The sequence below is a fragment of the Paramacrobiotus metropolitanus genome, unplaced genomic scaffold, assembly GCF_019649055.1.
Source record: "Paramacrobiotus metropolitanus isolate TYO unplaced genomic scaffold, Prichtersi_v1.0 Parri_scaffold0000001, whole genome shotgun sequence".
NCBI classification, from domain to species: Eukaryota; Metazoa; Tardigrada; class Eutardigrada; order Parachela; family Macrobiotidae; genus Paramacrobiotus; species Paramacrobiotus metropolitanus.
The window spans coordinates 1756058-1827908 of NW_026570221.1; the positions used below are offsets into that span (position 1 = coordinate 1756058).

General features: G+C 45.3%; 5 protein-coding genes across 11 annotated transcripts; 4 read left to right on the forward strand and 1 right to left on the reverse strand.

Annotated features, from left to right (window-relative positions):
• Positions 1-3301: 3301 nt before the first annotated feature.
• LOC129595905 (uncharacterized) lies at positions 3302-18443 on the reverse strand. Of its 6 annotated transcripts, XM_055493305.1 has the most exons (7): positions 18157-18442; positions 18011-18061; positions 16336-17143; positions 11479-11703; positions 5226-5313; positions 3906-4601; positions 3302-3609 (listed from the first exon to the last, which is right to left on the reverse strand). In XM_055493305.1, exons 3-7 carry the CDS (start codon positions 16988-16990, stop codon positions 3477-3479), a joined length of 1797 nt encoding a protein of 598 aa, XP_055349280.1. In that variant the 5' UTR covers positions 16991-17143; positions 18011-18061; positions 18157-18442; the 3' UTR covers positions 3302-3476. The 6 variants fall into 6 exon arrangements, with proteins under 6 accessions (XP_055349280.1, XP_055349435.1, XP_055349199.1 ...); XM_055493460.1 differs by lacking the exon at positions 18011-18061 and having other exon boundaries at positions 16336-16852; positions 18157-18443; XM_055493224.1 differs by lacking the exon at positions 18011-18061.
• Positions 11199-13761, forward strand: LOC129596295 (uncharacterized). Of its 2 annotated transcripts, none has more exons than XM_055493566.1 (3): positions 11199-11687; positions 12604-13442; positions 13561-13761. In XM_055493566.1, exons 1-3 carry the CDS (start codon positions 11648-11650, stop codon positions 13759-13761), a joined length of 1080 nt encoding a protein of 359 aa, XP_055349541.1. In that variant the 5' UTR covers positions 11199-11647. The 2 variants fall into 2 exon arrangements, with proteins under 2 accessions (XP_055349541.1, XP_055349620.1); XM_055493645.1 differs by having other exon boundaries at positions 13625-13761.
• An 8302-nt stretch (positions 18444-26745) lies between the features above and the next one.
• Positions 26746-41256, forward strand: LOC129593557 (uncharacterized). The gene is made up of 4 exons (XM_055489970.1): positions 26746-26975; positions 38384-38720; positions 38865-39410; positions 41080-41256. Exons 1-4 carry the CDS (start codon positions 26746-26748, stop codon positions 41254-41256), a joined length of 1290 nt encoding a protein of 429 aa, XP_055345945.1.
• A 5008-nt stretch (positions 41257-46264) lies between these two features.
• Positions 46265-47136, forward strand: LOC129593635 (beta-glucanase-like). Its single transcript, XM_055490094.1, is given in 2 exon segments — positions 46265-46850; positions 46852-47136. Coding segments are annotated over 2 exon segments (774 nt in total). The 5' UTR covers positions 46265-46361.
• Positions 47137-53960: 6824 nt separating this feature from the next.
• On the forward strand, positions 53961-54635 carry LOC129593723 (uncharacterized). The gene has a single exon (XM_055490210.1). It carries the CDS (start codon positions 53961-53963, stop codon positions 54633-54635), a length of 675 nt encoding a protein of 224 aa, XP_055346185.1.
• The last annotated feature ends 17216 nt before the right edge of the window (positions 54636-71851 follow it).

Sequence of the window (71851 nt, forward strand, 5' to 3'; positions counted from 1 at the left end):
TCATGCCGGTCAGTGTGCTCGTAAAGTACGGAATGTACGGCAATAAAAGTGTGGAATGTGTTTGCACAGGTGTGTGTACATAGTGTTTTTTTACGTCTCCCTATTCCCTATCAAAGTTTGTTTACTTAAGGTTTTTTTACTTCTCCCTGTTCCCTATCGAAATGGTTTTACGATTTGTATACTCAAGAGATTCGTGTAGCACCTGTATCTACTCTCAAAACAATAAAAATTCTACTCCAGCTCGTCAATATTAGATAACAACATCATTCAGAATCAGAGAAGCGGAATGGCGACGAAAACAATTGCTCAACCGACTATTACCGAGTGTGTTAGCGAATACAAAAATAAGTTTCCATTCATTACCATCTAATAATACTGAATAGAAGAAATAAGCAACACTAGGAAAAAAAAGATTTAAATATGCACATTTTGATCCGTATATTACGGCATGTAGCTGTCATTATTATCCGTATGTAACGAGTCAACGACTGATCTGGCTAATCGCCAACTACGGACGATGATGCCAAACAAAAACTTTCAACCCAGGGAACAACATGTCAAAATTCAGACTAGGAACTAACTAGAATAACTAACTAACTCAACTAATGACATAAAAACAGTCCACGCAAGAATTCCTCCAAACAAACCTCGAATTTATTACCACCGAGAACACGAAAAAACTGGTAAACAGTACCATATGCGATGGGACGCAAGTACAGCAATGCCGCCGCCAAAACTAGAGATTCGATACAGGAAACCGAGAACGAGCCCAGTTTCGATATGCGTAGCCTGTACTGCATCTTGGTGGCGCGCACCAAATAGTGTCCCACTTTTATACTGTAGCGAAGCTAGATATGGTGCTGCATCGTAACGAGATACGCTACAGAAAGGGGACGAGGCCTAGATCGTCGAAAAGCGATAAGGTTGCCAGACTATATCCAGAGGGGCCATTCGGGTCGCCTTGTTGCACTCCCGTCTCTGGCGATAGCTGGTAAGAGCCACAAGACAAGCGGGAGGGATAACGGTAGTGCTGCCAGAAATAACGGTAGTAGGCAGGGAATTGGGATTTTATGGTGGACAGGAGAACGTCACGACGCAATGTGTTAAAGGCTTTACGAAAGTCCAGTTTAACAATCACCCGTGCGTCATTGTGAACCGTCTCCACATAATTCCTAACTGCATGCAGAGCCGCTTCAGCTCCTCCTCGAATCCCGAAACCCAACTGAGATGGGGTAAACAATGCAGCAGCTTCATCACCCCATTGCCCACTAACGATCTTTGACCACAGTCTACGCAAAATGTCCCCGACAGCAATCGGCCGTATACCTTAGAGGAATTAGATTCGCTCCGAAAAGAAACTGCCTAATATCCTCAGGTACATCTTTCCGTAGCACCATGGTGGCCAGATCCGTCAGGGCAAGACACAGCTCACTCTGTGTGTCATCCTTACGTCCGAGGAGGTCCTTCAGATGTTGCGGGCGTAGACCAAATACTCCTCCTGCTGAACCGGGCGGAAAGCTGAATGCGGCTGACATCAACTCGGCTGGAGAAACAGCTGTGGTATTTACTGAATCGTCGGGGGGCGCTGGAAAATTGCAATCCTACGGCGCAGGTGGATGTTTATCACGTAGCAGTTCCACCGTGCGAGGATTAACGTCTGCAATTTTATCATCTGCAAGTAGCACTCTGATGGCGCCCTTAACATTGCCATCCTGTAGCTTGGACGTCACCTGCCCGCGCAGCTGATCGGCCGTGACATCTCGCTTGTGAGGATAATTTCGCTGGGGGACGGCTTGCCGCTTTTCCAAGGAGAGATCAGCGAGATTCCTCCTAACAACTGCCGCGAGCGATTCTTTTCGTAGGGATTTGGCAGGGGGAAGCGACAGAGCAGCTGGTGCGAAAAGCAGCAGTGCGATCCAGCTGGCAGAGTCGTTGGTGCGCACACACTTAAGGACGAAATCGGTTAAGGTACGAGCACACTGAGATCGCACTGCTTTGGGGATTCTTTTGGGGATGTGGTAGCGGTCCCCTTCAAGGAAAGAATGCAGGAAATGTTTCCCAGGTTGTGCTGATGGCAACAGCGGAGCTTGGTTTGAAAGAGAACCCAAGGCTTCTGCTTGCTTGCGGGAGCAGGCGCGCACGTGGAGTTTTAATCCAGCTCCCTGTGTAAACAGCTTTGGGCAGTGCGGGCATGGTTGATCACGGACCATCGTATAGGCATAAAAAGAAAAAGACCCACCTAATGCATCTGGAGGAAGGCAGGATACTCCGGAGAATCAGGTTGCCGCGAGCAGCTTCCCGTACCGTGGCACTTTCCCGTTCCGTGGTACGGTGCCACGTTTAGATTCCCCAAACCCACCCAAAGTGTTACCAGAAAGTAGCTTCTGCTAACGCGTCGGGAAATTCGACGCGATAATCAAGATGTCGGCAATGCAGCAACACTGGACAGGCAACTCTGGACAATGCAGTTACTTGAAGTATAAAACATATCCACTTGTAATTATACCATTAGAAGTCGCGCCACAGTGACTCGGTAGAATGATCAATGAAGCGACCACAGCGGGATTATTGTTGATTATTGCCGCTGGAGCGCTGGCGCCTTCCGGTTTTCCAGGCGGTTCAAGAGCAGGTGCGCACGCGATGTGTAATTAACATGGATTTTTCGTTATCAGATATAATCTGGCAAATACTACAAATAACCACCAACTGTTTTTTGCACATACTTAATAGTAAAGGATAGTGTTGTTGATTTATTAATAATTGTAGACACTTGCGGAAAGGTCGCTATTGGTCAACGCAATAACGTGCAAAGTTTCATCAACAAGATCGTCGGTGGGTCAGAAGTAAGTTCCTTTGAAATCCTTCAAATCTTCGATCGTTACTTTGCTAGTTTGCTTATTTTAACTACGCCAATATTTTCTACTTTCATGGCTAGTTTATGAACAACTGTCTAGTTTATGAACTAGTTTATGAACAACGCTCCAGCGGCAACTGTGTGGTCTAACTTGATAACGCCGCTACAGTATCTCGACTACATCCGGTCAGTAGTGGTACCTCGACTACTTGCTTGCCTAACCGGTTCTGTTCGCCGGACAGTAGTGGTAGCTCGGTCGGCTGCTCACCTAACGGACTCTGAGTCGACCATCTAGCATTTGCAAGATTGGCCAAAACTGTACTCAAGGGGTTAACCCTTTGAGTACAGGGTTAACCCCTTGAGTACAGTTTTGGCTTGGCACTTATATAGCCACATTCGGATAACAAGAGACACAGAAGAGACTGCAAATCTGTCAATTCAGGCTTTATCAAGTATCAGCTTATGCCGAAATATAGAACTGATAGATATTTTCTGTTCTCTATGTGGTTAATGGTTGTGTTTACGCCAGGCTATATCTTAAAATAGCTAACATGGGGCTAGGGTTTCATTGTCCTCCATCGTTCACAACTTCACATACAGTGAAGAACAATTCGTCTTTATGTCAGACATTAGGGGACAATGTCAAATAATCTCTTGCAGCGATTGCTTGAGCCAATTTTCCGAAAGGAAGAGCTTGGAAATTCGTCCAATCGAGGTTTTCCCAAAAACGGCTGGTAGGCACACTTAGGTCGTAGCTAGTAATGAATACCATTATTAGTGACCTAGAAATCAACAGTTTAACAGACCTAGAAATTATATATATATATATATATATATATATATATATATATATATATATATATATAGTTCATATATATATATAGGTTCATATATATATATATAGGTTCAGTGGATGGGGCTGGCGAACTCGACGGGTCACAGCGTGGGAATTTCGTTACGGCATGCCCGATAGTTATAATTACAGTGAAAAGTAAGTAATTTGAATGTTATGCAAAACAGTAACATATCTGTAGTCCTGCTGATCTCTTACAATTTGAGGAAAGTTTTCAACACCGTCCATTCAGCTCTGGAAAATGGGACATCACGAATCCAGTTGGTATACACCAACTTAAGTTGATGTTTCGCTTCGTCCTCCAGTGGCAGACAGTGCTGTTCCAACGCGTTTTTGAAATTACGTGCAACCTCAATTTCATTGCTTTGGGAAATATCCAAACTTAGATACGGTATTGTAGTAGTCAACAAAATGTTGTTACAAGGCCGACAAAACCCAGGCATTTTCGGCATACTGGAGTAAAACACTCGATTTTCGATCGCGACTTTGAAATCGACGAGAATTAAACGCTTGCAGTGTTTCGAAACAAGCGATAGCGGGAATTGAGTTGCTAAAGCTCCTTCGATTGGATAAGGTGGCTCGGAGTACAAAACGCATGGCAAAAAAGCTGGCCGATAATAATTCTTCAATATAACCATCCCCAGTAATACACTTTTTAGGCGCAGGATAGATGAAATCGCACGATCGACAGCACAAAATTCACTGCAGTCTGTCATATTAACAAGGACAAGTATCGAGGTAAGATGGCAAACACATTTGTCCAATATGAACGCAATGCGGTATCCGTCTGTGTCCATGCGATAAAATTTCTTACGGATTTTGTAAAAATCAATAATTACGATGCCGGAAAATACGTGATTGTTGGCCAGTAACAAGTTCCAAGCTCCACATATTCTGCAACGATATTGTTATAAATATCTCAACTTAACATTTCGACTTTTGGCTGAATAAATTTTTTGTACTACTTTTGAATGATTTTGCATAATCATATAATTCATATCCCTTGCGATCTTCTTCCGCGCGGATGCTTAAAGCAGCTCCACAACTTTAACCGATGACGCCAACAGCCAGGTGCTAGGTTTGAACAGAAATGCGAAACCGATTACTAAGGGCACGCTGCTGCCAAGTCCCTTTTTGGCAGCAGCCTCCCAGCGGGACTTGGAAGCAATATCTGATTTGAAACTAGATAACGATAATCACAAACTTCCATGTGTATAACTTTTTTGTGGAAATATTTATGGAACCGTTTATGCAGCAAGTACTTCACCGTCTATCAAATTTTGAGGCCCTCAGTGCCCCTGTCGCCTAAGCGGTGTGAGCAGATGTACGGCCCATAAAGTGGGCTGGTTTCAGTTACCTACAGTTTTCATACTACAAAGTGCGGTTCATCTAACTGGTGGCGGCTTGTCAACTGTTTGTCGCGTCGTTGTATCTGGCTTCAGTGGCTTGCTAAACCGTGAAGTACAGAAACCAATGGCCAAGCGGAATCGATTAAAAGTGTGCGCTTAAGCACCTTACCGGCGCATGTTATCCAATGAATGACTGTCCAGGTATGCAAAGATTTCAGATATGATTTCCAAAGGTAGCACAGCGATGGACACTTGGCCTAGTTATAAAAAAAACATTCTTTAGGAATAGTATAACCACACTTCCGCAGTGTTTGCGCTAAAATAACCTTTTGCTCTTTTATGGCCTGTAAAATTGCCTTTGACTACTTCTACTAGTATTTGGCCGCAACTGTGTTACAACAGCAGTTAGCTATTTTGGTGTCGCATCGGTGGCACAACAGCCTTTTGTAATTCCTCTGCAGTTTCCGGTTAATATATATACAGAACACCTGTATGACATACGTATACGTATACTGAAGTATACGTACGTACTGTGTCCTGATTCTCGTGATTTATTGTCATATTCCTTTTTCTACTTCTTAGCAACTATCCTGATTGTTGCCTTTTTCTTTGCTACGATCCTCTTTTTCCTACTGGTAGTTAGTTGATTTACTGCTACGATGCAGCACAGTCATTAAAGCGCTGCCACGGCTTCGCAAAATAGTTGCACGAGACATCTTTACAATCATGTCCCTGGAGCAGGCGCTCGCGTAATGCTTAAGTTTAACCAGACTCGCGATTTGCTCCGAGTTTGCTTTTTTTGCCAACGCAAGTTTTAGGCTAATTTTATTTTCTTATTCTAGTGCACTGTCGAATCCGTGTGCATCTCTAGTGTCGAAGTGCAGTGTCGGAACCGTGCGTCGTGTGTCGAATCCGTGGGCCTGGCTTGACCTCGCGAGCCGACCATAGTTTCTCAGTACAAAACTATGATTGTCTAGCTAATTCTAGCCCTGAAACTTTGCTAGGCACCCCAGTACTCGTGGAACGTCTTGAAATAGTATAGTTCTTTAGTACCTGCTCTACGTAGTATTTGAAGAGACTATCGCCTTGCCGAGCAAAGTGTGCATCTAAATTTCTGATGCCGACTGGTGTCTCCTGCAAGTCAAACGGCTGCGCTCCCTTAAATATTTTGTTGACAAAATTCGAAAAAATCACCGAAACTTACGTGCTTTGCGCGATATACCTGACTAGCACTAGTACAGTAACTGTACTTCATCTGACTAGTACACTAACATAAAAAAGCGAACAAAAATGATACTGTCTGCGCGCGAAAGGTACTTTATTCAGTGTATGTATATTGTATGTACAACATACATGTACTGTATGCATGTTTTCCCGCCAGTATATACAAATCTTCTGGCTACAAAACTTTATAAACCGAAACAAAAATGTCTTTAGGAGTGCGCGAAAGCGAAAGTTTTCGTCCATGTACACGAATTTGGTACCATCTACCGGCCCACTACCCTTAAATGATAGCCAACGAACCTAGACCGCCCGCACAAGGCGTCAGCTCGTTTGATATCAAAGACTACGTCGATACCGGGTTGCCCTGCCAGGTTGCCCGGCCAAGAAGTGATTTACCCGTCTACACCAGTGGTCACCCGGCAGAGCTCAAAGGAGGACTTCCGGGTGACCAAGTCGAACGACGATGTTGTCTAATCGTTCGACTTCCCGGTGGACGGTTAGGCAACTTCGTCGCCAGTCGGCAGAGTTCGAAACGTGATGGCTCCGGTGTCACAAACCGAATGGAGCGCGGATTGCGCACCGTAACCGGTGAGAGGGCGGCCCGACTTAACAGGAAAAATTTCGGACCATAGTCGGACCGCATTCTTTGCGACCGATCCGGCGCTCATGGTACAAGAATGGCGACTTGGCAGAAACTGCCACCCGACTTTAGACACACTGGGGGCAACGTGACCGCCGAGAACGCCAACCTCAGGGCGGTGGAGGAAATGTAACGGCAGCGGCAAATAAGAACAGCGGATCGCCGCTAGGAATCTGCATTTGAAAACTTTATGCTTGGCACGGAACTGCAAACAATGGAACGCCTAGCAGCCCATTGGGAGAAGCGGGCGACCGGCCTGGAAGCGGACCTGACAGCTAGCAGCCCGGCAGACAATTTCCGCGCCTGAAAGGAAGTCTCCGCTAGATTTCAGCAGCAGGCGATCGAAAGGCGGAATGCCGAGCGCGGAAGCGAAAAAAGCTCCTAATGGCAGAGAAACGCCCCGCCAGCATGAGATGCGGCACGAGACTGACCCGCTAGTTGTAAGGCGGTTCTGCTGAAAAAGCTTTCTTACGCACGGAAGCGTACTCGACTTTTGGTTGGACGATAATTTTTTCGATGAGCCATGGATAGATTTTTACGCGTTTCTAGGCTACCCCACGCGCATCGGTTACCCAAATTCAGTTGACATATCAATAGATTCATATATCCTTACGTCCTTATTTTTTGGAAATTATCTCCTAAATGAACATTGATTTTTTCAAGAAGTTATTAATTTCGTAAAATACAGGATCACACAAACGTTCCTACCATTATCTTTAAAAAAATCACAAGTTTTGGAGAAAGTCTAAATAAAATTTTTGAAAGTTGTAGTACGTAAGGGTTTTTAGTACTTAAAAGTTGTTAGTTTTGGAAATTATCTCCTAAATCACCATTGACCTTTTCAAAAAGTTATTATTTTTATAAAATTGAGCATCACACAAACGTTCCTACCTTTATCTTTAAAAAAATTATCAGTTTTAAAGCAGTTTTTAAAACATTTTTAAATGTTGCAGTACAGTACTTAAAATGTTGTTAGTACTTAAAGGTACTGTACTACTAATAAAATTACTTATTTTGGCAATGCATGAGTACTTTACAGTACTCAGTACGTAAGTTGTAGCAATTAAATGTAGTACTACTATCACTTAATCGCCAGCGTATTATTATAATATAATAATAAAAGCTGTATTACAGTACTGTATACTGTACAGTATTACAGTTGTAGTACTGTACTGTACCGTTGTAGTACTGTTGTAGTCTGTTTTGCAGCTTAGCAACCTAAACTACAGATCTGTGTATGTTATTTAAATTGTCAATTCCATCAAAATTATAACTTTTTTAAATTTTTGAAACCTCTAAGATGTTTTTAAAACATGTTCGAATACCTCAAAATAACTATTAATTTTTCCAAAGTCGGCTCTAAAGCTTTTACATTTCCAGAATTTCTAAATATTTCTAAATATTTCGACTCGGCCCCGCGCAGCGGGGCCGTTACCTCTAATTTTCTGAGCCTCCAGAGTTTCGAATTTTAAAAATGTCTAGAAATGTCTGAGTACCTCAATATCTCGCGGTCTTAAGGGGTTTGGCCCGGTACATAGCACCAAATTTATATGTATCCACGGCAACTTCCGCTGTCGCGCGCTCGCAAACCCTAATTCTCATAACGGTCCTCATACTCATAGCCCTGTTCCTAATTCAGAATTCATACTCAAAACGGCTTTCACAATCATAATCATACTTTGATCCTACCGGTTATCATATCTATATTTTTGTTCATAATCATAACTCAAACCTTTACCGCTACTCATACCAGTGCGGTACTGCGCTTAATGTTATTAGCAAAAGCATTATATTGTTTATTAATCGTAAAAAACGTATTATTGACACTAAGTAGTAATAGTTGTTGCGCAAATTGTGCACCGTTCTTGAATTTTTTTAAAATTTTTTTTTGATATCTGCTTTTGTCCTGGCTAGCAACGATTAAACTGCGTTATTACTCTTCCTGTGTTCTATTGCTGTACAGTATACACGATGCTTTTGTCGAAATTTAGTTTTGTGGAAATGAAAAGTTAACATGCCGTTCACTTTTTGTTTGGTGGAAGCTACGTAGTAAGCCCATTAACATTTCAGGTTTTTTCATCATTAGCACTAGTTTAAAAAATGGACGAAAGTGGACAATGGTAGATTTTCTTGCGCAGGTTTTATATGCAGATTAAACTACTTAGCTTTCGTTACCCAGTTCAAGTTTGCTGGAGTCATTTTGTAATGAAGCCATTTTCGAATAAATATTTTTTCGCTACTAATTATGATGAAATAATTTTTACGAGTGGACGAAAGCGGGCGGTTGAGTAGACTTACATGAACACATAGTTGTAATTGAATATTACATTTTTGACACACCAGCATGAGTAATGGTTAAGATATGAGCTATAATTATGAATAAATTAATATGATGACCGGTAGGACCAAAGTATGATTATGATTATGAGGGCCGTTATGAGTATGGATTCGGAATTAGGAGTAGGGTTATGAGTATGAGTATGAGAGCCGTTATGAATATTAGGTACATACCTAGCCACGCAAAAAAGTGTTTAGGATTGCGCGACAGCGAAAGTTCCCGTGTATGTACCCGAATTTGGTACTATGTGCCGGGGCAAATCCCTTAATTATCTAATTTATATGTAATTTCTAAATATTAAAATATCTAAAAGCCGGCCCGCGGCCTGTTTACCGTATTCACTCACATGGCGGCTCTGTGATACTGGTGGTAGCTTGGGCATTCACTAACCTCGAAATCTAATAAACATGTATTAATTTTATTTTAATAAATACTGAAGAGCTTGACTGATGGCTGAAAAAATCTTACAATTAGTATCTAAAGATGCAGCCTGCAAGGACACCTTGGGCGACCGTTAACTGTTCCCCGCAAGTTTCCATTCATTCTGCGTTAAAAAAATGGTAATTTATGGGCATCGTGTGCAGATATATGACCCCACTCAATCCATTTTATCACCGTTAAAATATTTTCTGTGGTACCAAAAAATTCAAGTCTTCAGTTCGTTAGATCGGTAATATAAAGTTACATTAAAAACGCGATAAAGAACCATGAAATAAGAAAAACTTACGGGGGCTTTCACAGTTTTCAGAAAATGGTCGAATCTAACCGGAAAGCTTGAAAAAATTCCGCATTTCCAAATGTTTAAAATATTTTCGTAGCTGGCCTCGCTGGGTTTTATATTTGAAATATTTCTCAAAATCTTTTTTAATGCTTTACGAAGTATAATTTGTATTTCTTTAATTCTTCCATACCTCAAACACAACTGGTCGCGCGCTAGCGCGACCGATACTTGTACCATTATAACGTCGCAGTGCGTCGCAAAATAGTAAGAGGCTAGTTGCCGCACTGTAAAAACCTGCGGTAAAATAGTCATAGTATATTTCCTTGCTGACTGGCATGCGAAGCTCTTCTAGTAAGTATTTTAACTCCGAAAACGAGCAAAAAACGGCTGTTGGGTTTTAAAATTTTATAAAGATATTGTAACAGCCTATCTGGTTGCTGTTCTAATGGGGTGGCGATCAGCCTTTACCACGATAATGCGGCTGTTGGGAGGAATGGTGGCACGGCCGGCAACGATGGTGGTCGAGGACGCTATTACTCATGTAACACAATTACACAGGTGGCTGCGATTGCGATGACACAGGTTCATCCGAAGCGGTGAAACGCAACAACGTAACTCAACGCATGCTTAATGACAAGTGCAATCAAGAAACGAAGCAAGAGATTAAGACAAGGTTGATCAAGTAGGTGCAAGCTGTAGCAAGAGGAGATGCGGAGTACAAGACTCAAGTCTAGAAATTCATGAGAAAGAGAAGTAGCCGGTAATATGGACACAAATTCATAACGCGATGGAATGATGATTCACTGCGGGGTGGTCTTATCGGTTGTACAAATATTATCTCCACAACATCTGTATCCGGTCGGTTGAGCCAAAGAAAGGAAATTGCTGCGCTTGCTACAACTATGTGCCCAAGTGCTTCTCCTCCCGCTGCTCACGTGGTAGTCTGTTTCCACAAACTCGTCGTCAGCTTGCTACCCTTCTATCAGGCAGCAAAAGATAAACCAGTCTACAGCAGCTTGCTGCGACTTGACGGCAGCCGCCCCGGTGACCGTACACGTAAAAGTTAACCGCCTACGGTAACAGCAGGGAGCGACAACTCCCGGCCACCATTACCGCAGCGGACAACCGCTCATCGTGATATATTCCTGACAAGCCAGTGTTAGTCGTATTCCTGCTGTTGTCTCCATGATCCATGCTAATGTCCGCTTTTGCACAAAATTTAAAGTAGTTCGGTCCAAAATGAAACTTTTTATTTAAAATGAGCTCAAGAATTTTATTTTACCCCTAACTGTTGCGTGCACGAAGGGTTGTCGCGCAGTTATATTATAACTTACAAGTCATTCGCTACAGAATGCAATAGAATGATGCAAAAAAGTGCATGGGAGTGCGCGAAAGTGAAAGTGTTCGTGCATGTTCTTGAATTTGTTGCCATATATATCGGGGCACGGCCCTTAAACCTGTTTTTGTACCAATAAATTATCGGAATGCGATACACTTACCAGAATCTTCTGTCTTCACATCGGCGAAACTGAGTTCACGAATTCTTTTCGTTGTATTCACGGATTTCTCTTTCGAGACAAGTGTTGAGTTGCAGTCGCTTTCTAACAAGTGCCCTTTAGCATTTGACATTTTCTCTCCAATGGATTCTGCCCAGAAATCGCTTCCACCATGAACACAGCGGAGGCACAGGATGTCCAAGATTACAAAGGTAATTTTGTCGCCATCTGCGTCCACATGAAAAATCACATAAAGAAACTGTTTATTTCACAGCATTTTTAATTTTTCTGAAAACTATAAACTGGGGTAAAAACTATAAACTATAAACAAATTTAAAAAAATTTCTAACATTTTTCAGCAGTAAGGCTCGCTGTCTTCGCTCTACAAAAGCAATTAATGTTAATTTTGACACGGCACTTTGCTTTACCCGCAAACTGACCAGGGAACATAGGGGTCCTCCCCCTTCAGAAAAATCTCATTTTTTGCACAAAGGTAGTAAACATATGTAGGACATTCAAAAAAAAAAAAATTTTCAGCTGCTGTAATCAAGGTAGGCGTAGTCGAACGCAATTTAAAGTCGTTAAATCAGCCATATCTTCACATATGCTAATATACAGAGTATTAAGTTTTTTCTCCGTTACTTCTTCGTTTTCATGAGTGACACCACCGTTTAGTTGTTTTTTATATGATAGACACTTAGAGCATGATAATTTATAGTTGCTCAAACGAAATTCTAGAGAAAAACTGATGATAAAGGAATATATTTGTAACCATTTCAGTAAAGAACATTTTCATACAGATACTCATGTATAAAAGATAGAATACAGATGCTCATGCTGCGCTGCAGCAAAGTACAGGAGTGAAGCACAGGACAGGAGTACAGTACTGGAGTGAAATGCTTGATGTGTGGTTTTCATTTTTTCAATGCGGTTTTCTTGACCACAGCAGGTGAACTCGCAGCCTTAAGGACAGCCAGAACCAGCTAATCTTTGACCACAGTGCAATACATGTACATAGCTGTACAATTATGACTATGATATGATCATATGACGATATTTGATTTTTCGCTATATTTTGTTTCGGGCTCATGATTTTTGCCCCTGAATGACAAATTTCCCGTCATTCAGTATCCAGGACGGTGGTTACCGGACCTAGTCTGGTAGATTGTTGTTCTCCAGAGGCTGTGTGGTGGCAGCTGTCCCGTAGACATCCAGCGACACACCAGCGGATTTCTCGTAAGTCCCATAGTTTCAGCTCTTTTCCTTTGCGAATCTTGTCGGTGAATGCTCCTACCATGCCTCAGTATTCTTGTTCTGGCTGCGGTAAACTGTTGCAGGCCTGGGGATCCCACAGACCCGTTTGCCCCAAAACCCTGTCGCGGGACCTGAAGCTTATCTCGGTCGTTCCCTCCGGTGCGGTTACATCCACCTCCACGTCCAGTAGGTCTGGAGGTGCCGCTCCTGCCCCACCTATAGCCGCATCTTTTCACCCGTGTAAAGAACGAATACTACGTCGCATTCCTCACGGTGCAAGACCCGCAGTAAGATCCTCTCTACAGAAAGTTCTCCAGCAGGTCGCCACCAAAAACGACAGCCAATCTTGGTTTAAACTGCTGTCGTTCTGTCCGAATGCCCTCCGCCTGCCAGAAAAAGTGATATCCGAGCGCTCAGCTTCACTTGCAACTGCAGTGAAGAGAAACCTTGCTTTGTATGAACAAGGTACAGATCTACCCCCAAGCTCTCCGCCCCCTAGTCGGAAACAACGCTGCAGCGAAGAGGATCTTGTTCGGCAAGTTGGCCAGAAAATCGATGATGGATCCATCTCCGGCGCTATGAGAGTTTTATTGTCCACAGATTCAGTGGCCGCCTGCACACCCGAAGTTCTCCAAAGTTTGCGCGAGAAACATCCTTTATGCCCCCCTCCAACTACGGCTCGCCACGCCACTTCTGCTGTCGCTGCGCCTACGGTAACTGCTGCAGAAGTGTTCGCCGCCATTTTTGCTGCTTACTTTCTTTTTACTTAATTAGTAAAAGGCAAAAACGGCTTACTAAGTAAGGTTTACTATTTATTTTTACTAAGTAAAGCAACACTGGAAGCATCCACATCTGCTGTATCAAATTAATGAGTCACTGCGCTCCTGTTTCCAAGAACTCAGTAACGTGCGGGTGAACCACGACGACTACCCATGTTGGAGACAAGCAACTCTGCCAGTCAGTCGAGGAGGCATTGGTATTATCGTCAATACTTCATCACCTACCGGCAGTGGACGCTTCCGAAGCAATTGAGTTGTGGAAAGCCAAAACTTAACAATCAGAAATGCCTGAAGTTGCCTTCCGAAAGCTTCAGAAAACGTGGGACTTACCGCTTTGTAATGTGTCAGTTTCGGTTTTATTGGAATTATTTCGCGGCGACGGCATCAATACTGCCCGCCTTCTTGCACAGTCCAGACCGGAAGCCGGGATTTGGCTGAATGCGCTTCCTTCAGCCCACATTGGCAACCTACTCGACGACGAAACGATGAAAATTTCACTTGGTCTGCGTCTTGGAGCGGATATCTGCGAGCCACATAACTGCACCAAATGTCACAAACATGTTGACAAGTTGGGCCACCACGGGTTATCATGCAGCTACTCGGCTGGTAGGCATGCGCGCCATGGAGGGCTCAACAGTATCATGTGCCGCGCCTGTGTTTCTGCTGGTATCCCGGCTAAACTCGAACCACGCGGCACGTCCTCCACAACAGATCAACGCCCTGACGGCTGTACAACATTCGCCTGGAGAAGAAGAATGTGTCTGGCCTGGAATGTGACGTGTGTCGACACGATGGCCTTTTCCCATCTACCGTTGACGTCGGTTACGGCAGGAGCTGCTGCTGTACAAGCAGAAGAAAGGAAGTCCCGATTGTACGCGTATCTGCAAGGGCGCTACATCTTTTCTTCCATCGCCTTTGAGACGATGGGCCCCTGGGGACCGTCGGCTATCGCTATTGTGAAGGAGTTGGGCAAAAGACTTCAGGAGCACACTGGAGAACGTCGACCACACGAGTTTTTGCGTCAACGACTATCGTTGGAGATTCATCGCGGAAATGCAGCATCTATCCTTGGCACGATGGACGGAGTGGATAGTTAAAATGAAGTTTTGCTGTTGTGATTAATATAGCGTGCTTGTTTCTTTATTACCATAACTGTGCGATGATTATTATTAAAAGCGAGATCTTTGACTGTGGGCTGCTTGCCGCACTATACACGGTGTGATAGCGACTCAGGGTGGCAGTTTGGCTGTCCGCTCCTAACCTCAGCAGAGAATAGGGAAAATAGGATGTAGTGCAACAGGTCGATGGTCATTAGACAATATCGGTCAGCCCTGCATTGTATCTTGTGTTCTCGAAAACGACTTTAAAAAGACTGATCACTATGAAACTGCAATGCGCAAAAAATTTTATAACGCATTGATGTAAGTTATTTGAAATGCGGGTGCAGCATTAAATTGTTACAATAGGAAACTTTCAAACTTTTCAGCTTGCAAGTATTACAAAAGGTTTGGAAACCATTTGTACAGTATTTGCTTTTTTGTGAACCATAGGTATGTGCCTTCTTGTTTGTGAATCGGTTTGTCACAATTATATTATTTATTATTAGTTTTGATATAAGGATTCAGTTTGAGCTGATTAGGATACGGCGTGCTTATCCGAAAGACAGGTGTTACATTCTCACCATAGGCCTAAAAAACGGTATGGCGTAAAGGATACGCATCATAATTCTCATAAATATTGCGTTGAACCGTTATTTATTAGGATATTGACTCTTAGGTTAGTACTGTATACAAATACCTAGATAGTAGATACCTAATTCTATTATTATTAAATTATTATTAATATCCAAATAATAAATACTGTACATACTGCACACCCGTTCCGTTATGATATAACATTGCGCATAAGGTTTTCACCCCGTTATTTAGTGAGTCTAAGCGACGTCACAGCGGGAGGAGCTAAGCACGCTTATAGTATAGCAAAGACCGCCCATCATTTTTCATCGACCAATAAAAACCCTAAGACTGCAGATATTTCTGAGCAACGAGACAGCGTAAACGCATTTCCTCTATTGCTCTATAAATCGCTGAAAACTGCGCTTTCTTACCTTGCGCCGTTGTCGAGAACGCACATTTTAAAAAAACTTGAAAACCACTTAACTTTAAATTGCTTGAGAACAGCAAGATGAAATTGATTAATTCTTTCAGCGCTGCACACATTTACCGTAACCTTACACTTTTGCACTTAGAAAAAAAAATTTTGATTTCGTTCGTAGTTTTGATTAACAAAAGTTTGAACTCAATTAATTTTAAAAAAATTGGATTGCATCTGATGAATAAATGTATTTTTTTTAAATTATTTATGTACAAAATTTCTCTGCGAATTCAGTCAAAACACCCTGAACAACTGCAGATGATCGGAAGAGTCACAAAATAATTCCTCTTGAGTGTACCGAAGCTGATTCTGGCTGTCCTTAAGCCATGCGTCACTTATGAAATCAAAGAATTAACTGACAAAAAATCGATTTATTATCATATGTGCAGTAAGTACTTACCAACTTAACAATTTAAATTACGTTTGACCACGCCTACCTTGATTACAGCAGCTGAAAATATATTTTTAAATGCCCTACATAGTACATATGTTTACTACCTTTGTGCAAAAAAACGAGATTTTTCTGAAGGGGAGGACCCTGAGTTCCCTGGTGAGACAAATTTGTAACTTTTAAAAATTTCAAAGCAGTAAGTAGTTTTTTTGGCAGATTGGTTTACCGTTTTTAGTGCCCCACCCGCCCGAGCGAGTTAAACTCGCCTGTGTTCTAGATTACCTAGTTTCACGAACAGGCGATCCGTTTTTGCAATGAATTGTGGATTTTTGCCACCGTACGGGCGAGCGTTACGAAATGCTGCGTCCAGAAACTTAACAATGCGGGATTCATCCGGTACTGCAATTGTATCCGACCCTTCCAACGGAATCACATGTTTGACAAAAGGTATTTGAGACAGCCGACCAAAAATAGAATTTTGGTTGGAATGTGGTAATTCCGCTACCACTTGCCATCGGTGCACGACATAAAACGCGTTGCTATTTTCACCTTCTGTTGTTGGAGATGTGGCAATGCAGCAAATCAACAACGTTAAGGGGTGACATGGCATCAGAATTTGGCCCGGTCGGAAGACGTAAGCGCCCTGCCATGGGCCGCTGTTGGCTCTTAGAGCTATATAGACATTAACTGGATGGGGCTTCTTGATTAAGGAGTGCTGCCAGATATTTTTTGTATGCATCCAACGGGCCGGTACGCTTCCAGAATCGAAGTCAATAAAAACCTCATTATTTTCGATGTCCTGGAGATATCCGAGACAAAAAACATTTTCAGTCAATTTAACCAATACTGTGTTCGACATATTGAATTGCAGACCACTGCAACTATCTCTCGCAAAAAGATTCGAGGATGTCGCCATTGATGCATTGAAATGACACATATAAAGACTTCCACCGTCTGGCTCGTCAGATCATAACAGATAACGGGCTGTACGAGTTATTTCTGCTTGGAATAATATGCAATTATTTTACGCATATTTTGCAATATTAGCCGTCAAGCGTTCGGTAGCATTCGCACTCAAAGAAACGAAGTGCTAAAATAAAAACAAAAACTGTTGTAAAACTGAAAAACTTCGGATCTGTTCACGTCTACCTCGGTCAAAACAAATGCACAAAAGCATTCCCAACAACTACCGTAAATTCAGCTACCTCTTCTATCGATATAGTTCTTAAGTCAATGGTATGGCGTACCGATTGCGCAAAGGTTTTGCAAACAAATGCCAAACATTTGCTAATGACAAATGCTTTCTAGTTTTCAATCAAATGTTGCTGACAAATGCTTTTCACTACCAGACAAATGTTTTTTTTAAAAAAAGTTGTAGGAGACAAATGTTTCTGACAAATGTTTTTCACTATCAAACAAATGTTTTCAAAAAAAATTTAACAGACAAATGTTTCTGACAAATGTCAGAAACTTTCAAACAAATGTTATTGACAGTCAGAGCTTTCAGACAAGTGGTTGCGTTCAGCAAGTTCGACTCACCAAAATGCTGAGTCATCGGTTGTCACGATTAAGTACTCAGCATTATGGTGAGTCCGAGTCGGACGTTCTGAACGCAACCACCCAGTCCGCATTCAGATTTGCGGTGGTACTTAGGCTTCGGACATTTCGTCAGTAACATTTGTGAGAAAGTTTCTGACATTTGTCACAAACATTTGTCTGTTAAATTTTTTTTAAAAACGTTTGTTTGATAGTGAAAAACATTTGTCAGAAACATTTGTTTGTTAAATTTTTTTTAAAAACATTTGTTTGATAGTGAAAAACATTTGTCAGAAACATTTGATTGAAAACTAGAAAGCATTTGTCATTAGCATTTGTTTGCAAAACCTTTGCGCAATCGGTATACCATACAATGGAGGCACCGAATGCTAGCTACGCGTAGGTTTCTTGTATCACTTACAAATTCGCAGTATTTCTGTAGAAGTTTCTGTGAGCTTGTATTGTAGTCAAGCTGAATAGGCGATAAAGAAAGTACTATAGTAACTGAAAGCAGGGAGTCAGCTAGACTAAGCGTGTACTGCGCAAGTAATTCGAAAGGAGACTTACCAATTAGGAGAGAGACGGAAAAAGAGAGAACGTGGCCAAGGAACAGACAGAGCTAAGTAGCACATTTTTGCCGATGCGCTGCAAGAGCACAAGCCCCGTCTCTCAGCCAGGCAAAGGGGGAGCTCTTGCGTTCGCTCAGGCTCATTCCATTTAGAACTTGACAATGACAGCACACACAGCGCTCGTTTATTCGACTACTGTATATTCCTGTTCATGGTAATGGTAACTAATTAGCATAAATCAATAGAATATATACAAACTAGTAGACCCCGCGCAAACTGCGCGGAATATAGCAGCGATGGATAAATAATTTAATGCAAATCTCAAAAAGTCTTACATTAGTTACTGTACATATATGCCGTATATCTACGTATCTGTATTTACATTACTTTTATGTGCGAAACGTAACATTTTTCTTAACAGAGAAATCAGAGATACTGGTGTTACCTTCGCAGTACAGTGTCTATTTTAAATTATTTTCCCATCCCGGCGATTGCATTTACTTACAAAGCTTTAGATTAGATCGTAGAAGCTTTAGATAACATTAAAAATCGAAGTTTTTTCCCCGGAAACAGCTCTTTTCTCTTTAGGTTTGAGCTTTACCGGTAGCACCAATTCATTTTTTCCTGATCATCCTTCAAGAGAATTTTACTCTAGTTGTTAAGTAGCAGCTTTGAACTCATCAAAAGTTTTGCAATTTTATGACTTTATTACAGTACTTCCAACATTGTACACTTTTCAGATATCAGCCTTCCTTATAATTAATTTGACTTACCAGGGCTCAGTCACCGCCTACCCCCTCAGAAAAATTTCATTTTTTGTTTGAGGACAGAAGAGGTATGGGGAACACCTAAAAAAATACTTTCATCGGCAATGGTCCAGTGGGCGTGGCCAAACACGAATTTAATGGTTGACATTGTTGCAGTGTACTGCCATTGCCGTATATTGCTGTATTGTACATATGGTAATTTAAAGATAACTTTATTTCCGAGTTCTGTGTTATACGTTACAGTGTAGTTTTTACTTTTCTTTGATTTTATTTCCTAAATCACTGTTGTTAGAGAATTCGCCAATAGCGACTGTACTGACTGACACCCGTGTGCTGCAAATCCATGCATTTTAGAGATTGATAAAAATTTAACTTTTTCAAAACAGTTATTTCGGAAGTAACATGAAATAAAAGAGTAAAAATTACAGTGGTAATGGATAACACAGTCCTCCGGAATAAGTTTATCAGTGTATTCTGTAGTACCATAATATTATGTGCTTACAACACAGCAATACGACAACTGGCAGTACATGCAATAATGTCAACCATTAAATTCGTGTTCGGCCACGCCCATTGGACCATTGCCGATGAAAGTATTTTTTTAAGTGTTCCCCATACCTCTTCTGTCCTCAAACAAAAAATGAAATTTTTCTGGGGGGGGCGGTGACCGAGCCCTGGTTAGTCAGATATCGCTGGTGCCCTTGTCGAAACGCTTATCAATAGGCTTATTAATAGGTACATAACAATATTTTTCCACTACCGGGTGGCCCAACGGCTACCGATCACTTCGGCCGTTTTCATTTCGGCCGCGCTCATTTCGGCCAAAGTTTTTCGGCCGCCACTCACTTCGGCCGCCATTCACTTCGGCCGTCATTCATTTCGGCCGCAATTCACTTCGGCCACAGTACATTTCGGCGGAAATACCAAAACTTTTAACCTGCACCGCGTAACATGCTAAGTGCTCGTAATACGCGAAATTTTGTTCTGTTTTCATTTTGCATGCACAATTACGTTGGAGCACGTTTGTCTTTTGAAGTGGAACAGTCAATATCATGTCTCCCTTTTCTAATTGTTCTGATTAACACCTCGTCAACCGTCATAAGACCGATGATGCGAAGTTAGGAAGCCTACAGTCACAGGGAAGTACTGAAAACTTAACGTACGACACCTAGTAACTCATAAAAAATTAAAAGGAATCTTCATTTCATAAAGAAACAAAGGATAAACAAAGAACAGCTGTGAAAACATAAGAAAGGTAAAGAAAAACTAAGAAACCCAAGAAATCTAAAAAACCTAAGAAATTTAAGAATACTAAGAAACCTAACAAACCTAAGAAACCTAAGAAACCTAAGAAACGAACGAAACCTAAGAAACGAACGAAACCTAAGAAACCTAAGAAACCTAAGAAACCTAAAAAACCTAAGAAACCTAAGAAACCTAAGAATAACCTAAGAATAACCTAAGAATAACCTAAGAAATCTAAGAAACCTAAGAAAATAACGAAACTTAAGAAACCTAAGAAAGCATACCAAACCTAAGAAAACCTAAAAAACTTTCAGAAAGCATAAAAACACCTAAAAAAAATCTCGAAAACAAGGGAAACCCAAAAAAAGCTATGATGGCCGAAACGTCCATTTGCGGAAATAAGCGTTGGCCGAACTGAGTGTTGGCCGAAGTGAGCTACGGCCGAAATGAACGTTGGCCGAAGTGAACCAGTGCGGCCGAAATGTAACGCGGCCGAAGTGATCGGACGCGGGCCCAACAAAATGGCGGTCTCCGCTTTTGGCTTGTTTCTCGAGAACCACTTGTCGCATTGCAAGCTGTATAGGCTCATTTAATAGGCAGTTTTATTAGCTACCAAAAATAGTAAAACGTTTTACCTTGTATGAAAAGAATTTTGTTAGCAATGGCGTCAATTGAAATCATATCGAAAGTTATAATGACCCAGCTCGCAGACCTTAAATTTTCGTCTAACTTCTTTTCCGTATGACATTTTCGAACTTCTCCGACTGTTTTATTAAGAAAATATACTCTTCTTTCGACAAAAAAAATATCTGTTGGCATGGTGCATGCGCAGGGTAAACTATGCCCCAAACAATTTTTTTAATTTTCTTGCTTTTTTTATGTGGTTTTTTGGGCATTTTCAGTTATAATTTTTGTGTGCATCACAGGGTGGAACAAAAAAAGCCTGTTCCACTGATAAGTGTAGCTAGGTGAATGCGCTTTTGGGCACGGGTTAGAATGAAGTCAGCTGTCGAAGCGCTGGTATGAGAATTGGTTTCGAATAGCTGGCTTATAAAAATCACAAGATTGACCCACGTAAAGTTTCTGGTCTTCTCGTTTGTTTAGGCCTCAGGTTCAGTAGAATGCCAAAGTTTATGCACTAGAAAAACAGGGAATAATCTCTCTATCGGAATCAGTAAAGTAAGACTCAGTAACTCACTCTGATGGATCACTGCAATTTTTAGTTTGGAAATGGAGAAATAGGAATTTTCGTTTCTGGGACATCCTCAAAATCTGATCATTTTCAAAAATTATTTCTCGAAAATCTCATACCTATACTAAACCTTGATCTGGCTAAACTTTTATATGTTGGAATGTTTGCTCTTCCGAATGAAATGAATGAAGTATCAGTAAAACACTGGACGGACCCAGCGCACCTCATTAACACAGACCGCCATTTTGTTCGGCCACCCGGTATATTGCTGTGCATAAAGAAAACACCAGTGTAATTAACTACATCCGTAACAACCGTGACAGAGTAAGGTTAAAAAACCTATGTTTGGGAGAACGGGTAGGCCGATTTCAACGCGGTCAAGTGCGCTAGAACCGCTGCAACGACGCGGTGGATGTTACGCTATTACCGAGACGATGCGCCTCGAGGGGAAAAAAGGGGACGGGAAAGGAAAATTGTTACCATGGGCCTCCATAGACATACATGGACAAGTTGTTCCCATGTGTTTCCCATGTACGTAAATGACACGACACCCCTCGGCCAGCGGCCTCGATCCGAACATAAACGGTTAATCAACCACCAAAAGCCGACGCCGATAAATTGGTTACGGATGTAGTCCTCCGTAAACTGGTTATCTACATCCGTAACCACGTATACACGACTGATAATGTAGCCAATGTTTGGGCGAACGGCTGAACCGATTTCGACGCGGCCAAGTGCGTTAAATTCGTCTTAACGGCGCGAATGTTCTTAAGCTATGGCGCCATCGATACGCCCCAAAAGGGAAGGAGTAGCCCCAAAAAACAAATTGTTGCCATGGGCCCCCATACATAGACATACATGGTAAATACATTGTCTGTTTGCGGATCGTTCGGAAAAACCGAGACAGACAGCGGCCTTCGGAATCGGCACGTTACAAAGTATTGAAAATTAACCACGTATACACGATTGATAATGTAGCCAATGTTTGAACAATTGAACCGATTTCGACGCCAACTGTTAATTGCATTAAATTCGTCTCAACTATTGCGCATATGACTTTGCTTACGCTAATTGGAATTAGAGCGCAAAAAAACAATTTTAATATGCCCCAAAAACATAAATTGATTAATCATGTTTAATTCCCCATCACGGAATCGGCACGTTCGCCACGACGATTGACGAATGTTTGGAACGGCTGAACCGATTTCGACGCGGCCGTTAAATTCGTCTCAACGGCGAATGTTACGCTATTGTTGATTGCAAAAAGTCCCAAACAAATTGTGATAGACATACATGTAAATGCATTGTCTGTCCGATCGTTCGAAGAGATCGTTATTTTGAAAATTTAAGAAACATTTCTTAGGTCTCTTAGGTTTCTTAGGTTTTCTTATGTTTTCTTAGGTTTCTTAGGTTTCTTAGGTTTCTTAGGTTTCTTATGTTTTCTTAGGTTTCTTAGGTTTCTTAGGTTTCTTAGGTTTCTTAGGTTTCTTAGGTTTTCTTATGTTTTCTTAGGTATTCTCAGGTTTCTTAGGTTTCTTAGGCTTTCTTAGGGGTTCTCAAGTTTTCTTAGATTTTCTCTTTCCTAAATTTCGTAGTTTTCTTAGCGGCTGGGACCAATGCGATCAACCGTCGCGAAGTGTGCATTTCGTAACAAACTTGCGCCGCAAAAGTTTGTGTACGGATGTAGATCACGTAAACTGGTTATATGAATACTAAACATCTCTTGCAGACCTTCGGCCTCTTCTGATTGTAACGCATGATCTCCGCTTCTATCCAATCGATTTTTCTGCTTCAAATTGCACAAGAATCCTCCCAGTGCGGGGAGTGTTTTTAGACTCCTGACCTTTCGCCATCGCGATCGCGGTAGGCCCAGTGGTCACTGAAAAGCTTGTTACCATGGATGCCATAGGGCTAAGATGGGCAGCTCTGTTGCCACGGGCATGATAAATTTGAACAAGAAAAATTTTTGGTTTCGCCTCTGCGTTTCTTGTGCTCCCCTGGCTGAATGAACACTTAACAAATCACTTCGCCCTTTGATAAGCCACTACAGCAGCTTCTCAGATTCAGTATAATTCAGTAGAATAAGCAGAAACTACAGCAGCTAAGCTGATAAGCCACTACAGCAGCTTCTCAGATTCAGTAGAATTCAGTAGAATAAGCAGAAACTTAGCAGCTGAGCCATGAACCAAAAGACTTTACGAGCAAAAGGTCAATACTCCACGATTCTCACCGCAGGCAACCATCTTGAATAAGTAGCTGTCTGGCTTTGCCATTCTGACTTTACAACACAATCCAACACATGAAGATTGGAGACACAAAGGTCACCGAAGATGAACTTGCTGAGCTTGGATTGGATGACCTTTCACTGAACGACAAGACTGTAGGTGATGACCTTTGGCAACTCCAATGGTCTCAGATGAATCAAATGAATCATATTTCACGGATGATGAAACGACGATGAATATGTCTTTCCAATCCGCGATGAGACAAGCCGACCGTGCTGAAGGGATGACACCTTTCAAGGAAATACCCGAGCATCTCATTGAACGGACAAAAACAGGAAAGGTCATTAATGTGCGACCACCGTCACCGAACAGTCCCACGTCAACTTTGAGGAGACGTGTCAGTGAATTGGAAAACGAACTTGAAGATAACGAACGTCAGGCGGACAAGCGGAAACAGGAATATCGAGAAAGACTGACGGCACTTGAGACCCGCCTGTTCGATCTGGAGCAGCAACAGGGTGACCTTCAAAGTGCCGCAGATGGTTGGAAAGTGAAATACGAAAGGCAGAAGGAATTCGCTGACAAGTATCTGAAAATGGCAGATGACAGAGAAATGGAAGGTCACCTCGCAGTCAATGACCTTAATGAGAGTATGTCGGAAGAATCAGCTGAAAGGTCACGGCACCCAGCCGAATTGAAAGACGAGTGTGACTTACTGAAACAAAAGGTCACTGAAGCTGAAGCAAAAAGAGACGATTATGCGACCAAACTCGCCGAAGCTACCCAGCGACTGTTAACAAACACTATTGAAGTGCTCAAGCTCAGGAATGATCTGAAGCTTCGAGATGAGAGTATCGGAACCCTCCAGAAGGAATCACAAGATCATCAGAGAAGAGCTGACGATGCCGTCAGGGTGGCTAAAGACTTGCGAGACCTTACAGCCACCGAAGGCGCACGGTTGAGCAATGAAATAAGACAGATCATGGAAGAGAATAAGGTGTTGAAAGAAAAGATCGAGAAGGTCACCGAAGACAATACCGAGTTGAAAGGAGCCGCTAAGACAATTGCCGAACAAGGGTTAAGCTGGGAGCGAGAAGCACTCCGCTTAGACGTGTTGGTCACGGCACTCGAACGGAAAGATAAAGAATGGCAACAGACAGTACACCAGAAGACACAGGAGATCATCAGACTCAATACGGAGCTGATCGACATGACCCAAACGGTAATGACAGGAGAAGATGAGGTCACCCAGACAAAAAACCAGCTGAAAGCAGCAGCTGAGGAATATACAAAATTGGAAAGAGAAGTGACCCAGTTGGCGGAACACATCAAAAAGGCAGAGAACAATACGGAGAAGATGATCTAGGAGAAGACCTTTCAACTTCACCAGCACATGCTAAAGGTCAGCCAAGAGAATCAGAATTTAAAAGTTGAGAAAGAGCAATCTGAGCTGAAAATCAGACGTCTCGAAGACGAGAATAAAGCGCTCAATATGTCGAATAAGCACAAAGATGAACAGCTCCTGCAATACGGAGTCAAAACGGCAACGTTGGAATCGCCCCCGCCCAGTTACAGTAAGGCACAGGAAACGGGCACGGGCAAAAGCTTCCATTTCGAAATGCCGCTACGAACAGGTACCGGCAAAGGAAGCGTTAAAACGGAGTAACGGCGAAAAGGTTAATGAGGACAAAGAGCAGCTGTCGGAAGGTTACCCGGATATGAGTCGAGGCGATCCTTCCCAGTTTCCCCCGCATATTGAAACGAACGTATTCATTGACGAAGGGCGACGAGACAGACCCTCTAGCCGGCAAGAGCGTCCAAGGAAATCCCGCTATGCAAAGGCGAAGCGAAACCTAAACGATGATGAAAGCAGCGAAGAAGAAGAGGATCCGAGAGGGGGTTTCGCATTAGCAAAAGCACTTAACTCCATGGCACGGAAAACACCTCTCATGACCTTTGACGGCAGTCGTGATACCGTGAATGGTTGGACAGGACTGGTAAAAGACACCCAAAAAACGTACCAACTCACCGATAACCAGATTATGATCGAGATAGCCAGCGCGGTGAAAGGCCCTGCTAAAACCTGGTTCGAAAGCGAAAAGGACGTCGCATCAGAGGACGGAATCGAATATACGGTTACAGAATGGATGGATAAATTCAAAGATGAATATGGCGACCGAGACGAAGAAGTCTTAGGCTTACGTGAGGCCTATGCAAGAAAATTCGAACTCGGAAAAGAATCGCTTGACCAGTATTATCAGGCGATGATGCGGTTCAAAGCAAAAAGGATCATCACGGAAAAACAAGCGGTGGGCTTCTTAATCGAAGGATACAGAGGGGACAATGAACTCTACAAAGCCCTGCGTACACAAAAGTGCAGAACGCCAACCGACGTAAAGGACTTTTTCCGACATTGGGCAACGGGAGAAGAAAAGTACAAGGCGCCAAAAGGTCAACGTAATCAGGAATACGTGACCATCCGCCAAGGCCAAGTTGAAAATGTACCACAACAAAGGATGGCAGCTGCACCAGTCCAACAGCCGGTGGGATACCGCGTGGAAACTCCGGTCAGAGAGGTCACCAAGGAAATGACCTTTATCGACAGCCAGACGGGACAGCCGATAACGTACGCAATGGTAGCGGCAATACAAGCAGCGGCTCAAGTGAGACCAATACCCCAACAGGTGATCCCACCGGTACCACAGAATGTGGCCCCTTGAATGTTGGGGTACCACAACAAGGAGTGGGCAACGGAAATTTCGGTGGAAACGGATACGGAAACGGAAACTGGAATGGAGGTCAAGGAAACTTCCAGAATCAAGTTCAAGGTCAAGGCTACTTCCAGCCGAACAGAGGAAACCAGAACAATTATCAGCAGCAACAAGGGTCACGGACAGAATTCAAGTTTCAATTGATTGACGGATGGGTGGCAAACGGAGTGCAGATGTGTCAGCACTGCATGTACGGAAACCACCAGACGCAAGGGTGCAAATTCGCCAACAAACCACCAGAACAGAATCCGAACCTCTTTGCCTTCAGAGAATGGCAACGGCTTCGCGCCACGGGCGGCTGGCGTCAAGCGGTGGCAAACGGATACGACTTGATTACACAATGGTACCAGGCGAAGGCGAACTTCCAGAATCAGCAGGGAAATAGAAATGGTAATTACGGGAATGGAAATAGTGGTGGCCAGAATAACGGTGGCTACGGCCGTGGCGGATACCGCGGCGGCTTCAGAGGAAGTGGCAGAGGCTTCGGCCGCGGAAACAACCCAGGCGGCGGAAATGGAGGTGGCCAAGGAAACTACCAACAGGGTGGTGGCCAATACGATAACGCCGGAGGACAGAACCCTAACCCGGCAGACGATATCGGACAACAACAAGGAAATGTGCAGGGCGCGCAACAAGGTGGTGCGCCGGTTCAGGGAAACGGGCAAGATCAGTAGGCGCCGGTGAGCCTACTGATCGCCCCGACCCTAAACCACCGGATAAAGGGGGAACGGAAAGGTCACCACTGCAGAATGGCACTGCAGTGAACGTGACCACTGCGACGGCTATAGGGATGCCGTCAGTGCACAACGAAGGTGGACCGGCCATATGGATGCCGCAACCACAGGAAACGGCTATATGGATGCCGTCACAGCAAAGAAAAACGGCTATATCGATGCCGTCGACTCAAAAAGAATGTGAAACGGCTATATGGATGCCGTCACAGCAGCAAAAGGAACTGGTTATCGAGAAACCAGCACAAGCGGACAAAAGGTCACCGCAGAATGGTACTGCGAGTGGAAACGCGCAACGGGACCAAAGGTCACCGCAGAATGGTACTGCGAGTGGAAATTGTCGTGACGGTAGCGCGACACTGCAAAAAGTGCAGCCAAGTGAAAGGTCACCGTATTGCAGCGAGGAAGTGTTAGCGCAACGATGCGCACAACGAAACGCGAAGATTCAACAGGCGCTGCTGAATCAAAGGTCATCACCGCAGAATGATACTGCGAGTGGAAATTGTCAACAAACAAAATGTAATTGCGAACCAGAAGAAGTGGACGATGAGCAACATGCGAAATTCCGAAAATACTTGGCAGAAAATAACAAAACGAATAACCAAAGGTCACAACCCCAGAAAGAAGTCGTGAAAGGACAGCAACCGGACATAGAGCCACGTTGCAACTGTCGCGTAATGGAGACAGGATATACGGAAACGGAGATCCGACCAAGATTTGCAGTTGCTTGGAAGATAAAGACTTAAAGCAGGATGCCACAACGGGCAGTAAAGATGAAAGGTCACCTTCCGTGGGAAAGGTCTACGTGAATGGTCATGGAGCGAGTGCGAACGCTAAAGGTCACCGGGACAGCGTCGTGATAAAAGGTCAAGAAACAGACTTGACACTGCGAACAGCGCAGCAAAAGAATAGCAAACCGGCACAACAGAATTCCGACGATTCACTTGTAGATGCAATAACGCTGCAACGGAAGGAAATCTGGCGAAAAGTGGCCTACAGACCTAACGGGAATCACGGGATGTGAATACCCGTAACGCCAAAAGCGAAACAGAAAGCGGGAATGTCACAAGAAGGTTACTGGGACATGCAAGAATTGCGAACACAACATGAGAGGAAAAGATTAGAAGAGTTGGTTACCGGGAAACCAACGAAAGGGTCACCGAACCCTGTCCCAGTATTCAACGTAGAAGAATATAAGAAGACATTCGCCGACGCGAATTACCCGCGAAATGCACCACCAAAAGATAAACCGTTAAACTATGGAGAAAAAGTTCCCATACAAAAGTTGTCAAGCGGCGGATTTGTCATAAAGCGCAACGAAAGGTCACAGGACTTAGCGCAAAAGGAACAAAAAGGACGGTCAAAAAAGATGGCGCAAACACAACAGAGTAGCGCAATTGAAAGGTCACGGGACTTATCACAGGCACCGCAAAAGGATGTCAACGACAAGTCACCAGCCCGAACTGATGGAATGTCTTCGCAAATTGATCCGACGAAAACGAACAAGGAAGTGTCAGCAAAGGTGATCGACTGGATGACTCAAAAGGGATACAATATAGTTACATATGAAAGGTCTCCAGACGAGATGAAAGATAGTGAAGCAGATGAACTGAAGAGAGCTGACCAGATAACAAGTGAAGTCATCGAGAAGTTGCGAGATAAAAGGAAAGATGAAAAGAAAGAAGCGCTGTATCAGACGATAATTGAAGTGACTAAAGGTCATATGACCAGCACAAAAGCAAACGAGCAAGTGCAGAATGCTGAAAAGGTCACCAGTGGTAAAATTGCTGCAGAGAAGCAAACAGATAAGAAAAAGCCGCAGAAATTTTACGATGTCCGAACTGACGTGCCACACAGGATTGATAAGTTGAGCGAAATACTGAAAGGTCATAGCACTCCAGCAAAAGGACAAGTGCTTCCCGACACGGATCCTGGACCAGTATCGCTCATCCCTGTGAAATGTAAGATTCACACCCTGAAGATTCAAAACGGAAAATTGCCCAAGAGAATTGAAGCGTACACTCACGAAGTGAAAGTGGGAGACATAAAGGTCAATGCAATGCTAGACACCGGCGCGGAGACGTCGCTGATCAGCAAACCGTTTTGTGAAAAGAATGGACTGCATATGCTCCCATTGCCACCAGACAGACTGGTGAAGATAAATGGAATTAGCGAAACGTCAGGATTCCTGGTGACGCACTACTGTGTAGCACCAGTGACCTTAAGGAAAAAGACTAGTGAGCATTCATTCTACGTCCGACGGAAGTGTGACGACGTACAGGTGTTACTCGGATTTGACTTCCTGGAAAAGAAATTCGTACTGATGGATAACGAAGGCGAAGAAGAGAAAGAAGATTACCCGAAACCAGTTGCTAAAGTACAAGTCGGAAAGGTCACCGAACTTGTAAAATAGACGGGAAATGCTCAAACGGATAATAAAACGCTAATCCCAGTACCAGAGGCACCGGGAAAAGAAAAGAAAAAGCTGGAGCAAAAAGAACTGTCGACATTCGAGCAGTTGAAAGTGATCCAGCAGGAAATTTAAAACACATTGAATCGGTCAATGCTGACACACAAGGGAAGAGAAAACGTCATCCCAGTACCAGAGGCACCGGGAATGACACAACAGAAAGAGTTGAAAGTGCATCAAGAAGAAATTGTCCCAGTACCAGAGGCACTGGAAACGAAAAATGAAAATGGAAATGTTGAAAAAGTTATCCCAGTACCAGAGGCACTGGGAACGAAAGATGAAAAGTCACCGGCGATACGAGTTGAGAACTTGGCACCAGAGCCGGATCCGAAAAACGTCAGCAAGACCTTTTCCGAACCACGATCTGCTACCCAAAATGAAAGGTCACCAGATAAAACTAAAGAAGAAGCAACAGAACGTGACTCTCATAAGGAACCCTTTTTCGAACCACACTCTGCTATCAATGACGAAAGGTCACCAACGCTTGAAGAGATAGCTGTCACACAGAAGGAAGCGACAGCTGCAGCGAAACAATCGCTCGTGCCTGGCACGGAGTGGGCAAAGCCGATCCCAGTACCGGAGGCCCTGGGAATAAAGACGGCTAAAGTGTGGAAGGATAAAAAGAGTGAAAGGTTAAGGGTACTGAAACGAATAGCCGAAGAGGAACAGATGTTTACAAGTGAAATCCGCAACAAGGCGCTTGAGCAGTTAAAAAGCCACAGAACAGAAAAAGAACCGGAGGTCATCGGAATATCCTCTGAGGACAAAAGCGCGACTCCACAAGATGCCACAGCACAGGAAGATGTTAACCCGCAAACAAGTCAAAGGACATTAACTCCAGAAGAACGAGCCGGGAGTTGTCACCACGGTTACTATGAGGATCCATGCAGAGTACAGCCTCAATGGGAATGTGCTGAATATCGCGAGAATGCCTCTCAAGATGACCTTTCAGAGTGGCCCAGATGTAATGCCGCACTAGCAGACCTAAAAGGTCAAGCTCAAAAGGAAGTAAAAAGCATCATGCGGACAAACGAAATGTGGAACCGCACATTGAACGGTATCACTGGAACAGATATCGGGCATGGTTATCAGGCATAAAGAACTTCATAATGGGGAGAGGGAAATGGCTAGACCATTGGCAACAACGCGCGGATAACGAAATCCAAGATCCTTTTGACCCAGTATCAACGAAACGGAAACTTGAGAGAAAGACAGAAGAAATGAATGAAGAAGTACAGTTGTGGGAAGAAGCAAGAATTGAATTATTTTGGGACTTCCGCGTTAACCATATGTATAAAGGTCAAGTTAGAACGGTTATATTCCCAACAGGATTCGGGACATCAGTATACGAGTCAGTGGAAGTGTTCTGCAAAGCACTAAAAGAAGATGATTGGGACGTATTCGACAAATATTGGAAGAAATTCGAAGCAGAGATTCCTATATTTGATGTAAAGGAGATGAGAGAATTACAAGTAACCCGGAAAAAAAGGTTACCGGGGTTAATGCAAAAGAAAAAGGTAACCTTTGCACCAGATCCAGACGGTGTAGACTACCCAGGACGAAGTGGCGATACGTGGTGCATGTACGAAACGATTCCAAGCGATGATTGGGTTACTGAAGAGCTGATGGCAAATTGTGTCTTCGTCGGTCCGAAACGACCTAAAGGTTACGAAACGGTTCAAAAAGAAACAGAGGAGGAAGAAACACAAAAGGAAACGGTTGAAGGCGGATCGAAGGAAACGGAAGAATCACGTACATCAGCTTTTAACATAGCACAAATGTCAACAGACAGAGGAGAAATGTGGAGAAAATTTAAAGAGGAAGTGGAAAGGATATCGAATGAACAGCAAAACCCAGTACCTGAGGCAAAACCTGACGAAAGGTCATCCGAGAAAAATGAAGGGACTAAAAGGTCATTGTTGAGCCTCGAAGAAATTGACGAGTTGGAAGAGGCAAATCGTAACACAGAAAGGTCAAACTCAGATTTGACAGAAAGGTCATTGACGAGAATACGGATAGCAAGGAGCCACCCGAGAATCGCCGCACGAAATGGAAAAAGGACAAAAGAAACGGGCAAACCTCTGCTCAAAAACCCGAAAGTGAAAAAACTTAGCGATTCGCGGGAAAATGAAAGTGACCTTTCATCCGAGGACAAAGGAGTTGATGAACGCCCACTCGAAAAGACTGATAAAGGTTAAGTTACCGCACAAGAATGCGAGAGCAGTAACTCAGACTCAGAGTGGACGAGTTCAAGCGATAACTCGACTACTTCGGAAGATTCGGGCGTGAATGACTTTTCGGAACAGGAAGACTTGCTGGACTTGGATGGAGATAATGAAGTTGATGAAGAGAAAGAACAACATATTAAGGTCGGAAGAATAAAAGTTCAACGAACAAGCCTATCAAAAGACGTGATTAGAGTTTATAGCGACCAACGGATAAAGCTAAAACCGTCAGTCTGTTCGCGTGTAAAGGTCAAGATGGGAAAATACGCGCCGGTTCAAACAAAGTTCATGTTTACTCCAATTATACAGGCTGAGTCCGATGTACAACCATTGGCAGGCGTGACGGACACAAAAGGGAAACATTTCGAATTGGTGATTGCAAATCACAGTCATAAGTATTTGACGGTTAAAAAGAATCAACTTTTGGGGTATGTGGAGCCCTATGAACACATGGAAAGCGTAAAGGTCAACGCTGGCACGGTGAAGAACGTGCTTGACGACCCCGAAGTGGACGATGTAACGAAAGCGGAGTTGAAAAAGATAATTGGAAACTTGAAGTTGGGACCTGACCTTACGGAAGAACAAAAGAATGATGTGTATAACGCGTTCTGGGAATTTTGGAAAGTCTTACCGACTTCCAAGAAACCGTACGGCGATGTAAAAGGAATCACCCATGTGATTGACACGGGAGACGCAAGACCAGTAAAATGTAACCCGGCCAGAACGAGTTGGACAGGCCGCGAGTTCAAAACGAAGCACATTGAAGAGATGCTGGCGCAAGATGTAATCGAGCCATCAGATGCCGACTGGAGTTTTCTAGTTGTGCTCGCAGCTAAAAAGAATGGCGACGGAACAATGGGAACAAGATTTTGCGTCAATTATATAATGTTGAATAAACTAACGAAAAAGAATAATTATCCGTTACCGAATCCAGATGAATTGCTTGATGCGTGTGCAGGCAATAAATGCTACGGGAAAATGGACTTGCAAAGTGGATTTTGGCAGATCCCCATGGATCCAGCGTCAATTGACAAGACGACCTTTTTCACACAAGACGGAATGTTCCGATTTAAAAGAATGCCATTCGGAGTCTGCAATGGACCAGCAACATTTCAGCTGTGCATGGATAAAGTACTTTCGAAGGCGAAAAGAAAGGGTTGCGTTTTCGGGTACATTGATGACGTTATCTTCGCTGGAAAGACTTTCATACCGAATATGAGGAACGTCTTACAGAGTTTGGTTGAAGCAGGGTTTACGATTAAACCAACAAAATGTGAATTCGGAATGAGAGGAATGGGATTCCTGGGTCATATACTCAGCGAAGATGGAATCAGAATGGACCCCGAAAAGGTCACCGCAGTCTTGGAATTTAAAAGACCTCAAACAGAAAGGCAGTGAAGGTCATTCCTGGGACTAGCGAATTACTATCGAAAGTTCATAATGGGATACGCGCAAAAGACATGCCATTTGTACGAATTGCTGAGACAAGAAAAGCAAGTAAAAAAAGATTGGACAAAAGTGCACGAGGAGGAATTCAACAGTTTGAAACAACTGTTATGTGAAGGACCAGTACTGGCAAAGTTCGATCCGGCTAAACCGACAGTTATCGAATGTGACGCCAGCAAAGAGGGAATTGGAGCCGTGTTGTCACAAGATGGACATCCAATTGCGTACGCGAGTCGCGTCTTACATGGAGCCGAGAAACTACGGCGTTACCGAATGGGAATGTTTAGCAGTAGTATTTGCTGTCAGAAAATTCAAGCCGTTTATCGATTATTCGGATTTCACTGTAAGAACGGATCATCAAGCGCTGACCAACTTACTAAAGTCAGAGACGAATAAAGTCGGAATGAATCCGCGTTTGACGAGATGGGCAATGGCACTGCAAGGTCATCAGTTTAAAATCGAATACAAACCGGGAAAATATAGCGACAGCGCGGACGCATTATCAAGAGCGCCAATTGAAGGCCCAACGTGTCAAGAGGAAGAATTTGATGAGATCCCAAACTTCGAGAATTATAAGAAAGAATTCGACACGAAAGAACCGGCAATTGAAATTGGACAGCTGTTCCTGCAGATGGTGGAACAGAGAGCAAAACGCTTAAAGGTCACTTCAGCTACGGCGAATGAGTCGGCTGAAAACGAAGTAAAAGTGAACCGAGTAAAAAGCTGGTTGCCCACCGTGAGTGACTTAAAGGTCACCGGGCTTGAAGACAAATCTAAAGCTCAAGATGGAAAGGTCACGAGACTTGTTGAAACAACGGAGAATACAGATGACCTTTGGGAAGCGGACAAAGTGGCACAGGCGTTGAACGAGTGTCCGATAAAGCTACTGAGATTCCCGAAACAGATGAAGAAGGGGTACAAACCACTACCACGCTGTAAGATCATCAAGGACTGGAACGTGCTCAGCACGGCAACAGTTCGTATCGTTAACCTGCAAGGTGATGAGGAGGAAGAAGATGACTTGAACTTGCAATTGCGGAACAAACAGTTAAAAGATCCCCACCTGGCAATGATAATAGATGAACTGGAACATCTACCAGATTCTGAAACGAGATCGAAATTTGAAGTTCATTACCAGTTGTGGAATGGCATACTGTACCGAGTAAAGGATAAAAATGGGAAACTTGAAAGGTCATATGTGGTACCGTTGTCAATGCGAAGAGCGATAATCCACGCATTGCACGACGAGAAAGCGGCAGGCCATTTGGGATTCGAAAAGACACTATCAGCGATAAGACTCCGTTATTATTGGGATCGAATGAGTACAGATGTAAAGAATTACATACTTGCCTGCCAAGGATGTCAGTTCCGCAAAACGCCAAGGAAATGTCCACCAGGAAAATTGCAAGAAATCAAAGTGGGACATCCGTTCTTCCGAGTTTGCGCGGATCTGAAGGAACCGTTGTTACCAACGAAGAAACGAGGATACAAGTACATAGCGGTATTCATCGATCAGCTGACGAAAAACGTGATTGCGGTACCAATGAAGACGGCAACGGCTAAAGAGTTTGCAAAAGTGTTCGTAAAGCATGTAATATTGGTACACGGAGCACCGCACATCCTACACACGGATCGTGGACGGCATTTTACAGCTGAAGTGTTGACAAAGGTCACCAACGTGTTCAAGATTAAACACACGTTTGGAACGGCGTATCATCCAGAAGGTCAAGGCCAAGTTGAAAGACAGATGCAGACGATTGCGGATGGCCTGGCTCAGTATCTGAAAGCGGGAAATGAAAGGAAGCTTAACAAGTACCTTCCATATGTTATTTCGGCGATGAACAGAGTTGTACACGCCACAACTGGTTACTCGGCATATTACATGCTACACAGCAAAGAAATGACAATGCCGGAAGATGTGGTCACAAAAACGAATATCCCAGACGACTATGGCACTCCCGATGAGTGGGTGGAGACCATGAAAAAGAATCTGACCTTTGCAGAAGAAGTGGCGAGGTGCAATATCAAAGATGCATACGAGAATAATGCGGAAATCTACAACAAGAGGAAATCGGAGCCTAACTTTAAAGTGGGCGACCTTGTATTGATACGTTTACCTAAAGACACGAAACAAGGGAAGAAAGAAAACCAATCGGACTTTAAGTCGAAATACGATAAAGTATAGAAGATCCTCAGTTACCCACGAACAAATGAAGCAGAGGTCATTGAACAGAATCCAAAGAAAAAGGCGGATTTGAAGGTATTTTCGATTGACCGCTTGAAACCATGGCATCCGCCATTACCGGTCGAGGAAACAGCGAAGCAAGTACCAGAGCGTACTTCAAATTTTTTCGAACAACCTCTACTACCTGAAATGGAAATAGCGGATGAGGGCGCAGAGCGCACTTCTCAAAAAGATCCCTTTTTCGAACCCCCTCTGCTACCCGAAATGGAAAAAGTGGATGATAACGAAGCGGAAGAAGCTGAGCATGATCCGAAAAATGGACCAAGTCAATTTTTCGAACCACGCATTCTGCTACCTGATACGAAAAACGGAGACAAACCAAAAAAGAAAAGAGGAAGAAAAAGGAAAGAAGATAAAGATTTTGAAACAGCCGTTACAGCAAAGTTGAACGCAGAAGCTGGGAATTTGACAGAAAGGTCACCAGCGAGGGAACCGATAATGAAGTAGCAGGACGCGCTTCACAAAAAGATTTTGAACTGAACCAAAAACCTTTTTTCGAACCACGCACTGCTACCGGGGACAAGGATGACCTTTCGAAACAGCGAACTGGCGCTGAGATATCAGAGCGCGATTCGAATTTTTTCGAACCACGCACTGCCGGCAATGAGAATGACCTCATAAAAAAGAGAAAAGAGGAAATAGAGGCAGTCAAATCAAAAGCTGAACAACTGGGCCGTGACATAGCGAAAGCAATCGATGACCGAAAGGTTAAACAGAAGAAAAAGAAACTAACTCCTACTGAATTGCTGACCCAGAAAGGTGAAGTTGAAGATGCGGCCAACAAAGAACTCCTTGATCAGATAACTAAAGGACGCAAAAACAAATAACCCACATAAATACGAAGAAGGGGTTCACTTCACTAAAAATAGGAGTTGGGAAGGTGTAAAAAGGTCATCACCGTTATAAAGCTAACCAATACCGTTTCATTGTTACAGAAGGTAAGCGCAGTTAATGGACAGATTGGAACGACAAAATTCAGATAATTCTGACTCGGAAAGTATTGGAAATGCGTTAAAGACATCGACCCCAAAAAGAATGGAAGGTTAATACGGGTACGACACCTCATATGGTGAGGGGTCGACGTCGTCGGTAGGAACGGCACAGAACGAACCTGGAACAGTCGAAGGAGGCGCTTATGGTGGCCCAGGGTATTATGTGTATCATGATCCGGGACAGCCGACGAATTACCAAGATACGGTTAATTGGGTGCACCACGGCTCAACTGCCGGAACCCAGTATACAGAACAACCGATGCACAATGCCCCTTATCAGCCGTACCCAGGAGTATATACCCCACCGATGGGACCATCGCAGGTGATGATGGGACCGGAAAGAATGTTGATGCCGCCACCGCAACAGACTACACCGAGTAGATTTATGGGACATGGGGCGGATTTAGTGGAATGTTAGCGACTCCGGTGCAGTCACAAAGGTCATCTCCGATACTGCCACCCTTTCCAGAAACGGGAGGTCTGTCACTGTCGGACATTGGAACACCTCGTTTGAGAACACCGCAGCAAATGGGAGCGCAACGACCTCACCGGAACTCGCCACAAAAAGGAAAGAGGCGAGGAGGAAATCGGTTTGATTCACCACGACCGCGAGGCATATTGCCGTCGTTGGGCCCAAACTTGGAGCAGGTCGGACCAGATGGTCTACGGGCAACGCCCCCGGGTGAACCAATCGTGCACGAGTACTCACCGAAACTTCCGCTGGATATGAGAGAAGATGATGCGCGATTGAACGTGATTGTGAGCAACGGAGAAAGATTGACAGCGGCTGATACAGAGGCCATCCAGGATTTCAACCGAATGTGTCGGGATCTTTATAGAATTCACATGCAAGTTGAGGATGATCACGCATTTTATGGAAGATTAATCAGTTTGGACGCGATCATTGAAGCAGCTCACATCGCGATGAAGGAAAAAACTAAAATCATTGAAGTTCAACGTAAAGAGTTAGCGATCAGAATCGCCTCGATGAAACAATACCATCCGGCTTTAACCAACCGAAAATGGCCGCCGATGATTGAGAAGATACAGGGATTCCTTAAGACGATTCCTAAAGAAAGGAGACCTTCGACAAGCAGCGTGGCGGGGCCGTCACGGGCATTAGTTGAAGCACCAGTTGATGAGATGTCGGACAGTGCCCTCCTGGAAACAAAGAGAAAAATTGATGCAGAATTAACTGACCGTGCAGAAAGGTCACGGGCCAGTTCAACCGCAGGATCAGCACGCGGACGTACCAGTTCGGTTACAGAGCCGTCTAGCGGGACCGTAAAAAGTGGAAAAAGAGTAAGGTCACCGACGATAAGTCCAAAAGAACATGACAAGAAAGGGCAGCGGACCAAAAAGGTCACAACAAGTAAAGCACCGCCGGCTAAGCCACAAGCCCCGATCCCGGTGGGTAGAAAGAGTGTTCCACCCACGCCACCTACAACGGAAGACCAGATTCGATTTCCGAAATGCAGGACTTTCACAGTCAAATATACCGGGACAGACCATAATGAACGAAAGGTCACGGCTCGGATAGTTGATAAAAGAACGAATAAGGAGATTGACTCATACAATCCTCTTGCAGATAAGTCAGTCAAAACTGAGATTGGGGAAAGGTCAAAGACAGAAGTCAACGAGGCGTTACAATTCATTCCCCCGGAAGAGCGTCATAATCCGAGAGTCCTTATTCAGATGATGAAACACGTGGTGTCGAAAATAGCGAATGAAGAGGACGCATTGATCCGAATTAAAGTGGGCACGAATGACGACCACTTGGCATACACACACACAGCGGATGGAAAGTTGTTCACGAAAGAAAGAATCCGGCCAAAACCGACAGCGGACCCAGATCCGGCTAAACGAACATTAGATGATTACGAGTCGACCCTGAAATATACTGAAGGAACATGCAGGAAGGTGACGCTGAAACTCCATTTTGGCGATGGAGCAATGGACGGCATAACCGCAGTAATCGTCGACCCGGTAACAGGAGATCCGATTCCATACGCCCCATGGGATGTGTCAGAAGAGAGCGCCGAACATGCTAACCAGACAGCCCTCGACCAGCTGTGGGACCTGATACCAAAAAGTGAACATCAAGATCCGATAGTCCAATCGAACACACTGATCAGCATGATGCGGCATCGAGCGGAGATAGATAAAGCTCATTTCCGACTCACAAGAAGAATGGAAAACGGATCGTATAAAACGGTATTCTACGACGCGAAACTGAACCCTCTGTGGGAGATTGTGAGACAGGGACAGACAAAAGAAACACCTCACTTGGAAATTCAGGGCAAACACCCGGCACAAGAAAGTGGAGCCGGAGAGATGGCAGAGGCCTCCGTAGCCGAAGTGGCAGGAACGGGGAGTACCAGGCGACCATAAAAACAGGACGATTCGGAAGAGGAGGAAGCTGACGACGATTCGGCAGAAGAATCGGTCGATGAAGATGAAGAGGACGAGATAGCCGAGGAAGATAACCAGCCTCCAAAAGTGGCCGTTAAGCCGAAAAAAGCAGATAAATTGGAAGAAGCTATGAAACGGGGCAAGACTAAGAAAAGCGGCAAAAAAGAATCAAAAGATGATGATAAAAAGAAGAAGAAGGGCGATGAAAAAGAAGCTAAGGGTCACGGAAGGAAGACGGGAGAGAGAAAGAAAAAGGACAAGCCGTCCTCTCCCGATGTCGAAATTCTTGATGAAACAGTTGGCGAAGTTGAAGCAAGGTCATCGACACCTACAACTTCGAAGAAATTCGTAATCGAATCGGCAACCTCCAAGGCCAAGACTGATGAACCGCCGACAACTAAAGGAAAGGTCATAGCGGTGAAGCAGATTGTTCCGGTCGTCATCTCGGCATCCACTCCGAAAGAGCGTAGAGAGAAAGGAAAGCGTGAAAAAGCAAAACGAGAGACGTCACGAGAATCAGAAGCGTCAGAAGTGAGCTTACCGAGTACTTCAACGGTTAGCACAAGGTCACAACCAGACCCGAAAACGGCCAGACCGAGAAGCCTAGCAGGGGCTATGGACAAAAAGAAAAAAGCAAAGAGCGAACCCGCTAAGTCGGAAAAGTAAGGCAAAGCGGCCATGAAAATTGATGCAATGGCGATGGCCAATTACACTGAGCCACAGGGTGACAGCGAACTTGACTTTTCGGGAGTTGAAGACGAATTTGACGATCCTGACAACGACAATCTGACTACGATCGACGAAATTATCGCTGCGTACAATGGTGCCGAGAAAAACTTTACACGAATAAGAACGACATCGGTGACATCTAAATTCAGAGCGGGCCTGAAGACATACTTGAAGAAAGAAATGCGCCGCAGTTACACCAAACAAAAGTTCGACGTGGTTTTGGAATTCGCTCGAAATGCGGGAAACTTTATTCAGAAGCATCCTAACTTTGCGTATAAGGCTAAGTTATTCAGACCGGCGAGTTCAGATAAGGCACTGACGACTCCAAACGAAGATACCTCAATGCGAGTAGAAAGGGCAATCGCGGGAATGACAAGCCCGTTGGGGTCAACGAGTCACCGGATCAGTCAATACATCAATGCCGTTTGGAACGACGGAAAAGGGATGATAAAGGAAATTGACACGGCCACCGAGCGTGTATTGCCGCGGATGATTAGACAGAACATCCTTTCGACAACGAATGCACATAAAGGACAGCTGATCAGATATACGAGAGTAGGTCTGATACCGCCGGAAAGACAGGGCCACTGTCATATGTCCGAAAGCCAGGATATGAAAAAGGTCACAGTTCCATTGACCGGAGACTCGACAACTCCCATACTGAATCAGATCGCACAGCTAAGGGCTGAAGAAGAAGCCGCTCGGGTTAAAGCACAAGCCCCGAGAGTGTCAAAAACGAAAGGACCAATGGATGAGGAATCGGAAGAAAGTGACGATGACCCTACGACACAAACGCCTCTTGAACCAGCGACAGAAAAGGATGACCAGTCCAAAGGCCAAGAGACATCTGGAACTGTGGCAGAAGTTCAAACGAAAGGTCATGAGGCTCCGCAAAAAGGGGAGAAAGAAAAGGTCATGCTCCCAATGGAGAAAGCGGCAGCGGAAGCAGAAGCAGCAGCAGCCTCCGCGCGTCAGGTGTTTCAGAGATCATTGTTCGTACCATTGAAGGATGCTTTCGAGAAATAGCGATCGAAGTTGGCAGGTGAAGTGGGAGGTCATGAGACTGCCACAGAAAGAGAAAGCGGCTGAACCGAAATCTGCTCAGTCATCACCAGGCTCGTTGGCAAAGTTAAAGATTGTTGAGACAGAAGAAGCGGACCCAACGGACTCGGCACTATCCCCCCAGAAAACGGAAAACAGCAGTACGAAGACAAAGGAGGCGACAGATTATACGTTAGGAGCACCGTTGGATGTGAATAACCGGACATGGAACGAAGTCCAGGCTGCGATTCAGAGTACTAGAGAACACGAAATGCTTGGGATGGAACTAAAAAGACAAGTCGCCGAAAACTCGAAAGGAAGATCGTCACTCAGCATGAGCGAGCGAGTCTTGAAACGAGCGTATAAGGAAGGAAAGTTGGGAAGTAAATATAACAAGGACAACAAAGTTATTTACTACCTTCCGAAACAGGGCAAGGATCGCACACCCAGACTTAAAATGGAGCTGGAGGCCTGGAAGATAGCCGTCACAGATGTGGCTTTGGGCGCCATTGGCGGTACCAATGGAGCGTCATGGGGTGACCTTTCAAATTTCATGGCTGTCCATCATGAACTGGGAGAACTGAATATCGAGAAAGACAAAGAATGAATTACGAATGCCGTTGAAGCCTTGATTGCAGACGAAGCGCTTCATATTAATAAGGATGGACGAGTTGACTTCAAACCGTATAACCCGCCGGCGAAGGAGTCTGAGTGAATGGGACGAGTATAATATGCAGCGAGTAATGAACCCTGCATATTACAGAAAAAGCATAAAAATAATTAAAAACGAAAGAGAAAAGCTTTACGGAAAATTGAAAGTGAAAAGGTCAACTCGAGAAGTAGCGACGATAAGACTAACAGAAAAAGGTCACAGTAGTCAGGAAACGCTAATAACGTGAGAAAGGTCACCACGTTACAGTGATAGAAAGGGTAGCACGAGCTAGGAAAGTCTCAGCTCAGTAACGGAATAGCCTAAGATAGGCGTAAGGATGATAGAAAAGTCGTGTTAACGGATAAGAAGGAAGAGATTATCGTGGAGAAAATTACTATGACGGAGTTGTTTTAATTGCAGATTCAAAGTGGAGAAATGGCACAAAAAGGTCAAGCCATTCCTCAAAGTTCAGGAACGGGATCTGACATTGACAAGTCTACGGGCTATAATCCGAGGTGTCCGGACTGTAAACGGAATAACATTATAAAGAGCGGTAAATACCCATGTTGGGCGTGCGCAACAAGACTGGAGAATCCCATGTGGATTGTAACAAGAGAAGCTATTCGGGGCAATATGGAAATTTTCCGGATATTGATTACTAAGACACACTATCAGAATGTGGGATTGCCGGACAGAATGTTGATTGAAGACCGATATAGACAGGCCATAAAAGATGACGAACCTGGCTGGGATGTCACAATGGAACCACCGAAGGATCCCTTAACAGATGACTATCGTCAGCAGTTCAACAGGGACCAAAAGCGCATGCAGCGGCAACAGCTGGAAGATGAACTCCTTGCGAAAATTGAAGCGGAGAATAAACGGACAAGCGAACAGGCTGCACGAGAAGCGCTGCCCAGTTCGTCGAGTTCAGCCATACCTACAGCAAGCATAAATGAAGATGAGGCGCAGCTCACACAACAGGCCCTCATCATCCAGATTGAAACGTTGACGAAGGACCCAGCCGCTATGCCAGATGATGTGTTTAAAGTATTGCTCCGGGAGAAACGGCGACTTCAGCAGGGATTTGCCCCAGCGCCGTATATCAAGAAGGAGGTTGAAAAGCGTATGGAGGAGCTGCGTCGATCTCGTCAAAACGAGAGTAACGTCCTGCAGGCACTCAGAGGATTTAGACGAGATGATGGGTTTACACGACCTCGATCGCCTCCGCAAAGAGAAAGGTCACGCGGACATTCACGCGAAAATGAACGAACTTCCGAACGACGAAACGAAAGGTCACGTGAATACTCTCGTGAAAGGACACGCGATTACCGCAGGGAAAGGTCACGCGTACGTTTCCCCGACCGAGATTATCGTGGCGGAAGAGGTTGGGTACGCCATGGAAATGAGATAACGGAAACGAGCATCCAACGGAAAATCGATACAGCAAAGATTTTGGCAGCGACAAGAGGACGAGAAGAACAACGGCGTACGGAGTCATACCGTACAGAACCTGAAAAGGAAGGTCATCAGGTGCCGTTGGGAGTTGCGTTTTGTAATCGCAACGTTCGAATGTCCACACCGGAAAGGTCATGGGACAAGAGACGAGAGCGCACGCGGAATCGAACACCAGACCCACATGATAAAAGATGGCAAGAGAGAACTGCGTTTTACGCGGGCCTTGAGTGTGGTGCAAGCAAAAGGTCATCGAGCGCAGAACGGGAAGAAACACCTCCGAAGCATCAGCGACTGGAATCAACAGTCCACGTGGTGGACCCCATCATGAGTGCCGTTCAAGAGGATGACACGATGGAAGGGGGCAGCTCAGTCGCAGATTCAGTGTCCCAGGAGAATGTGACCCATCGACGAAACGTAATTCTTGATAGTGACCTTCAACCGGCTACATCGGCAAGTAATGAACCGTCGCAGCCTGAGTCAGAAGGACGACGCGAACAAGAAGGTCAACGCAAACCGGATGATCGTCGCGAAAGTGATCGGCGAATGACTTCTTGATTCAATAACCGACACCCTGACCTTATCGACATGGAATACAACATGAATGATATTGATGAGCAAACGGTGGAAATTTGTCGATATTTGGGAATCGAATCTAATTCGGTTGAAGCTAGCAAGATTGGCACAAATCTGAACCAGCTGCGCCAATTCTTACTTGATTCGGGCTACGCTAAAGAAATTAAAAAGGGAGTGGAAGAAGGAAATTTCCATCGGTTAAACATTCCCCGTGACTCTTCAAGAGATTGTTATCTCCCTGTCCGACGGAATGGGTTGCATAGCCTACTGGATTTGAGTTTATTGGATGTGCCACTGGATACGACTGACCCGGTTGGGATGACCCAATTTTATTACACAGACTATCCTGAACGACAGGAATATGTGGCTCAGTTCGTTCTACGATACGTGAATCCAGCTTTCAAGTTGCTTGCAGCAAGAGCATCAATCGGATTACAGGTGGATCCTAAAGATTATGCCGCAAAAAGGATGGGGCAGAAAGTCTTTGCTGCACGGCTGGCACATTACAAGACACAGAATCAGTTGGTATCGAATACCATGAAGGATGATATCCCACCGTTCTTCCGACCTTACGTGGCGAAGCTGGGAGAGCCTATGGAACATATAGGAATTGCTCACACGGCTAGAAAGGCGCTAAAAAAATGCAAAACGCGAATGGAGAAGGGCAATCTTACACAGCGACATGCCTCCCAGGTGGAAGAGAGGATTAATCGGATTAAAGATACCATGGGAAGTGATTATGTCGAACCAGTGGACGGAGTCGACGTCTACATAACGGAATTTCTGGTGAATAAAAGCGATCGACGCCCGAAACGCGCTCCTAACCAGATAGGACGACGTGGCCTACGAAACCAGCAGCTTCGAGATAATCTCGCCGATGTACAACGTCGATTAGCAGATGACCCTAATAATCGAAGACTGCGGTTGGAAGAAAATGACGCACGCCATCGAGTCGAGGCGGTCAAACGAAGTCGTCAAGGGAAAGGTCGCGGTCAGCGAGAAGTTGACCCGGCAAAGGTCATGGCAGTTGATTCTATGGAACCAGTTGACCGAACTTCTGACCAAAATCAGCCGAAAAGCACTAAGAAGCGCCCGCCGAGAGATGGCGAGGAGGATTCAAATGAAATGGAATAGTGCTGATCGTTAGGATCACACTATTAAAAGGGCGTCTACGGCATTTGTCGGTACGTCACAAAAATGAAAAATGGTGTTTGTATAAGGGCGACGTGACATTTGTAACAGTAACTGTATTCGTGTATTGTTGTTTTCAGCGTTTATAGCACAGAATCAGAAAGGTTAAAGAAATCATGTGGAGCATCTATTGGGGTTGAAATTGATTTGGTCTCTAAAGCCGGCCCCAAGGGAGTTGCTACGGCAGTTAGCCGGCTCTCCTCTTTAAGCGATTCAGTGTTATAAAGTGACAATTGGGCCACAAGCGGCGAACAAGAGTAAAAGATTGAATGTGGAAAAGTCATGGGGTAAACTTAATGTGGTAGTTAGCCGGCCTCATCGGAGATGCTACGGTAAACCTTGCCGGCACTCTGGCCGCTCGAGGCATATTGAAGTTGGATGTGCGACGGAAAGGTCAAACTGAAAGTTTTACCAAGGAGGCAAGCGAAGAAGTGCTTGAAAGTCGTCAAAAATCGGCTAAGTTCCTCCATGACCTTTAATGGAAGTTTGAAAAGAAGTCGGATGACCTTTGGGATCATCAATTGCCCAACAGAGTCATTGTATCGGAATTCAAGTCGCATGACATTTTTGGGACCATTAACCCAAAACAAGTCGCACATCTCAACGGATAATCTCAATACAGGATGACCTTTACCAGGGAGGAAGCAAATCACGCTTGCCTTCGGACGTCCCTCCATGACCTTTATGGATCTCATTTTAAGTCGTACAATTGATACGCACCAATTCCAAAGATTGAAGCAGTATTCTCATAGTCGTACTTGATACGCACCTGATTCTCAAGCGGATTGTGATGAAGTCGCACTATGGATGCGCGGAATTGCTCAACAGAGCGGAATGGGCCAAAGTGCGGAAAACGGTGGACAGGACCTGTGACCTTTACGAGTCAGAAATGGAGGATCCTAATCTACATTTGATTAAAAACTTCTGTTGATCTGTTTAACTGTTGATCTGTTTTTGTATTAGAATTGATATGGAATAGTATTTTGATACAGATCTCTTTATTTCACATTGTGCATTTGGAATTATGTGATAAATGGATTAAGAGAATTTGATGTTTTTGAGCACGCACAGACACCGGCGACCACCGTCTTTTCGTGGATTCGGGAGTGTGTTGGGCCTCAACGGAGCTCGGCATCCCCCCAGAGGCATGTGAGGCGAGGGATCACTAGCGTTCACGCCTGTGGCGCTAGGCGCTACGCCATGGATTACGTGTCTGTGTTGTGTCTCGCTTCTGATTGGCTTGAGTTTTGTTAGTGGGCGCGGCATAGCACGTGCTGCACAGTGTTGAATTGGCTCTACGATTTACGATCGAGCTGCGCCGATCAGTATTGATTTTCTGTTCTCCAGACTTTTCAATATTAAAAAGTCAGCAATCAGCGGTGCGACGTCTTGTGTTTCCGCATAGTTCGCAATACATATCGCATTGCTCACTCCACGGGATCTATTCCGTTTAGGTCGCCGTATCTGGATCACTCTCTGATCTAGCATAATATGTTGTAAAAGTCCGGTATTTTTGGGAAATTCCAGCTAAACTATAAAACATGTTGCGCGAGATAGCGTGAATACGCGTCGAACATCCGTCTGAGGCCTCGTCCCGAATTCAAAGCGAATCTTGTTGCGATACAGCAACTCCACCTCGCGAGGTGGCTTCGCGTACCGTATCTGTAGGAGTGGCCACTGCATACAGCCACCTCGTGCGGTTGAGAAACCGTACCATAACGAGATTCGCTTTGAATTCGGGACAAGGCCTGAGTATACTCTATGTATAAAATGCCGGTAAATTATTCAGCTGAGTTCCACTAAGAAATTTCATAAGACTGGTACGGAATTAACGCTACATGGCACACTCACCCCGGTTCTCTGCACGCAGCTTGCTAGAAGCGGTAGCGATATGTTTGGCATTTATTTTATTGACCGAAAGCGTCCATGGCAAGACACTGACCTTTTCCGGTAGAGAATGGTCGGTGCGCAGCACCCAGACCGGAACCAGTCCGGGACCGAACAACTGGGACGAGAACAACGCCTTCCTGGACGACCAAGGTCGCTTACATCTAAAAATCACGCAGCGCAATGGACGCTGGTATTGTGCGGAAGTGGCCACCATCCAACGACTGGGCTTCGGCCGCTACTAGTTCCAGATTGAAGGTCCCATCGACCGGCTGGATCAGAGCATTGTGCTGGGTCTGTTCAACTATCCGCCACCCGATGTCGGTCCGGATCGGACCAATGAGATCGACATTGAATACGCCAAATGGGGCTATGCTAACGGGAAACCGGCCAGTTTTACCGTGTATCCATCCGTGGCCGGCCGACCGCAGACCTCAGTTCGACCGCTATCAGTTTGATCTTGCGCTGTCGGGGACGTATACGACGCAGTCGTTTGCGTGGCGGAGTAATAATATTTTGTTCAGTGGACAGCACGGGCACCAGAACAATAACCGTTTGAATGAGTATGTCAGTTGGACATTTGCTCCAGCCAGTGCGGTAGATGTACCGCAGAGTCCCATTCCGGCGATGGTTAATCTGTGGTTATTCAATATTGGTTTGGCACCCAGTAATGGACAGGAAGTATCCACTCCTTTCAGTTCACTCCCTATTAGTTTATATTTGTAGTCAAAGTAAAGTTATTTTGGCAGCGGGTTTTCACATTTTACTGACCGGTGAGGAATTTGTACTATATAAGAGTCGGGAATTTTAATTTGACACAAAATTAGACTGTTTGCTGCAATAATGGTGTGTCGATCTTGTACGTAGTTACAAGAACTGTGATCACTTAGTGCACTTATTTGCTGCTTTGATTGGTGATTTTTGCCAAATAAATTGCAAAATTATGGCTCCTTGTAATAAATTAGTGCGTGTGTCGATCAACGCTGATTACCGATTAAAAAGCGTGAATACAGAGTCTGCAAGTCTTCGTTCAGTGCATATACTAAAATGTTGCTAAATCTCGTAGAAAGCAAAATGCTTACTACATGCATTGGAAGGCGCATTTTTAAAGTTTGTAGTTGACGATGAAATTATTTCGTTTACCGTACGTACTCCAGCCCGGCAAGATCTGCATACGTATACTGATACACATTAAAAATTAATAATGTGTAATTTTGTGCACGTACTGTAATTCCGCCAACGGGTGTTCTAGCAGAAATTGGTGCCTTACAACTTACGGTAAACCTATGCACTTTTAAACACCTGTACCGACATTGCACTGATGTATACGTATACGCTGTACTTGCACTGACGTATAAGTACATGTAATCCAAAGGTCAGCGATATGCATAAGTATTTTTCTCTGTACAAACGCTAGATTCATCAGTGTCTTAAAACATAATAAAGCATCCATGTGTAGCGAGTATCATAAATCATTGATCACAACTTGTTAAAGATTCAAGAGGATGCGCGCACATCTTCCGTTCCTCAGAAATTACGCATGGCCACTCCAAGAATGGATAGCACCACTTCCAGTACGGCCACCAACCCTTGCGCACTATTGAGCACCACGCCCACGGCCACGGGACCGTTCTGAAAGCGCCGGTACATTTCGTCCTCCACATTTAGCCACTGCATGAGAATGTACAAAAGGTACACACTTATGCCCAGTACCAGCAGAGCAAACAGTGCCGACAAACAGTTCAGCATTTTAATGGCACAGAACCGGTCATCGACGTTGGCGCGGGATGATTTGCGGAGGATGGCACCGGCATCGATCTGCAGGGCGCCCAGAATAATGGCCACGGTGCCGGAGCAGATGCCCATGGAACTCTAGCTCTTAGCTAGTTCCAGGCGTACAATCCATAGTATAAACAGGCCATCACCGTTACTGTCAATCAAAACAATCATGATATCAGGTATCGGGATGACACCGTTACATTTCCCTTTCACTCAATTCTTGATGATTAAATACGTCAACGCATCATCTGCACCTAACAGATTTCGTAAATGGTCAAAATTTAACAGTCGACGAATCCATTTTATTCAAAAATGTTAGGAAATTAAATTATATAAGTGTAATACGTATGCAGACTGATGCAGTCAATGTGTTTTAAGAGCAGTACAAGTACAAAAAATGTTACCATGCCAAATAAAAGCTATTGTACTCGTCGAGTAATTTTTCATTCACCCAAATGCTGATTATAATTTATTTTATAAAAATAAACAGCATATATTTATTACATTTTTAAATTAATTAGCAATATTTACGAAATATGCGCTCGCACTACTCTTACAAACGCTAAAAGCTGAATTGAGTCGCGATAATCGATTATCACAAGTGAAAGTTGATCCCCTGGGATTGCATCGGATATGCAAATTTAAGCCGCTTTTCTTTTACGGTCTTACGTAATACGCGTGATGTATGTGGGCGAAGCCGCCGAAACGGCTTGATTGTATTTGTCTAACGTAAATTGCATAGCATAGATCGACCGACAAAATGACGTTTAACAGGGAATTTTTAACAAGGAAACTCTATCGTGCTGTTCGTAATTATTGCCGGCATCAACAAAGTGCAATAGTTAAAATGCATGAAAGTTTTGGCAGTCCATGATGGAAAATGATCTGCCGGTGGCAGAATATTGACATGCTATGCGGAAGTCGCACCGCGACAACCGCACAGATGACCAAACCTACTCAATCGGTAGAGTGGGAATATGTTCTGGACTCCGTAAGTGGTACTAATGCCTACTTCCGCTAGGTACGAGCGGATTGCTGTGCCTAACGAAAGTTACCGAAACCGAAACACTAAGGAACTTCCCAAATGTTTTATCACCAAACCGAACGAACAAGCAAACAGAACAGAACAGAACGCGAGATATGAACTTCCTTCTAACCTAGAGTCACACGACCTTTCAGCTAGAAACAAGCTCACAGATTTAGTTGAAGTTAGAAACTTCAGACTGATTAGTTAGACCAGAATCGTGGATGCAATTAGCGATCAAATGCGTTAGATAAGAACAGCAAATCATACGTAACAGAACAGATAACACGTACGTCATAACACGTACGTAATATGCGCAAACTACGCATAGCGCGTTACCCCCACTGCTACAGAATTAACGTCCGCGTTAATCAAAGCAAAAAAACAAACAAAAACCAAAATCAAAGAAAATCCAAATCCAGGAAAGTACCGTAATCCTGGGGGATCCGTTTCATCATCCGCGTGTGGAATCCGGGGTGTGACGGGGGTTAGAATGGAGGTCCAAGTTGATGAAGTTGGTGTTCCGTCCAAGTCCTCCGAAGTTCCTCGTTCCATGCGCGTCCAGTTTTGTCGTCGGACCATCCAAACGTTTCGTATCCAGGTGAGGTTTTCATCCATCCTCTCCCTCCGAAGAGCTCGAGGATCCGCAAACCGTCAGGCCAAACACCCTAGAAATGGCAGCCATTCTGACAAACACTGGCTACCGCCAATCAGTCAACAACACAGATTAAAACGGATGAATACCGTTCATTAATCAGCATCTTCAGTAAAATAAAAGTGGATAATTAATTTCCACTGATTACTGGCAATTGCCCCCACTGCAAGTTTACACTTGCAGTCAAACGAACAAACACAGTCAATCACAAACAGTTCACAGGAACCGATTCGATTGCATGGTTCTTCATAAAAATCAAATAAAACATAATCAATATCATCCAAGAATAATTCGCAGATGATCGATTGAAATCTCAACTGGATTATAAACATCCAGCTATCAAAATCAAACGGTAATCGTAATTACTGCTCCAACTGCAGAATCAAAATGATTTTGAAATCATTTTCACAGAAATCAAACACTGCACCGCAGTACAGCGTTAGAACACGTAACTGCCACACCAGCCGCTTCGGCACACAACGCAATACTTTTAAAATTTAGCACTTAATTTTTCCAATCATCAAGATTGTTTAACTTTCGGATAATTTGGCAATCAGCATTCCCTTTTTGCTGAATAATCCTACGGTTATGAGTAAAAGCAAGCTATACTGTCAGTACACCACCGACAAGAGAACAGCCGACTAACGACGTAACAGCTAAAACTTAAACATGAGCGCTACATTGCTCACATTGTGCTTCGATTTTTCCCAATTCAGCATTCATTCCAGGCCAGTAATAGTTCCGCAAAACATACTTACGGACTGACCAATAATCATGCAAATTACCAGCATGAAAGCTTTCATGGCAGTCTCGCAACAAGTCCTGACGGCTAGCTTCCGGTACGACTACGCGGTGTCTACCGTACCTACCGCCCTTGCTACGGTACACAATGCCACGATAAACATGAAATCCTTCCATGTTCTCTCTTTCATCCAGACTCATTAGGGATTCTCGATCAGATACTTCAAGCGCTTTACATAAGCACTGCCACTTGCTTCCGACGCCAACCCACACGAGCCTGAGCACCCCCACCGCAAAGCGAGCGCCCTTTCGGATGGAGTACCGAGCTGAACTGAACCTGGGCGGCATCGCCCCAATGCAAGTTTTATCTTTTCGGACAACTTGTGCATGTTTAATCTGCACTGTAAAGGAATTAACCTCCGGCCTGCGCATCGAAAACGATCCCAAACAATTACTTTCGGGACTCTTTCCCATCGATTTCTTCATCATGTAAGCCTTAATCACCCGATCCGGTGGTTCAGCTGTCACAGGCTTACGAGGTTCCGCACTGGTGCACTTTTTTCCCACATGCGCACTATGGCATTTAAAACATATCGGCTGTCCATCTGAAAATACCACTTCGCGTAATTAATGGTCACCTGCTTACCATTATCAACTGCACTTCCTTCGGACTTCTTCGCCTCATTACTAACAGCCTTAACTGCAATGCTATTTCAATCAACTGGCTTCCTGCCAGTGAACTGCTTCGAATCAGAGTAACCAGAACCAGGGTTACTATTACGCAGTTTATACTGCAGCTTCAATTCGGACAGAAATTCTTCAACATCTGCCACTCTTTTCTCTTTCATGTACTTGAACCAGAAGAAACGGTTCTTCTTTAGACCCTGCTTCAAGTAATACACACGTTCAGATTCGTTCAGATCCAACTTCTTGAACGACGTAGTGAACCAGTCCACATACGAGTTCGGTGTATCGTCATTACTGAAATGGCGATCAGCAACTTTATCACGAACGGCCATCAAATCTTTCTTTTCCGAGAAATGTTCCCGGATCATTTTCTTCCATTCAGACCACTATACCTTTTTATTATAATCGTGCTTATCGAGGTACCAGGTAAGTGCCGTGCCAGTAAGGCAGCGCGACAAGCACTTACTGATGACGTCACTGTCCGACCAACTGTTGTGGTTTTTACAGTTATCCACACTCTGGATAAACTGTTCCACCTTATTCGTATCCTGTTTCCCATCAAACTTCTCAGGATACACTGTAATAGTCCTGAATGCACCTTTCATAGCATTCGTAAACTTCTCCATATCAAATGAAGCGGAAACAGTACTACCGCCCTTGGCTACCTGTTCCTGTTAACGACGATCACGTTCAGCAACCTTTGCCTCCATTTTACTCAAAGCAATCATACTGACTTCCGAAATCGTTGGTGAGGGACTACGCAACTCACCCAATCATTCCTGCATATTGTGGGCACACTCGCGCAAGTTCAAAAAATCTTCCAACGTCTGGGTATCTTTGACTACAAAGGCAGGCTTCTGCACTGCACTGTACAGCTTTCGTACAGGTTCAGGCATATCCTGTACCACTACGCTGCGTCGACCTGCTTCAACATGCGGGACAAAGTTGACGTCATCTTTTACTGAATGGCGTCTATCAATCCGATCAACTTTCCACTTATCAACAGCAACATTAAATGCTGTTTGCTCAGCCAAAAAACTCGCATACTTTTTATTTAAGGCGGCTGTGCCTTGTTGAAAACTTTCTTGCGCCTGCTCCTTCTCTAACTGAAACTTCTGTTTTTCCAGTTGAAGCTTCTCGCTTTCTTTGCTTACATGCTCGAACGCGTCCTGCGTCAACTTTGCATCTCGCGTCCGCATAACAGTAAGCAACTTTACGTCATCCGTCAACTTCTTTCGATGATCAGCACTATCATCGTATTTTTCGACCAAATTGTTATACTTTAAAACTAGTGCATGATATTGCACCCTTTCTGCATCCAACTCTTTACGTAACTGATCAACCAGAGCAACGGTTGATAACTCATCGCTTTTTTTCCCAACTTTCATACTGTATTGAACATCTGCGTCTTTAACACGCTGATTATCTACAGCAGCCAGTTCCGTATCACTTACATCATCATTGTCTTCAGTAACAACAGCTGAATAATCAAGAGCATTATTAATCTTCTCCAATACCTTATTCGTTTCTGTCAGGTCCAAGTGTTGAGCTACTGCGGTATCCTTCGCAGTACCACTCAAGCCATGGAAAGACAGTGCATCGCCCTCACTGACTGCAGCTTGCTCACTGCCTCACTGTTGCGCATCCGACCATGGACGAGCTTTACTGCTACTTGCTGCAGACTGATCAGGCTTTTTGTTGGCAAGATACTGCATTCATTTACCATGCAGTTTAGTGCCATACTGCTGATCATAATCATTCAGGGTCCGATGGACCGTTTGACGGGCGGGAATCTTCCTTCCTGCCTGAGTCCACTGATCATAACCTCCTGGTTTTCTACCACCGTTAAGGTCATATTAAACCCACTCTTGGCTTAATTGTCCAGTAAGTGGGAGAACAATTTCCCACTTTTTGCATAAATCACCAACCTTTTCGTCTTCGGGTAGAAACCATTGCACTGCCGGTGGGGATAAATAATCCTCCTTCTTCAGCATGGCTTCAAACTCGTCAACATTAATCATCCCTCTTCGACGGGACGGTTTACTTTTTCCCGTTGACGGCTCATCACCACCATCCTCATGCCCAGCGGTTAATGCTGATGGTTCAGTTACTGTACCATCCGTTGCACCTGCTTGACAAACAACAGCCAAATAATCCGGTTACCGAACCCGGATGTAAGTCTGCACAAATAATAGGGCTTACGCCGCCGCTTCTCAGTACACACCAAGTTCCAAGTCGGAAGAGAGACGTTGGACCAGTTCTACCAGGCCATGATGATCTACAAGGCGAAGGGGATCATCAGTGAGAAGCAAGCGGTCGCTTTCCTGATCGAAGGATGTAAGACGGACATTGAGTTGTCGAAGGCGCTGCGGGTTCAACAAAACCTGAAGACGCCGACCAACATTAAAGACTTCTTCCGATATTGGGCAACCGGAGAGGACAAATATAAGGTCCCTCAGGGTAACCGAAATCAACCGGACTATGTCACTATCCGCTCGGGCCAGGTTGAAGCAGCCCCGAGGCAGTACACAGCTGCTTCGGTTCAACAGAGACCGCCGACTCCGGTCCAGAAGGAAGTGACCTTTATCGATAGTCAAACCGGACAGCCGTTATCATACGCACTGGTCGCTGCGATACAGGCATTCGGCACAAGCGAGGCCAGTGATGCAGAATGTGGCTCCCGCTAATGTGATGCCGGTCCCCCTGAACGTAGGGGTGCCACAGCAGCAGCAAGGAAGGCCCAACAACGGCAACTTTAACGGAAATGGAAATGGCAATTGGAATGGAGGCCAAGGTAACGAGAACTTTAACCGGAACCGAGGCCAAGGGAACCAACAAAATCGCGGTAACCAGGGCAACTACCAGCAACAAGGGTCGAGAACGGAATGGAAGTTCTCTCAAATCGACGGATGGGTTGCCCAGGGCGTGCAGCTGTGCCAAAACTGTGGATTCGGAAACCACGACGCACAGAATTGCATGTTCGCCAACATGCCGCTGAACCGGAACCCGAACTTGTTCGCCACCAGAGAATGGCAACGGCTGCGAAACGAAGGCGGCTGGCGACAAGCAGTAGCGAACGGCTACGATCTGGTTGCCCGGTGGGCCCAGTTTAAACAACAGACCGGTGGCGGCGCCGGCCAAGGAATTGGGCAAGGCGGTGGCTACAACGGCGGCGGCAGAGGAGGCTTCCGCGGACGAAGTCGCGGCAATGGACGCGGCGGCTACGGCAACCGGAATGGCGGCGGTAATGGTAACTGGCGCGCCAATAGTAACGGTGGCGGCGGCGCCAGAATAACGGCGGCTGCGGCACGAACGGCGCCGGCCTGGACGGCAAAATGAGCAAGTCCCGGACCCGCAGCAAGTGGCCGACCTGGGAAACGAGTTAGATCAGTAGGCGCCGGTGAGCCTGCTGATCCCACCGAACCGAAACCACCGGATAAGGGAGGAACGCAAAATAGTACTGCGAAGTTACCGCGGAATGGTCCGCGAGGTCACCACAGAATGGTACTGTGAGTGAGATGGTTTATAAGATGCCATCACAGGTGAACAAAGGGGCACCTGCGTAGAATGGTACTGCGAAATCACCGCGGAATGGTACCGCGAGGTCACCACAGAATGGTACTGTGAGTGAGATGGCTTACAAGATGCCATCACAGATGGGCAAAAGGCCACCTGCGCAGAATGGAACTGCGAAGCAGAATGGTACTGCTAAACCATCGCAAAATAGTACTGCGAAGCCACAGCAGAATGGTACTGCGAGTGGCCCGGTGAACAGGAAGGACCGATCACCGTATTGCAGCGCCGAAAAGTTAAAAGAACGGCGCGCCCAACGAAATGAGATTATCCGAAAGGCGAACTTGAAGAAAAAACTGGAAAACGAAAGGTCACCAACTTCCGCCCAAGTGAGAGATCAAGGAGCAAGTGCAGCCGCTAAAGGTCACAACAAACAAGTCGTTTTAAAAGGTCAGGAAAAGGAACTGACGCTGCGAAAAGTGCAGCTTAAAGAAGGCGAACGAGCACAACATGTCTCCGAAGACTCGCTTGAGGATGCAGAAACGCTGCAGCGGAAGGAGAATTGGCAAAAGGTGGCATATCGACCAAAGGGAAATCACGGCATGTGGATACCTGTATCGCCGAAGGTACCTCAGAAAGCGAGGATGTCCAAAAACGATTACTGGGATCACATAGGATCGATCATTTGAGTTCGATGCTGACTGAAGAAGACAAGCATTTTAGCGAACGGGCAAGTGCCCTCTTCAACAGCCAACATGGATCCGGGAACAGTCTCCCTGATTCCAGTCAAGTGCACTGTTCGGACTCTCAAAGTCCAAAATGGGAGACTACCGAAAAGGATCGATGCCTATACACATGAAGTCAAAGTTGGAGACATAAAGGTCATGGCGATGTTGGACACTGGTGCCGAAACGTCGCTGATCAGTCGACCGTTCTGTGAGAAACACGGTCTCAACATTTTACCGCTGCCACCAGATAAGTTGGTGAAAATAAACGGAATCAGCGGCACATCGGGTTTCGTTGTAACGCATTATTGCGTAGCAGCTGTGACCTTACGGAAACGGACCAGTCAACACTCCTCCTACGTGCGACCAAAAACCGACGACGTACAAGTCCTATTGGGATACGACTTCTTAGCTAAGAAGTTCGTATTAATTGACAACCACGGAGAGGAGGAAGTTGAAGATGAACCGAAATCGACTGTCGAAGTTCAAGTCGGAAAGGTCACCGGACTTGTAAACAGAGCTGCAAAAGTCAAATCGGATAAAAAAACTATCCCATTACCAGAGGCACCGGGAAAGCAAAACAAGCCATCAACAATCGAGCAAATGGCGGCCATCTAAAAAGAGATAGCGATCCGATTGGATAAAACAGCTAAACCGACGCAGTGGGCAAACGTCGTTATCCCAGTACCAGAGGCACATAGAACGACGAAAGATGAAACTTCTTTAACGTTGGAACAGATAGCAGCGATACAAAAAGAAGCAGCCGTAGAAGCGAAACAAGCTCTCGTGCCGGGAATGGAGTTAGCAAAGTCAATCCCAGTACCAGAGGCACTGGGAATAAAAGTTGCAAAAGTCTGGAACGATAAGAAGTTCGAAAGGTCACGGGCTTCGCCGAAAAAGATAACGGAAAATGAGCAGATAATTACAAGCGAGATTTGTAACGAAGCGATCAGACAGCTGAAAGGTCATCAAGTTCAAAAAGAACCGAAGGTCATCGAGATCTCGTCCGACCACGGTGGAAAAATCCCCGAATATGGAATGCAGACCGAAAAAGACGACGACAGCGTCAACCTGTTTGCTTGCCTCGATAAAATGACACTGGAAGAACGAATTAGCAGTAGCCATCACGGGTACAATGAGGATCCGTGTCGAGTGCAACCTCAATGGAAATGCGAAGAATGCTGTCAGGGAACTCATCAGGATGACCTATCAGAATGGCCAAAGTGCAATGCAGCTATCGAAGACATGAAAGGTCATGTCCAAAAGGAGGTCAAAAGTATATGTCGGACGACCTCGATGTGGAATCAGCACATCGAGCGGTACCACTGGCAAAGATATAAGGAGTGGTTATCTTGCGTCCGGAACTTCATCCTAACAAGAGGAAGAGCTTTACATTACTGGGAAGATTGCGTCGATAATAAGATTTCGGACTTTGGGCATGAAGCAGACGCTTCATGGTCACGGGCCTTCCAGAAGCATGGTACTCGTCCGCCACACACACGCGGTTTTCCCAGCTGCCTCCACAGGTGCGGCACTTCTCCTCCCGCCCTGCTTTCCCTCGTGGATCCCATCCACGATTCAGGCGTAGTGTGGCGTAGTGTAGTGGCACTATGTCACGAGATACTGTGTCCGCTGTGACCTGTGTGTCCAGCATGGCAACTGCGGAAGCAGTGTGCTTGTGTTGCTATGTTCAGTATGTTGCCGATAATTAGTTGGTTTTGTGCGCCCTCAGTGGCGGGTTAATATTAAAGATATTACGCCACCTTCAAGTCGTGACAGAAGACATGAAAGGTCATGTCCAAAAGGAGGTCAAAGGTATATGTCGGACGGCCTCGATGCGGAATCAGCACATCGAGCGGTACCACTGGCAAAGATATAAGAAGTGGTTATCTTGCGTCCGAAACTTCATCCTAACAAGAGGAAGAGCTTTACATTACTGGGAAGATTGCGTCGATAATAAGATTGCGGACTTTGGGGATGTGGACCCAAAGGTCAAGCAGCTCCAGTCGAAACTCGACCGAGAAATGCACGAGGTATTCGATGAAGGAATTATGTGGGAAAACGCCAGAAACGATCTGTTCTGGGACTTCCGCGTTAATCACCTCTACAAGGGGGAAGGGACAACAATCATTTTCCCAACTGGGCTCGGTAAACCGGTGTACAAGCTGTTCGAAAAATTTTATAAGGCAGCGGAGAAAGGAAAAGAGGAACCCTTTGAGAATTACTGGAAAAACCTGGAAGCAGAATTTCCTCCATTGCCGATTAAGGACATACTCGAATTAAAAGTCTATCGGAAACGAAAAGAAGTCGGACCAGCCGGTTATCCGGTGAAGAAGAAAGTGACCTTTGCACCAGTCCCAGATGGAGCCCAATATCCCCAACGTGGTCATAAAAAGTGGTGCATATACGAGATGACTCCGAATAACGAACTCGTAGCCGTGGACATAAAAGCAAATTGCGTCTTTATCGGGAGTAAGAGACCGACCGGCTATGAGGAGGTTGCTGAACCGGACGTGGAGATCATCGAACCAGAACAAGAAAGGTCACCAAAAGCTAATGAAATAGCACAGATGCTAACGAGTAGAGGCGATATATGGGAAAAGTTCAAAGAGGAGCTCGAAAAAATCTCAGCGGGGCAAAAATACCCAGCACTTGAGGCAAAAAACGATGACCAAAGGTCACTCGGTAACGGTGAGGAAGGTCCACCGATCGAGAACGGACGATTACTGAGCCTTGAGGAGATCGATCAGCTGGAAGGAACAGTTCCAGATAACGAAAGATCAAACCCAGATGAACAAAGGTCATCGACGAGAGTATGAGTAGCACGGAGTCATCCAAGAATCGCAGCCAAATATGGGAAAAAGACAAAGGAAACGGGCAAACCCCTCCTCAAAAATCCGAAAGCGAAAAAACTTAGCGATTAACAGGGTGACGAAGGTGACCTTTCACCTGACGAAGAAATTAATGAACGCCCACTCGAAAGGAGCTCAGTTAATCATGCTGCAAACAATGATGCAAGAGTGAATCAGATTCGGAGTGGACGAGTTCAAGTGATGACGCGACAACTTCAGGAGATTCCGGTGTAAATGACCTTTTGGAACAAGAGGACCTGCTCGACCTCGACGAAGATGATGAGGTGAACGAGGAACCGTGCAGAACATTATAATCAGACGAACGAAGGTGCAAAGGATGCGATTAAATAAGGAAACTGTCCGAGTCTACAGTGACCAACGGATCATTCTTAACCCATCCGTTTGCATTCGTGTAAAGGTCAAGATGGGACGATTCGTACCACCTAATGAGAAGCTGATGTTTACACCGGTCTTCCAAGTGGAAAAGGACGTCCAACCGTAAGCAGGTGTGACCGATCATAGAGGAAAGCACTTTGATCTGGTCATTGCAAATCATAGCATAAAACGACAAGTTGTAATGAAAGGTCAGTTCCTCGGCTATGTTGAGCCGTATGATCATATGGAAAACGTCCAGATCAGTAGCGGCACAGTAAGGAACGTGCTTTTGATCCCGAGGTGGATGATACAACGAAAGCGGAACTGAACAAGATAATTGGAAATTTGAAACTCGGACCTGATCTTACACAGGAACAGAAACACGACGTGCACAATGCGTTTTGGGAGTTCTGGAAGGTGTTACCGACATCGAAAAAACCGTACGCAGATGTTAAGGGGATCACCCACGTAATTGATACCGGAGATGCAAAACCGGTGAAATGCAATCCCGCCAGAACTAGTTGGACAGGTGGAGAGTTTATAACGAAACACATTGAAGAGATGTTGGCGCAGAACGTCATCGAGCCATCGGATGCCGATTGGAGTTTTCCGTTCGTGCTGGCAGCGAAAAAGAACGGTGACGGAACAATGGGCACAAGATTCTGCGGCAATTACATTATGTTGAATAAGCTATCGAAGAAAAATAATTACCCGCTACCGAATCCGGACGAGGTACTCGATGCATGCGCAGGCAACAAATACTACGGAAAAGTGGATCTGTAAAGTAGATTTTGGCAAATCCCGATCGATCCGGATTCGATTAATAAAACGACCTTTGTAACTCAAGACGGCATGTATCGGTTTAAAAAAATGCCATTCGGAGTCTGCAATGGACCCGCAACGTTCCAACTCTGTATGGACAGAGTTTTGTCCAAGGCGAAGCGAAAGGGCTGCGTCTTCGGCTACATCGATGATGTTATCTTTGCTGGAAAGACTTGGGAGATTTTCATGCAAAACATGAGGAACGTTCTTCAAAGTTTGGTCGAAGCGGGCTTCACAATTAAACCAACTAAGTGTGAATTTGGAATGCGGGAGATGGGATTCCTGGGTCACATACTCAGTGAAAACGGAGTTAGAATGGATCCCGAAAACGTCACCGCAGTATCCGAGTTTAAACGACCTCAGACTGAACGACAGTTAAGGTCATTCCTCGGATTGGCGAACTACTATCGGAAGTTCATCGCCGGATACGCACAGCATACTTCTCATTTATATGAGCAGCTGCGAAACGATAAGCACGTGAAGAAAGATTGGACCGCAGTTCATACAAAGGAATTTGATAATATGAAAAAGTTGTTATGTGAAGGTCCAGTCTTGGCGAAATTTGATCCGGCCAAACCGACAGTCATTGAGTGCGACGCGAGCAAAGAAGGAATTGGAGCAGTCCTGTCACAAGAAGGTCATCCAATTGCTTACGCGAGCCGCGTTCTACACGGAGCTGAAAAGAACTACGGTGTAACGGAATGGGAGTGCTTGGCGGTCATATTCGCCGTCAGGAAGTTTAAATCGTATATCGATTACTCCGAGTTCACCGTACGAACGGATCACCAGGCACTGACGAATTTGTTAAGGTCAGAAACGAACAAAGTTGGAAGGAATCCGCGATTAACGAGATGGGCTATGGCATTACAAGGTCATCAGTTTAAAATCGAATATAAACCCGGAAAGTATTGCGATAACGCGGATGCACTATCGAGAGCACCGATAGAAGGTCCAACGTGCCACGACGAAGAATTCGACGAGATCCCTAACTTCGAGGATATCAAAAAAGAATATGATATAAAGGAACCAGCACTCGAAGTGTGGCAATTGTTCGTTCAAGTAGTTGAAGAAAGGGAAAAGCGGATAAAGGTCAACTCAGTTACGGCAAAAGAGTCGGCTGAAAAAGAGATCAGCGTGAACGAAGTTAAACGTTCGTTGCCCACCGTTAGTGATTTAAAGGTCACCGGACTTGGAGCAGCAGCTCAAAACGAAAAAGTCACCAAACATCGCGAACCGGCGGATAATCGAGATGACCAGTGGGAAACGGATAAAGTGGCACAAGCATCGAACGAGTGCCCAATTAAGTTGCTGAAATTCCCTAAACAAACGAAGAATCGGTATAAACCGCTCCCACGATGCAAAGTCATCACCGATTGGAACAATCCGCATCGTCAACTTGCAAGGTGACGAGGAGGAGCAAGATGATTCGAACTTGCAACTACGCAACAAACAGTTGAAAGATCCCCACCTCGCAATGATAATTGACGAATTGGAGCACTAACCCGATGCCGAAACCCGATCAAAATTCGAGGTTCATTATCAGTTGTGGAATGGAATACTGTACCGAGCAAAGGATAATAAGGGCAGACTTCAAAGGTCATACGTCGTACCACTGTCGATGAGAAGAGCGATTATCCACGCCTTGCACGACGAGAAAGCGGCACGCCATTTGGGATTTGAAAAGACGCTCGCAGCGATCAGACTGTGATATTACTAGGACAGAATGAGTACGGACGTCAAAAACTACATACTCGCGTGTCAAGGATGTCAGTTCCACAAGACACCAAGGAAATGTCCACCTGGAAAACTGCAGGAAATTAAAGTGGGACATCCTTTCTTCCGAGTATATGCTGACCTAAAAGGACCCCTATTACCGACAAAGAAAAAAGGATACAAGTACAGTGTTCATCGACCAGTTGACGAAATACGTGATAGCAGTCCCAATGAAGACTTCGACAGCAAAAGAGTTCGCGAAGGCGTTCGTAAAGCACGTGATACTGGTCCATGGAGCACCACACATTCTTCAAACGGCACTTCACAGCGGAAGTTCTGTCAAAGGTCACCAACGTGTTTAAAATTAAACACACGTTCGTAACGGCGTACCACCCTGAAGGCCAGGGTCAGGTCGAAAGGCAGATGCAGATCATCGGCGACGACTTGGCACAATATATGAAGGCGGGAAACGAACGGAAATTTAACAAGTATCTCCCGTACGTGGTCTCAGGTATGAACCGAGCGGTACATGCCACAACCGGATATTCAGCATACTATATGCTGCATGGAAGAGAAATGACCATGCCAGATGATGTGGTGACGAAAACGAATTTACCCGATGATTATGGTACTCCAGACGAATGGGTGGAGACCATGAAAAGGAACTTGACCTTTGCTGAAGAAGTTGCCGGATATAATATAAGGGATGCATATGAAAAGAATGCAGAAATTTATAATAAGAAGAAATCGGAACCGAACTTTAAAGTTGGTGACTTCGTACTTATCCGGCTTCCAAAGGATACGAAACAAGGAAAGAAAGTGTTACAATCGGACTTCAAAGCGAAATACGAAAAAGTTTGGAAAATTCTCAGCTTTCCAAGAGCAAATGAAGCCGAGGTCATCGAACGGGATTCGAAGAAAGAGGCTGACATAAAGGTCGTCTCCATCGACCGGTTGAAACCGTGGTTCCCACCATTAAAGGAAACAGAAGAAAAAGTTGTATTAGAGCGTGAACCACGATCCGCTACCGAAGCCGATGAGGAGATAGGCGCCACAATAGAGTGCGACCCGAAAAAATCTCTTGAGGTAGCAAAACCTGCTCCTACCGAACCACACTCTCTACCACCGGAAACAAACAAAGTTGGAACAGAGGAAATTCCTAAAAAGAAGAGAGGAAGATCCAAAAAAGAGGATAAAGACTTTGAAACGGCGGTGACCATCAAATTGAGTGAGCAAGCCGGGAACTTAGCCGAACCGGATGAGTCATGCTATAAAGCAGCAGAGCGCGATAAGAAAGACCCTTTCCAACCACGCAATACTAGCGTTACTGCTAATGTCCAGGGGAATGGCGCTGAGTTAGCAGATCGGGACTAGCAAAAAGACTCTGAAGCAGAACGTGCTTTTAACAAACCACGCTCTGTTACCATTGCAAGGAATGACCTTTCAAGGCAACAGGAGCTCGAAGTAGCAAAAGCGGCAGCCGCACAATTGGGGCCTGATATTGCTGCTGCTATCGAGCAAAAGAAGGCCAAGAAACGCAAAATACGACCCACTCCCACGGAATTCTTAACTCGAAAAGGATAAGAGGAAGACGCCGCCGACAAGGAACTCTTTGATCGGATAACTAAAGGGCGCAAAAACGATAACTCTAAATGAGATTAACAGGCAATTGCGATAACACGAAACGGGAGTTGAGAACGTGTAAAGGTCACACGTCATAATCACAAATGGGAGTTGGGAACGTGTAAAGGTCACACGTCGTTAACTGGCTAATCGAAACCGTTTTCATTGTTATAGCAGGTTTCAAAAGTTTCTTATGGACAAATTGGAACGTCAGAATTCGGATAATTCTGACACGGAAAGTATCGGGAACCCATTAAAAGCATCCACGCCTATAAGAATGGAAGGAGGTGATCAGAGTTACACCACCTCTCATGGCGGCGAATCGGCTTCTTCTGCAGAAACGGCACAGAATGAACCGGGAACGCCCCAACGGCCCAACCGATTTTCTGGGGCGGACAATACTACTACCCGTATCCGAACCCGCAAGCGGCATCAAGTCATCAGAGCACAGTAAAATGGGTGCACTACGGCTCACCTGTCGGTCCCCAGTTCCCGGCCAAACCGGCCCTAAATGTGGGATACAATCCCTTTTCGGAGTCACAAACTCCACCGCCGGCGGGATCTCTACATATGGTGACGGGACCGCAGAGAATGATGATGCCACCGCCTCAACAATTTCCAATGGGACATGGCGGAATAGGCGCAACGATGCCGGGATCAGTCCGACATGGTGCAATTGGCGGAACGTCGCCAGCACCAGTCCGACCTCAAGGGGCATCACCCGCACCATCGATCATTGCAGACTGGACTGCTACGTCATCTACGGGATCGTTTGGTATTTCCCGGCCACCACGACAAACGGGCCGTGACGACCGACGATCTCCTCCTAATCGACGTGGGGGAAGATCACGTGGAAACCGATTTGAGTCACCACGACCGCGAGGAATGTTGCCCTCTCTTGGCCAAAGACTGGAACGAAAAATGAATATGCCGAGAACTCCCCCAGACGAAGCATCCTTGTCCGAGTACTCGCCGAGGCTTGCGGTAAAGATTAGCGAAACCGATCCGGAATTGAATATGATCGGGGATGATACGGAACGCCTAACATTGGATGGAGAAAGGCCATCCATGAATTTAACCGGCTATGTCGTGACCTTTACAGAGTACGCGACAGAATCAATGATGAACAGCTGTTCTACGGGAAATTGCTCTCATCAAAGGCGGTGCTAAACCCGACGCACATTGCAATGAAGGACAGAACAAAGCAGATTATCCAGATGCGGCTCGAGTTAGGAGTCGAGGTTGCAGAGATGAAGCAAAACCATCCGGCCCTCGTTAAAAGAGAATGGCCGTCGATGATCGAAAGAGTACTGTACTGCGGTTTATTAAGAAGTTCCCACAAACGATGCCAGCACCGCCCGTACCTGCGTTGTCACAGGGAGCGGGGACGTCCCAATTGAAACCAGTCGAACAGATGTCGGATGAGGAACTCCGAAAACAGAAGAAACGGATTGAAGAGGCTTTTGACAGCCGACAAAGGTCACGAGGAAGCTCGGCGGCCGATTCAAACCGCGTAAGTCAAAAGAGGATGAGGTCACCGACGACTAGTCCGAAATCGGATGAATCCAAAGGTCAGCAGACCAAAAAGGTCACGGCGAGTAAGGCACCGCCGAAACCGCAAGAGATGCCGATACCGGTGTCACCTCTCGGAAGAAAATCTGCCCCGGCTCCGGCAGTGGTGTCACCACCACCAGCAACGAAAAAGTTCCGACTACCAGAAGTCAGATGGTATTCAGTTACATATACCGGATCGGATGGAAAAGTGGACGGGTCTAAAGTTACCGCTTGTATTGTGGATAAGGCCACCAATGAGGATATTCCTTCCACTACGAAAGATATCCCTAAACAAATTAAGGACCAGATTGCGGCAAAAATGCGGGTGGATGTTGACGCAGCCTTAGCACAAATTGCGAACCCAGAAAATCAGGAATATCGAAATACACCGCGTATTTTGATCCAAATGCTAAAACAGTTGATAAGGGACCGTGCAGTACAAGAGAAAGCATGGATCCGTATTAGAATGGGTACGAATGACGACCACTTAACATAAGTCTACACAGCTGAAGGATCAATGTTGTCGGCCGAGCGAAACAGAATCAAAGAAGAAGCTAAAGATTTGGACAGAAGAAAAACGATGGCCGATTACGACACGGTCTACCTGTACACGGAACCGCCTTGCAGGAAAATGACGATCGGAGTTAACTTCGGACCCGCTACGCCAGGAATCTTTATAGCGGAAGTCACAGATACGATATCGGGAGATCCGATCCCCTTCGCGCCGATGTATATTTCGGAGGAGGATATAGCGTTCGCAAACAGCGAATCGGAAAAAGCCCTGGCAACAATCATGAATACTATACCGAGACATAAACGAAAAGTTTTGAATGTCCTAACGGGCGCAATCTCGAGTGTCTTTGGATACCGAGCAGAGGCAGACGAAGCACTAGTCAGGTTGACCTGCTCCCATCCGGACGGAAATCTGCGTACGGTCTATCATGACCGCTACATAACGGAACTCTTCGACATTCCACCTCCCCCGGAACATATCGCAGCAGAAGAAGAAATGAAAAAGGAGGCTAAGCGGAGGAACCAATTAGCCCAGCCACAAGCTCAGCTATCGGCAGAGGAAGGTCATGCCGAGATTGCTGACATAATGGGAGAGGAGGACGTACAAGCAGTTGAAGACGCTCCGGCAGACGTCCAGGAAACAGAATCGAATAATGAATCACAAAACGAATCAGAAGAGGGATCCGAAGAGGATATTGAAGAAGAGGAGGAAGAGTCACCTTCGGATCATTCGGATGATGAGAAAGAAGAACCAAAACCGGCGGTCAAACCAAAGAGAGCAGAAAAATTGGAAAAGGTAATGTCCCGCGAGAAGAAGGTGGAAAGCGAGAAGAAAAAAGATTCGAAGAGAAAAAAGAGCACGAAAAGGTCAGCTGCGGACTCTGATGCTGACGTCTTCGAGAAACCGCCAGCTGAGGTTGACGAACGAGAAAGGTCATCGTCAACTACGCGGCCAAAACAAATCATCATTCAATCGGCAACAGCGACAGAGCCAAAAGAGAAAGCAATCGCAATCGCTGTGAAAAGGCCCGTCGCTCCTATGACATTTAAGGTGGTTAAAGCGGCAACTCCAAAAGTGAGAAAAGAGAAGTCACAGCGCGAAAAGGAGAAACGTGAAACGTTGCTCGAGTCTTCAGCATCTAAGGCGAGTCGCCCAAGCACATCGACGGCCGCGGCAAAATCTCCACCGGCATCGCAAAACACGCGAGTCCCGGACGACCGAAAAGAAACCGCAACCGCCCAGCCTTGAAGCAACGTTGGAAAGGCAACGTAAGAAAGGAAAGGGCACAGTTAAACCGAAAGTGGAGACCAGAGTTGTTAGACGAATAGTGTCGAAGAAATGGCCAGATACGTCAATCGGCATGGCGAAAGTGAGCTAGAGTTCTCGGAACCGGAAGGTAGACCTCCTGTGAAATTTGATGAACCAGACAACGTTATCCTGACCGATGAAGAAGTGGTTAACACCGTCGACACGGTCATGAAAAATTGGCGTATGAAAGATAAATCGGCTACATTGAAATTCAGAAATGAACTAAGGAAGCACCTGAAGGCCATAGGGCGTAGTTCCACAAAGCGGAACTTCGAAACCCTTTTGGATCACGCACGAATTTCCGGGAAACTAACCCAGAAACACTACGGTTTCCATTGTAAGGCGAAAATTTTCCGGACAGGTGCTATTGACAAGTCGCTGATGAATACGAACGCTGATACGCAGGGCCGAATTGACTATGCCATTAGTCAGAGCGCCAGTCCGTTGGGAACGACCCACAGACGCATTTGCCAAATTATTAATGGAATGTGGTACGCAGGCAATGGTAACATGTCAGAGATTGAAGAAGCCACCGCAAAATAACTGACTAAGATGATCGAAGAAGGCAAAGTCCGAACGTGCAATGCAAATATGGGGCTCCCAATCCGGTATACAACACTCGGTCTGATACCGGCTGAATTGTTGGAATATAATCACTACTCCGACAGTGAGGATACGACGTTGCTTCCGGCCGTGAAAGAGAAGGCCCAAAAGGATGAACAGAAGAAGAAACAGTCAAAGAAAAAGAACCCCATGGATTCAGAAACCGACTCAGAGACGGCACCGACCGCCCCTGCATCGACACCGGAAAAAGCCGGGCCAAGCGGAACGAGCGGACAATCAAAAGGTCACCAAAGTTCCGATGATGATGGGCATAAAAAGGTCACGCCCCGAACAGACAAGTCAGCGGTACAGACAGAAACGTTACCGAAGAAAACAAAAGGCAGTGAGCCTACATCGGCCAAATCATCGTCAAGTTCCATGGCGAAACTGACGATCGATGAAACAGAAAGAAGCGCGGACTCGGCACCCTCCCAGAGCAAAGAGACTAAGAAGAAACCGGAAATATTGGACTATATGATCGGATTACCATTAACCGATCAGAATCAGTCCTGGGTTGAGATCCAGCATACCTTATTGCCAAAAAAGGATTGTCTCATGCTCTTGGCTGAATTGAGAGATACCGTGTGCAGAAATACGGTAACCAATTTGAACCACACGAGATCTGACCGAATGATCAAGAGAGCCTACAAAGAGGGAAAGTTGGGCTTCCGGTACCTGGAAAAGAACCAATGGGCATATTACCTCCCATCGGCAACGAAAGAGCGACGCTTAAAATGGACCTGATGTGTTGGAAAATAGCCATCACAGACGCGGCGATGCAAGTTATCGGCGGAACGAATGGAGTGACGTGGAGTGACCTATCGAATTATTTTGCCGCCAATTACGAGCTGGGAGAGTATAACATCGATAAAGATATTGAATGGATCCATAAGGCAGTCGAAAGCTTTGTCGACGAAAACGTTTTGGAAATGAAATACGTCGACGTGAATAAGGATCCGAGGATTTACCTCAAACCATATGACAAGTCAGCCGATAAACCGCAGGCCAAAGTAACCAAGTCGTCAGTCGAACGAACGGAAACTGAGACTGTGGCGACAACGTCGACCGAAAAGGAGTCAACCGGAACTGAAAGTGCGACAACGGACGCACCGGCTCCACCGCAGACTGCGACATCGGGATCTGCGGATGAAACAGCAAGAGTGAACAGATACGCGTAGTACGTGGTTAGGAAGGTCCACCACATACTACGAAAATGGCATAAAACAGTTAAAATTAACGAAGGCGGAAATTGAACGGCGTAAAAACGTTAAAAGGGGATGGGAAATGAAAATTAGCGAAGGTGCTAAAAACGATATGTGAAAGGTCACAGCAGTCAGAATAGGCGAATGAGCTTAATACTGATATCGTGGAAAGGTCACCACGTTACAGTAGCAAAAAGGTCATCAGGAGCTGGGAAAGTCTCAGCTCAGTACCGGAATAGCCTAATTAGGCGTACCAGCTCATAAGAATGAACGGAAAATGGGTATGCAATATTATTCTGACATGCCTTAATATCAGATTGAAAGTTGAAGATGGCTCAAAAAGGTCAAGCCAAACGACAAAGTACACCGGCGCCTCTCGCGGTGAGAAGTCAAGCTGCACCTGCACCGGCGAGAAATCAAACGGCATCGGCGCCTACGACAAGCCGAGCAGCGCCAGTGCCCATGACGAACCAAGTGGCACCTAAACCGGCGAAAAGTCAAGCGGCGCCCACACCTACGAAAACTCAGGCATCAGCACCTGCCCCAACGAAAGCAGCACTTCCGCCACACGTCAACTGGTTTACGGGCTTCAACTCTGAATGTCCGGACTGTGTTCGAAACAAAAAAGTGGCTAACGCAGGTTTCCCATGCTGGAATTGCGTCTACAGATTACCGGTGAACGAGCGGACTATTGTGGCATACACTGAGGCCGCCCGGGGGAACAAGGACGTCTATCGCTACGTCACTAACGCACAGAATTGGAAGAATGTCCCACCTAAGGAGAAAATGTTGATAGAAGACCGTAACCGATAAGCCATTCGGAATGGTGAACTCGGCTGGGACGCAACGCTGGAACCGATGCAGGATGATGACGCTGACGCATATCGGGCAGAATTTGAAGCCACTATGGAAAAGATGATGCAGGATAAGCAGAAGCAGGAACAAGAAGAAGAGTTGGTTGCTAGACGAAAATGTGCGGAACAACGAGCAGCGCAGGAGCACCGAGATAATTTGGCAGGACGAGGGAAGTCTCCTGCACCTATCGCACAATTCAAGGCGAATGAATCGGAAGTGAGAGTGAAGGCCATTCTCTTTCAAATCGACGAGCTGGTAAAGGAACCGTCGAAGGTTGACCCAGAATTGTTCCAAGTCCTTCTTCGAGAGAAATTGCACTTAGAACAAGGACGAGCGCCAACGCCGACCACCAAAGTACTGGTCGAAAAGATGACGGAAGCGGCCAGAAAAGCACATCAAGTCGAACGGGATGTGATGAGGGCCTTCCAGAACTTCAGTCGTGAAGATAATTTTACACGACCTTGATCGCCAGCGCGCAAGGAACACGAAAGGTCACGAGAATACTCACGCGAACGGAACTACGATTCCCGCAACCAAAGGTCACGGGAGTATTCACGGGAACGGACGCGTGACTATCGTAACGAACAAGACGATAGGTCACGAGATCGATCGCACGATCGCGACTACCGAGGCGGAAGATCGTGGGAACGACATGGCGATCAGGTAATTGAGACTACTGCGCATCGACGCCATGAAACGGACCGACGCCGAGATGAGCCACGCCGACAAACGCCTCTCGGAATCGCATTCTGTCATCCCAAAATCAGAGGATTTACACCGGAACGACAACGGGCTGGTGAAGCAAGAAGCGGTGGTTCCGGCACATCAAACCGGAGTAGAAGCCCGTATGATAAGGGGTGGCAAGAAGACATGAATTACTTTGCCGGATTTGAATTGAATAACAAAAAAGGTCATCGAGTGGAGAACGAGAAGAATGCCCACCGAAACATCACAAAGTCAAGTCAGTGGTTCACATGGTGGAGCCATTGGTGGTAACCTTAAACGATGATGAACCGATGGAAGTATCATCACAGGATAATACCATTCATCGGAGGAATGTGGTGTTGGACTCCGATCTGCAACCGTCGACATCGGCGAGTAAGGAACCGCCGCGACGCGAACCAGAGAGTCCACGTGAACAAGGAAGCCGACGTGAACCTGAAAAACGACGTGAGCCTGATGCTTGTCGCGAAGAAAACAAGACTTCCAGGTTCGATAATCCTCGAACGCAACCGGAATTGATCGACATGACCTTTAACATGGACGATCTCGAGGAACAGCGAGCCGAAATTTGTCGATATTTAGGAGTCGACATTGAAACGGAAGTGTCGGCGACGATATTGACGCAGCTGGGCAATCTCATAACTTTCTTGATCGACTCGGAATATGAGCTCGAGATTAAAGAGGGATACTTGGGTGGATTGAAAATCACCAAGGAACATGCGACCGCGCAGTACATGCCTGTTCGGCAATCCGGCTTACCGAGTTTGATCGACTTGAATTTAATGAATACCCCATTGGACACAGCTGATACAACGGGATGGACTCAGTTTCGCTACATCGAATGTAAGGAACGAAGGGGACATGTAGCACAGTTCGTCCTACGTCACGTTAACCCGGCCTTCAAAGTGTTGGCATTACGAGCCGCGATTGGCTTGGTTGTCGATCCCACTAATCATGACGCCCGAACGTGGGGTCAGAAGATCTTTGCGGCGCGATTGTCACATTACCCGGGCCAGTTGTTCTCGGACGGGTTGAAAAATAAAAATCCTTTGGTGTTTTGAGAAAAGGCGGCCAAGTTGGGAATGTCATCCAAACATCACGCGATAGCCAAGAAAGCGAGCGATGATTTGGCCACATGTAAAGATCGACTTTCATGGCCAGACGCTAAAAGAATATTCGATTCGCAGTACCAGGGATGGCTCGATCGGATCCGCGACACGATGGGATCGCGGTATATCGAACCGAAGGATAAGTCCATGCTTATATCGAGCAACACTTGGTATGGAACGGATCCCACAAACCGGCACAAGCGCAAGTTCCTAATACGCCGCGAAAACGAGCTGCTAAGAATCAGCAAATTCGCGATCAGTACGAGGATGCGAAGCAGCGATTGGCCAACGATCCTCAAAACCGGAATTTACAACGAGCGGAAAATGATGCACGACATCAGTTGGACGCGATCAAACGTTCCCGACAAGGAAAAGGTCGTGGAGCACGAAGTAACGTTGCTCGTGCTCCAGTGGAAGACGCCATGCAGGTCGAGTCGACAGAACCGGTTGATCGAACCTCTGACAAGAATCAGCGTAGTTCAACTCGGAAACGACCGCCTCGAAAAGATGGCGACGGAGAGGGGTCAAGTGAGACGATGGACCAGTGAACTTGACTTAAAGAGGAGTTGCTACGGCTTTGAGTCGGCTCTCCCATTTCATCGATCCACTACCCACTCTAAGCGAAGAGAATCGACGGTAATCAGCCGGATCTCTTAACGGAGTAGCTACGGTGAATCTGGCCGGCTTTCTGAAAAAGGTTAACATGAATTATGCGACGAGATGACCTTTACCAGGGAGGCAAGCTGAAATGCTAGAGAGTCGACGAAAAACGGCTAAGTTTCTCCATGACTTTTAATCGAAAATGAAGTCAAATTGAAAAGCGGATTACCGATGTCGCACATCTATGCCGAAAATGGTTCTACTAGGGAGGGAGCGAAATTACGCTTGTCTATATGACGTCCCTCCATGACCTTTGCGGATCTCATTATACAGTCGTACTATGATACGCACCTTATTCCAAAGACGAAGAAGCAGTATTCCTAAGTCGTACTTGATACGCACCTTATTCCAAAAAGCGGATGTGATGAAAGTCGCACTAGATGCGCATGATGCTCGAGCGGAGC

Coding starts and splice junctions, on each gene's coding strand:
- LOC129596295 (XM_055493566.1), top strand. CDS start 11,648: ATGAACACAGCGGAGGCACAGGATGTCCAAGATTACAAAG. Junction 11,688..12,603: donor GGATGTCCAAGATTACAAAG/GTAATTTTGTCG, acceptor CCCGTCATTCAG/TATCCAGGACGGTGGTTACC. Junction 13,443..13,560: donor CTGCTGTCGCTGCGCCTACG/GTAACTGCTGCA, acceptor TACTAAGTAAAG/CAACACTGGAAGCATCCACA.
- LOC129595905 (XM_055493224.1), bottom strand. CDS start 16,990: ATGTGTCATTTCAATGCATCAATGGCGACATCCTCGAATCTTTTTGCG. Junction 11,704..16,335: donor TCGCCTGTTCGTGAAACTAG/GTAATCTAGAAC, acceptor ATGTGGACGCAG/ATGGCGACAAAATTACCTTT. Junction 5,314..11,478: donor TGTGAAGACAGAAGATTCTG/GTAAGTGTATCG, acceptor TTTTATAACTAG/GCCAAGTGTCCATCGCTGTG.
- LOC129593557 (XM_055489970.1), top strand. CDS start 26,746: ATGGTAATTACGGGAATGGAAATAGTGGTGGCCAGAATAACGGTGGCT. Junction 38,721..38,864: donor TGAACCCTCTGTGGGAGATT/GTGAGACAGGGA, acceptor CCATAAAAACAG/GACGATTCGGAAGAGGAGGA. Junction 39,411..41,079: donor GAGAATCAGAAGCGTCAGAA/GTGAGCTTACCG, acceptor CTTCCGAAACAG/GGCAAGGATCGCACACCCAG.
- LOC129593723 (XM_055490210.1), top strand. CDS start 53,961: ATGCAGAATGTGGCTCCCGCTAATGTGATGCCGGTCCCCCTGAACGTA.